We start from the raw sequence: 72089 nt of genomic DNA on the forward strand, positions 1-72089 counted from the left end.
GAGGGATAAGACTGCTCCTCACCAGGAGACTCTAGGTCCAGTTCGCTCCCATGTCTCCAGACCTCCTCATTCTTGGCCATCCAAGCCTTAAATAAAGCCCTGCAATCAGGGCAATCCCAATTACCCTCTCTTGACTCCACCCTCTCCAATGTAGCTGCCTGCATCCTTCCTCCTTCAGCTGTTGCCTGTCTTGCCAGCTCTTGATGCCCTGTCTTCTTCTCTTTGCCACCAGGAGGTAACCTGTTGGGTCACACTGGCCTATCCACGGGCTGTGGGTTACTGCATGTCCTGGCTCTCCCTGGTAACTGTTTAGGGTCCCAGCAGACTTTGCCTGTACCCAGGGGCTGTATTGCCTCCATCTTCTCCGCCCGCTCCGACTGGGTGAGTAGTCGGGCCTGCTCAATGGGAAGGCCCGATGCCCTGGTCATAAATCGGGCTAAGCTTCAATTCAGAAGGAAAGACCCGAATTGTGTGTGAAGCACTCCCAGAGATCTCGAATGGACTTCAGCAACAATCTGACTGATATGCAAATACACACACTCCATTCTGGTGAAGAGTTGAGGTAAAAGCACCATGTGAAAAAGCTCTAGGCCCCAACAACAGTCACTGTTCACCAAGGACATCCTGATTTTCTGGTATGTGTCCTGATAATCCCCAATCCCTACTTTATCCCTGTTTTGAGGATGCCTGGCTATAATGTTAGCTGTTAGTATCTGCTTTCTTCAAATTTCAGCCCTCTTCTCTGGGTCTTGAGCTGAGAATAAGAGGCAGGTGCATCTTGCATCCACAAATGCTAAGGCCCCAGGTGGTTCCCAGCCTGCCATTGTATACTGCAGCTGGTGATATTTATTTTGAACTGTTGATCACCTGCTATAGGACTATTCTGTTTCCCCCCAGGATATCTTTAACCCGAAAAATGAACACTTTCCTGGCTTTTCAGTTCAACTAGGACAGGTTACTACTGAATAAAGAAATGCAGTACACTTGATTGGAGTAAAGCAAGGCTGGCTGACCTGAGGCTCTCCAGCTGTTGTACTAGAACTCTCAGCATTCCTAGATGCAATTTATTGTGGCTGGGGATGATGGGAGTTGTAGATCATTAGCAGCTGAAGATGAAGAGCTTTAGGCTGGCCATCCCTGGATTAGTACAATGTGCAATGGGGAAGACCTTGCTATGAAAATAGGAGCGTTAGAAGTGTGTCCCCATTTTCACCTGTGAAATGTTGAAAGGTATGGAATAGTTTCTTGTATTATATGGCCTTCAGCACTTCAATGCAGCACTAGCATTCAATAACATGTGCTTTAGCCCAGGTTTTCAGTACTTAGGCATGGCTACATCCAAGCTATGAGTGGTGCCATATTGTACAGAGGAGACAAAGGAATGAATGTCTGAAAATGCCCATAACTGCTGGCCAAATGCCCCAAAGCTGCTTCTACTATACAAGCTGGATACATTGGGCAAAAAGGAAAGAGAAACAAATTCCTCAGTGCCTTGCAACTGATCTTTACTCTGTCTTTTGCTTGTAAACCAGTGAAAGGCAAACAACAGATGATATTTATAATTGCATGGTTTTACCTACTGGGGTTGGTTTGTCCTTGCTGCTCTAATGATGGTTCAGAATATACCTTTCACAAACACCGAGAGTAAAAACAACATTTTGCCTTAGGAAATGAAACAAAAGGATCTCTTGGAGTCTTTTCTAGCTGCCGCCTGCTTCACTTGTGTATATAAAGGCCGCAGCCCAGTAGATGGCAATCTTCTCCTGCCACTGAGGAGCATTGTTTTATTGATGGAGCTGTTGCCTCCCTTTTCCCTTTGCTTATTATAATTCACAGAAAGGTTAAAGAGAAAGAAGAAATACTCAGAATTCATGGGAAATCTTTGTTAGGTTTAGAAACACAGAATATGAGGAACACAGGCTGCTGCTTTGTTTATTCAAATACTGGTTAGCAATGTCTTAGAGGGAGGGGGAAATGTAAGGCAAGATAACCAACAGTATGAACTTGTTTCAGTCCATTGGGTGTTTAAGCACAGGGCACACACAAAGTCATTTCACCACATTATTGTTCTTTTCTCTTGTGTACTGTGAATCTTTGAAGGAACTTCTCAGAAGAGAGAAAATGGCTGGCTCCCTTTCTCCCGTTTGTCCGCCACCGGTCTCTAGGTTTTCAGTTTCTGAAGACTAGGAGTGAAAATACTATGAGCTAAAGCTGAATCAGATGCAAATAAAGGAATAAAAGAACGTTTGTATCTAGCTGACAAACATGCCATATTTAAAAAATCATTCCAGGGAGCAACATAGAACTCTGGCTTACTCTGTGTGGTTTTCAAATGCATGGTTCTAAAATGAGTATGGTTCCATTTTTTACACAGAATGTCTTTTATTACCAAATAGACAATAAACAATTTATGCTACCATCATCTCTGTGACATTTAAAAAAATTACACAGAAGTAGCGCTTTTTCCCATTTCTAAGTCTTTTTTCTTCATTGAGGAACCCCTCCCCACATGTTAAAAATAACGGTGCTTGGGGGAGCAATTCACATTGTTGTTTCTATATGTAATGCGGTTAATTTGTGTCAGCCACAGAATGGGTTTTAAGCACCTGTCCTGAGTCCTGGAATAAGATTAGTAATAATAAACAAATGGCTTCTGAGCATGGTGGAGAGCCAGTCTTGCAGCAGCAAGCATGGATTGTCCCTTTTGCTAAGCAGGGTTTGCCTTGGTTTGCATTTGGATGGGTGCCTACTTGTGAGCACTGTCTGCTGTAAATATTCCCCTTAGGGGATGAGGCTATAGCTCGATGGTAGAGCATCTGCTTTAGATGTAGAGAGTCTCCAGTTCAATTCCTGGCATCTCCACATAGGGCTGGGAAAGATCTCAGAGTCCTGTCTGAAACCTTGGAGAGTCCCTGCCAGTCAGTGTAGACAACACTGAGCCAAATGGATGAATGGTCTGACTCGGTATAAGACAGCTTCCTGTGTTCCTATGCTTTTTCCTCACTACCATGTAATATAGCCAGTCACTGCACCCTTGGTTATTAAGTAGTACTATTCATGACTGGTGGAACTTCTTCAAGGAAGCTTTATTTCTAGACATTAAGCACAGAGGCCCTTTCTCATGATCTGTAGGAAAGGGCTTGAGCACACGGAGAGGAAGGCTATAAAACCTTACTTTCCCTGCAGACAATTGCCTCATCCGTGCTGAGTGCGTGAAGCACGCGCCCACATGGACTCCACGGACTCTCCCCAGCAGCAGCGGAGAGTTGGGGCCAGGATGCATCTCCCTCCGGAAATCCCATAATGTACCGCATGAGTGTGCAGTGCATTTTGGGGGGTCCTCCCAATGCTGGCCCAGAGCCCCCCAGTCTCCCAGCCCCAGCTGCAAGCAGTTGATCAACAAAACGGGGCTAAGAGAGTGCACGCTCCCTTAACCTCATTTTGGATGCGGGCTCCAGAGATGGGTTTGCAGCCATGGATGCAGCTCTCGATGGTTCACATGTGCAGCAAAGATCAGGCTAAGGCAGACAAGCCTAATCTTTGCTGCTCATGTGAACAGCCTCTTGGTACGAAATGACAGAATGTGCATGGCTACAGATTTACATTCCAAAGATACTGAGATTAAAATTCTTGAGGTCTTTATTGAATTCCATGAGGCAAAATACATTCCTTTTGCTTTTGTTTCTGAGGGTTTGACATCTGTTAGGTGACTGTACCATGTATTTAGCTCGAGCATACATCCTTGGCCCATAAACAGTTTCTTGAGCCCTCCTTTTATATCACTTACAAGGTGACTTTTGTGTACTTCTTACTGCAGGCCCTGTGACATTATGAAATTGTGCGCCCTTTAATTCCTCTCTAGAATTCTAATACACATACATAGCTTCTGTAATTTTGATTGCAAAACAAGGATTTGCAAAATCCTGTCATTTGCCATAGCAGGTAGAAATACCTTCAGTTTCAGTTCTGAGACTGACAAAGAAGGCATCGTGAGGTATAGAACAGCACCAGCTTCCTCAGAAATTATTTCTTCTCCTTGTTCCATTAGTGCTCAAGTTACAAGGTAGAGATCGACCTTACATTTTGTGAAAGACTTCCTAGCTAGTGTTTTAGAAGGCTACAAGGCTCTTAGCTAAAATCTGGCTAAAACTGGGAAAGTCAGAAGTGGGGCTTGAATTAATTAAGGACCACCCTCCCCTCCCCACCTCAAGTCTGAGAATTGGTTCTATATATGGGTCTATATGTTAAACTTTTTGCCTGGTTTATATATCACTTGTAGTTGATATTTCTATAATAGATTCTTCAAAGTACATTATACTAATAAAGGGTTATATTAGAAACAAGTGAATTTTGGCCCGTTGAATAACGGGCGCTAGTAATGGCGCTCCTGGCCCCCCGCCGCCATTCCCCCTCCCTCCGCCGTACGCCCCCCCTACCTTTAAGGGCCAAATCGGCCCAGGCACTTGCCCCCGCCAGGCCGGGGAGACGGAGGCCGGGACCGGGGGTGGAGCGGAGGCCATGTAACTTTAAAATAAAAATTTACTCCCGCGGCCGACGCTGCCGACCGCCCACCCTCCCTCCCAGCTGCCGAGTCCCCCTTACCCTGGCTGACTGCTGTCGGCCGAAGACTGCCCTCAATTTAAGAGGCAGAGAGGAGCTCGCAAGCAGAGCTCCTCTCTGTGCAAAGCCTCTTGCCGAACTGCCGCTTTGGGCGCTTGCGTCCCTTGCGCCCAAAGCGGCAGTTCGGCAAGAGGCTTTGCACAGAGAGGAGCTCTGCTTGCGAGCTCCTCTCTGCCTCTTAAATTGAGGGCAGTCTTCGGCCGACAGCAGTCGGCCAGGGTAAGGGGGACTCGGCAGCTGGGAGGGAGGGTGGGCGGTCGGCGGCGTCGGCCGCGGGAGTAAATTTTTATTTTAAAGTTACATGGCCTCCGCTCCGCCCCCGGCCTCCATCTATTTTGGCCGAGGCGGCGGCTCTGCCGCCGCCTCGGTCACTTTCCCCCGCCGCCGCCTCTCTGGCTTCTTCGGGGCGGCCGCTTCTGGCCGCCCAAGATGGCTGCCGGTGCCGGCGAGCGTGTCTCCCTTGGCCTGTTCTGGGCCTGCGCTTTGCGCAGGCGCAGAACAGGGCAGGGAGGCACGGACACACGCTTGGTGTCCGTCCACGGACGGACACCAAGCGTTTTATTAGAGAGGATGGGTTATAGTTACAAAGGGCTATATAAAGGGTGATTTTTTTTTTAAAAAAAGGCCTCTAATAATTTGTGGTTTGCTTCCACAGTCACTATTTTTTCATGGATGAATGGGAGAATCCCATACATCTTAAGGCTCAGTTATGGCCTCTGTTTTAATGTACCCCTTGTACTGTATCTTTGGTTAAGATTATGGCCTATCGCATGCTTTGGCTGCTCAGATGGAAGCATGACCGTCAACCATGCCCCACACACTGACAAACCTCGCCAAGCCACTGGGCATCCCCGTGTTTAGCACTGATCTGCAGAGATTACATTTAGATTACGTTTACCAAACCTTTTCAGTCTTTTCTCAGAGGTTGTTAGTGCTTAAATGGTGCAGTGGTTCAGCTTGCAAAGCTTTTCAAGGTTTTAAAGACATTGCATTAGCACGTGCCCCTTTGCCAGTTTTAAAATTCACAGCTTTATTATTATTTATGTGAAGATCTAGACACCACTCAGCTGCCAGTGCTAAAGAAGTCGGTGTACTAATGAAGAAATCATCTGTTTCTGCCAGTATACAATAATTTTGCTTTGAGATTTTCTTGCCAAATACACGTTAGCAAAAAATATTAGATTTGCCACATGTTATGTTTTCTTTTCCCATATGCTGGCCAATAATTTATGCCATGGCTGATGCTGTACTTAGAGTGGTCTTTGCCACTTTCCCATACCTTTGTGGAACTTATTTCCATCTGGACAGTGATAGGGATTCCTTTCCTTTGAGGCTGACTGACTTTTAGCTTTTTAGAAGTACTTTTGCACTGCAGGGTTTCCATTTACTCTTCTGAGTCCTTCAGTCTTCTAAATTGCTTTGCAGCTACTTCCTCTGCCCTGCTTATATCTTCACCATGGTTAAATTGGCATCCCTTAATAATTTGGATCTTGGTTTGCTTTATTTTATGCCACACACAGAGTTAACCCCAGAGTCACAGTTTTAATACAGTCACATGAGGGTCTATGCTTTCTCCTTCACTCTGAATTCTACTGAAGAATGTATATCTTTAATATATATCTTTCATATCAATACACCTTTCTCATTTTTTCTTGGTGCACAGAACACCAAACGGAGGTAAACCATGCCAGAGGTTCAGGTTTGTGGTCGTCCAAATGCATGAAACCCTGATTTTGTCACTGAACTGTGGGTTGATTTTTACCCTAACCCTGAATCTGAACTTTCGGTTCCACTTTAGTTTCACCACCAAAACCACAGGTCCAACAGACCTGATTCTGCTGCTGTTTCAAACCAGAGTTGAGCTCCCTCCTCTCTCTTTCTCGATTGGCTGCCGCATCTTTTCTTCATGTGAAGGAGGAAGCCCACACAGCCAGTTCCTCCCTGCTTGCAGATTTCCAATCTGCAGATTGGTATTGTCTGGGAGCATGGCAAGGGGAATGGTGGAAAACTGTGGGTCTGTTGGTTTCCCTAATGTGTGAAGGCAGCCAATGTTTCACACGTATCAATCAAAACTCAGTTTTCTTTCCTTATCCACATTGTCATCAAACTGAAGAGTATCAAGTATCTCTTGCTTCTCCACCTGCCACAGGAAGAAATAGTGCTGGATGAAGCCTCTGACCTTTCTTACCTGCTCCAAGTGTGGAGCACTCCAACTCCAACCCTTGGTACCACCTTTCCAGTTGTCTCCAGCATTTCCTTCAAACACATTCACACTCCTGGACACTGTAGCTGTTGTACTTCCTGTGGCCACATACTGTGCAGCAAGCTGCTGATCCAAGTGAGAGGAGTGTTTACTTCTTCGGAGCTACTGCACACCCTGTTGTTGCTGTTTGTGAAGGCAGGGCTGCTCCATGGCTACTAAGAAATGCATCTTTGCCCTTGCTATGCTACTTCCATTGTGAATTATGGGAGTACCATTGCAACTGCATTTACGTACTCCATAGCTGCAGAGCAACCCCACCTTCCCAAACAGTGCTGGTGGGGTGCAGAGTGTCTCAGAAGTGGCAAGCACTTCTCTTACTTGAATTGGCGGCTTGCTGTGTAGTGTAGGAGCTGGTCACCCCATTCACATGACCATATATTCCTGGGTTCAGCCCATTCACATGACCATGCATACCCAGGTCAGAGGCTGTACCCAGGTGAATGGGTTGGACATGTGAATGGGGGTGAGTGTCTCTTCTGACAGCAGGTAATATTTTCTGCTGAAAAATTTATAAAATGCTACCAGAGGGGAGTGAAGTATGGAACAAACAAGTTTCAATTAACAGAGAGCAACTCTGACTATAAGAAGTGATCTTGAAATGGCAAGGGCCCTAGGTTTCAGTTCTTTTCTATTGTTCCTCATGAAACTGCTAACAGAACACTTGGGTTCTTGCTATCATTACTTGAGAGGTCATCTTGTCCTTTTAGATCATTATATCCATCTATTGAAAGCTTTAAAAATTACAGCCTACAAGAACTGGAAATGGAACCTCAAACAGAGGGTAGTGAGATGCTATGGAAGTTAATGTCCTGCAATAAGTTATATGCCCTGCAGATGGCTTCACTCCCTCCTCCTACAGTTGGGATGACCAAGAACCATGAAAAATGTGAGCAGATGCACATACAGGAGCAGCAGCTGCTGGCCAGAGAGTTTGTGGGAAAGATAAAGGCTTGAAATCAGCACATGTTCCATTTGTCTTTCCCCCGCCCTACAGCTACTATCAGCTTCAGGGTGAAGTTTCGATCAGGGAAAAGGTGTAAGAGGAAAGGATTAAACTCCCCTGCCCAGTGCTGCTTCTCTAAGCAGCCCCATATTAAAAAAAATAGTACGAGAGTGTCTTTTTGCTGTAATATCTACACAGATGTCAGGAGATGGCAGTTGTGGGGGAGGAAAAGACACAAAAACATAGATGGGGAGAGTCCAATTAGCCCATCGTACATCCTGACCACTGTCCCAACTCGGTCATTTTGGACCCTAGACCTAAAGGCTTTTGAAGGCCCCCTGCAAATTAAGCATCATTGTGCTTGGTTGGGTGACCACACCACCCGGGACATACTAAAGAGGATTTGGGGGCCCCCAGGGGCTGTGTAGGCCTTGGACTTCAGCCCGGAAGTCCAGGGGTGAGAGCGCCTCTGGGGAAATGGTACCCCTGATGGGGGCATGTTGGGGCTGAACTGGCCAAACAGAGAGGAATGTCTGTAAGTGTGGCCAGGATGGAGGCCTTGGATGATCTGTGGGGATTCTCGCGAGATCTCGGGATGAGGTCTCATTCCAGCTTGAGGTCTCACAAGAGTTGCTATGATTGCCAAGAGCTATATAAAAAGAGACTGGTCGGTGATAAGGGGCCAGTTACTGAAGAGAGCTCAGGCTGGCAGGAGCTCTGTGAGTCCGTTAAAGTGCACACCTGGGAGGTTCTGTGAATGAACTTAGCCTCCATAAAGGTGGTGCTTTCTACAGTCACTAAGGCTGAACAGACCACAGACAAAAGGGGGACAAGAAATGACCTGGGGGCTATAATAATAATAATAATATTATAAATAAATAATTCCATTTCTATACTGTCCTTCCAAAAATGGCTCAGGGCGGTTTACAAAGAGAAATAACAAACAAATAAGATGGCTCCCTGTCCCCAAAGGGCTCACATTCTAAAAAGAAACATAAGACACACACCAGCAACAGTCTCTGGAAGTACTGTGCTGGGGGTGGATCGGGCCAGTTACTCTCCCCCTGCTAAATAAAGAGAATCACCACAGTAAAAGGTGCCTCTTTGCCCAGTTAGCAGGACTTTACTATCAGTTTTTGAGAGCAATCAAAATCAGGGAAATGGGAGGAAAATGTTAGATCTTGCAGTGCTTGATAAAATTAGCTGCCCCATACAGTTGCCCTGAAGCAAAAGAAGAAAATATAGTCTGGCCCCTAGGTACAAAATGTGAGGCTAATTTGCTCCAATCCTGAGAGAACATGATAATGAGGCTCTCCACATGAGCAGTGTGGAGAGCCATAATGGGTTTGGCGAGGGGGGTGGTGTCAACTCAAGCCCGCTCTCCCCACACACGAGCATCCACCTAGCCCTGGGTGGCCAGATTGGCCACACACAATTACCATCTCTGTCATGGAGCCGTTTGGGGCGGCGGGGATTGGGGGCACGGGGCATTCTGGGGAGACCCCTAAGGCTGGGAGGCTTGTTGTAGTCTCCCAGTTGGGGGTCTCCTTGTGAGTCGCCACTTTGCAGAGCCGCGCCACGGTGACTCATGATCAAAAGAATGGGGTTAGTTGAGCATTTGTTCTGCTAACATGATTTTATTTATTTTATTTATTTTTACATTTTTATATCCCACTCTTCCTCCAAGGAGCCCAGAGCGGTGTACTACATACTTGAGTTTCTCTTTCACAACAACCCTGTGAAGTAGGTTAGGCTGAGAGAGAAGTGACTGGCCCAGAGTCACCCAGCTAGTATTATGGCTGAATGGGGATTTGAACTCGGGTCTCCCCGGTCCTAGTCCAGCACTTTAGCCACTACACCACACGTGGCTCCCAGTGCTGCACACGACCTCCCCAAACCAGGCTAGGCTCCCATAGCCTGGTTTGGAGAGGTCGTGAGAATAGCCTCACTGTATGATTGGCACATGGATCTTTTCCAAATGGTGATTGAATGTAGCTTCGCTACACCTGGGCTGGAGAGAGGGGGGTGTTCATAGGAGGGAATAATTTACAGTGATGTCAGGACAGTGATAGATAGTGCTATTCTTACAGCCAGTGGCATTATTCAGCTTCTTTCCTAATGATTCACAGTTACTGCAAATTATAGGCATCTTTAAAAAGGAGCACTTTGGTGCAGTGCTCAAAATGGCTTAACTTTAGCACTTCCTGCCACAGTACCGCGGACTGTCTGTGAAAGCTCCTGTAGAAGAACAGCTTTCATTCTGTGAGACTGGAATAGCCAAAGAGGAGCAACCATGTAATAGATGCTTACCAGTTTCTGTCATACAAGCGCTCTGATTCAGTCCTGTCCATGGCCTTTGCAGTTTTTGTTCTTGATGTGTTAAACTTAGATTTGAATTTATATCTCAGTGCATTATAAATGGTAAGAGAGTGGCTATGACATGAGGGTGGGTTACCATTTTATGAATTCTCTTCATATGTTTATTGGTTTGATACATACAAATAATCCACACTTTTGTTTTATGCCTGCTTCAGTTCATTTTTTCCCTTCTGTTATATGATTTCTTATCAGCGACTGGTTTAAGCATAAAATATTATCTATCTCTTTTCACAGTGAGCTGGAGCCATTTTGTTTATTCTCTAAATTGCCTTTTGCAGCAAATGAAACAAAGCTGGTAAAGATTCAATGCCCGTGTGGTGTGGCGTTTAAATGGTCGCCGTCAGTAACTGAATTATCGGGGCTAATGTATAATTAATTTTAAAATTAATAAATAATAAAAAGAACAACTTGCTGGCTGTAGGAAAAATGCAATAGAACAATTAAAGAGTGATACAGATGCGATGAATTATTCATATATTAACACTGTAGGGAAAAAAGGGACCCTGGCTGTTCTCTCCAGAAAACAGTATATGGTTTCTTGCTTGAGATTGAAATGTCCGATATAATCCAGTCTAAAGTGAGAAATATCATCATATCCCACAGTGCAAGAAACCTAATAATTCTAAATAAAGTTTGTAGAATCTGATGTCTGTGAGAGAGATGGGGTTTTACATGCAGTCAAACAAAAACAAAAATATCAAACTAGATGCCTGCCAGCTATTTTTCTTCCTTGATGTTGGTAGAGCTATTGAAAGAAAAGCATTAAGCAGAGTGAAACAATGCATTTCTACTCTCTTGCCTGGCTTCATTCAAGCCAACTGGAATGTTGCATTGACTCAGAACATCGGTGTCTGGGTGAAAATCCTGACAATATGTAAGTCAGGATGAAGTTGCTCTATCAATAATTAAAATACAAAATAACCATTGCCATTTTAAACTAATTTTTTCAAGCAGGGCTCCAGGGGGTGGGGTTGGAACTGGGTCAAATTGCCTCAGGTCCCCACAAAGCAAGCCCCCCCCACTTCAGCTCCATTAATCTCTGCCCCAGTCCTTCCACATTGTTCAACAGAATTGTTGGTATTTTGTTAAAAGTTTCCTTTTTTTTTTAAAAAAAAAGACGGAATAGTTTATCAGAGTATACGAAAGAGATGTGCACAAAATAAGTTTTTAGATTTGTTTTGAATTTGATTTGAATTCCAAAAATTTGATTCAAATTTGAATTTAATTTGAATTGATTCAACTTTGCTTTGGTGCCTTTTAAACCAATCAGAGGGCCTGAATGGTTTTTTTTTTTTAGAAAGTGCCAAATGGCTCTTGAATTGAATTTGAATTGATTTTCAGAAATTTGATTCAAATCTGAATTGAATTGCTCTTTTAAGGGGTGATTTGATTCAAATTTGAATCATTTGATCCCCCTGAATTGATCTGAATTGATCTGAATTTGAATCTATTTGCACATCCCTAGCATAAGGCATAAGACATCCCTAGCATAACACATCCCTTGCACTAAAGTGCAAAATGTAGAGCCTGACCATGATAAACTGGGCAAGGAGGAGCTACATGTGAGAATCCTCACATATGGACAATCTGTGCAAGAATTTTCATGTATGCTCTCCTCCAAGTTTGTAGACACATGCATTAATCTTTTTGAGGGACCCCAACATTATACCTGCCCTAGTCTCCATAAATCCTTTGGGCAGCCCTGGTTTTGAGCATAAAGAATGGAAGAACTCAATCTCAAATTATCTCAAACATTCAAAACTGAATGGGCATCCATACCAATCTATAAAATCTATCAGGCTCAGACATGTTGGTGGGATTTATGTCTTATACAGTGCTCCATTACAGTCTTCTATACAGTGTTCCAATCTTTGTGTCTGTATGTCAGTTCACCATCCTTTCCGAACCATCCTGAGAGGATAGATAGGAGATAATCATCAGGCAATTCAATGTGGTTCTAGTTTCTATGTGACCCTCCACTTATGACAAGTCTCCTCAAATGCTTCTTTTCTATAGGAAAAGCATGATTTTCTATAGAAAATATTCTATAGGAAATATTTCTATAGGGAAAGCCTGAATAAACAGGCTTCAATTCATAATGCTGGTATCTTCAGTAATACCTTTCATCTTCTCATACCTTTTTGCATGGCTGTCAACCTCACCACTAACTGGCAAGTAACTGTTGTGTATTCCATATTGCTAAATCAAAACATTGTCTAGCAACTGACTGCTCCTCACCTAGACAAAGTGACTTGCTTGTGCAATGACCTTTGGTCAGTATTTTAGCACTTTGTGAGTCACATATCCAACACCATTTGTAGAGAAGTATGTCAAACCTTCAACTAGAATGATAGGAAGTTGTTCCTAAACACAAGTTCAGAATGATGGAAATGGATCAAGGCCGATTCTGGCGCTACCTCGGCCCCAAGCCTGAATTCTTTTACCCAGCCTTTAACTGGGATTAGAGGGTGTAAGCGTGTCCTACATCCTGGGGCCAGGATTCTGTGTGTGCTTGGGCTGCCTGCAGCCCCCAAATGGATGCACACAGAATTGGGTGCCCAGCTCACAGGGGATTCTCCCAATGCGCCACGCTCGTCACTTCACTGGTTACCCCAACTTCTAGATAATTTATGAACAAGTTAAAGAGTATTGGTCCCAGTACAGATCCTTCAGGAACCCCACTTCTTACTTCCCTCCATTGTGAAAACTGTCCATTTATTCCCACCCTCTGTTTCCTGTCCTTCAACCAGTTACCAATCCACACATGAACCTGTCCCCTCATCCCATGACTGCTAAGTCTACTCAAGAGCCTTTGATGGGGAGGTTTGTCAAAAGATTTTTGGAGGTGCAAGACTAAGAAACAGAAGGAAGCAAAATGGATGTCAGAATGCATGGTGGAAATTGCCAAGAAGATGAGAGAAGCCAAAGTCAAGAAGGATAAAGACCTCAGGAAGGAACTTAATAGGGAATTTTAGAAAGCTGTTAAAAGAGACAAGGAGCAGTATTACAATGACAGTATTGCAAAAAGAAGGAAATTGCAAGAACCTCTAGTACGGGAAGATGCAGTTAGATCAGCACTCTGGTCATTACCAAGTTGGAAGGCTGCAGGAATTGATGGAATAGCTACAGAAATATGGCAGGCAACAGAAGAAGAATCAGTCAAGGCTCTAAGCAGACTATGCCAGCAAATTAGGAAAATGACACAGTGGCCAGAGGTCTACATACTCATACCAAAGAAAGGAGACTTAACAGATTCCGCAAACCATCACACAATATCCTTAATTTCACATGCTAGCAAAATAATGCTCAGGATCATCCAATGCAGATTAGAACCCTACATGGAAAGGGAAATGTTCAAGCTGGTTTTAGAAAAGGCCGAGGAACAAGAGACATAATTGCTGATGCACACTGGATAATTGAGAAAGCCAAAGAATACTAGAAAAAAGTCAATATGTGCTCTATTGACTACAGAAAAGCCTTCAATTGCATCGACCATATCAAGTTATGGAATATCCTTAGGAAAATGGGTGTCCCAGAACATCTCATTGTTCTCATGAGAAACCTATACACAGGACAGGAAGCCACAGTCCAGAAGGAACATGGTGAAACAGACTGGTTGCAGATCGGCAAAGGAGTAAGACAAGGCTGTATACTTTCTCCTTCTTTATTCAATTTATATGCTGAACATATACTGAGAGAAGCTGGATTGGAAGAAGGTGAGCGTGGTTTTCAAGTTGGAGGAAGAAACATCAATAACCTGCACTACGCTGATGACACCACTCTGATAGCTGAGAATGTGGATGATCTGCAAGCTCTAGTAATGAAAATCAAGGAGCACAGTGAAAAAATGCAACTACTACTAAATGTAAAGAAGACTAAACTAATGACAATGGGCACAGCAGCAAGCCTCAGAATTGATAATGAAGACACTGAAGTGATGGATAGCTTCTGCCTTTTTAGAATCAACCATCAACAGTAAAGGTTCCAGCAGTCAAGAAATACCCTGCAGACTAGCACTTGGTAGGGTTGCAATGAAGGCCTTGGAAAGGATATTTAGATGCCATGATGTGTCTATACCTACAAAGATTAGAATCGTTTGGATAACGGTTTTCCCCATGATACTCTATGGATGTGAAAGCTGTACTCTGAAGAAGCAAGATAGAAAAAGTATTGACACTTTTGAACTCTGGTGCTGGAGAAGACTTTTGAGGATACCATGGACAGCCAGGAAAACAAACAAATGGATCATAGAACAAATCAATCCAGGATTTTCACTCGAGGCACAAATGACTAGGCTCAAACTATCATACTTCAGACACATTATGTGAAAACCCAGCTCCCTTGAGAAGTCCATAATGCTGGGAAAAGTTGAAGGAAAGAGAAGAAGAGGACGACCAGTAGCAAGGCGGATGGACTCGATTATGACAGCAATGAATGCACCACTGAGAGACATTAAAGGACAAGTTAAAGACACATCATCCTGAAGAGAATCTATGTGGTTGATAAGAGTTGACACCGACTTGACAGCACTTAATCATTCAATCAAGTATACTATGTCAACTGGATCACCTTTATCTACACACCTTTTGACACTCTCAAAGAACTCCAAAAGGTTAATGATGCAAGACTCTCTTTTTGCATCTCTTATTGTCTCCTTGTACTTTTTTTTTGCAAGAGTTTATGTTCCTTTCTGTTCTCTTCATTTGGGCAGGACTTCCATTTTCTGGAGGAAGTTGTCTTCCCATTTATTGCTTCCCTGACTCTAGTAGCCACATTGTAGTCCACCTTAATTTGGTGTTACCTTTCTTCCTTCTTGGTATATATTCCAACTGAGCTTCTATTACTGTGGTTTGAATAAGTTCCATGCTTTGTGGAGTGATCTGACCCTCTTGACTTCCCCTTTCTTCTTCCTTTTTACCAGTCCCCTAGGCCTGGTAAAGTCTAGGGACCAATGATATACTGGGACTTCTGTTGGTGCACCGATCACCCTGCTGCCCAACGGAGTCCCTAACTGAGCAGACAGATCTGGTTGTGGAGTTGGCATTGGAATTGCCCAGTTTGTTGATGCTGTGGGACTTCAATGTTCATTTCAGGACTAGTTTGTCAGGAGTGGCTCAGGATTTCATAGCAGCCATAATGACTATGGGCCTATCTCAATTGGTCTCTGGATTGACACATGATGCTGGTCACATGCTCAATTTGTTCTTTTGCTCTGATCAGGGTGGATCAGATGGATGGGGACTCCTGTCATCTCCTCATTCTCATGGATGGACCACCATCTGGTTAAGATAGGACTTGTGACCATAACTCATCTCTAAGGAGGTGCAGGACCTATTAGGCTGGTCCACCTGAGAAGGTTATTGGATCCAATAAGATTCCAAGAACCCTTGGAAGATTTTAGAGTTGGCTCTGCTAATGGTTCTGTCAATGCTCTAGTGCAAACATGAAATATTAAATTCACTAGAACAGTAGACACAACTGCTCCTAAGCATAATCCATGACCTGCTTCAAAATTCAAAATTATCCCCATGGTATTCGGAAGAACTACGGGAGCTGAAGCAGTTAGGTATATGACTAGAGCACAAGTGGAGGAAGACTCGGCGTGAATCCAACAGATCACAATGTAGAGTACACTTGAAGATATATGCTTTGGCAGTGTGGGTGACAAAGAAGCAGTTTTTTTTCTACCCACATTGCTTCCACAAATTCACCTCTAGAAGGTCTAGTGTTGTGAGGGGGCTAGTATATTCCCCCTTTCCCTTGAATTTGAACTTGAAACCATCAGTCACTCACTATGACATCTTCAATGACTTTTTTGCAGATAAAATCTCTTGTATTCAGGCTGAACTGCATACCACAGTTACTGCAGAGTCTACTGTGGAGGTGTCCAGCAACTCCTCTCATAGGATTACATTGAATCATTTTCAGTTTTTGACTCCTAAGGATGTGGACAAACTGCTTCAGACTGTATGGTTCTCTTGACCCTTGCCCAACATGGCTTATTTTATCTGGTAATTGTATTATCAGAGAGAGTCTGGTAAATATTATCTATGCTTCTCTGAGGGAGGGCAGGATGCTGCCTTGTCTTAAAGAGGCTATTATTAGACCTTATTTGAAGACACCTGCATTGGATCCCTCAGACTTAGCTAATTACAGACCCATTTCCAATTTTCCATGGTTGGGCAAGGTTATTGGGTGGGTGGTGGTCTCTCAGCTCCAGGTAGTTTTGGATGTTACAGATTATCTAGACCCATTTCAAACTGGCTTTCGAGCAGGCTATGGCGTTGAAACTGCCTTGGTCAGCCTGATGGATGATCTCCAATTGGATATCAACAGAGGAAGTGTGACTCTGCTGATTCTTTTGGATCTCTTGGCAGCTTTCAATACCATTGACTATGGTATCCTTCTGGGTTGCCTGAGGGAGGTGGAATTGGGTGGCACTGTTTTATAGTGGTTCTGTTCCTACCTCTCTGGTAGATGCACGATGGTGTCGCTTGGAGACTGCTGCTCTGCAAAGTGAGAACTAAAGTATGGAGTTCCACATGGCTCCATACTGTCTCCAGTGTTCTCTAACATCTATGTGAAACAATTATTTTAATTGTTTTTATTCTGTTTTATATTTGTTGTGTTTTAAATTGTGTACACCACCTAGAGATACACATATCAGGTGGTACATAAATATGATTAAATAAATAAATATATTCTGCCTCAGCAATGCTGTATTCCAGTGGTGATAAAAACAGCACTAATATTGCATTATTTTATGTAAGCTGTCTTGAAGAACCTTTAGATCAAAAGACAGGATAGATTTAAATATATATATATATATATATATATATATATATATATATATATATATATAAATCAATAGCTAGACAGTGGTGATGTACCAAGGAGTTTTATAGTGTTAAGTACTTTGGAAGTCCCATAAGCAGGATGAGGGTGGGGGGAAAGTTAAAAATCATCTCTGTCCAGTGTCCACCACAGAGTAGCATATTAGAGTTATTTCTAGTTTGGCTCAGAATGGAAATCACAGAGGCTAGGTTTTTCTCATTCTTCTTGCTGAGTTCAATACACATGTTCCAGCTCATGAGCTCATTCTATAAATGATCTTCAGCCTCCAAGTAATTTGACAGTTTTATGTGTTGTAATATTTATTTCCTGAAAACTTGCTTTTCCAATATTTGAATTCCACCTTGAGAGATGTTGCCAGCTTGCAATGTTAATGCAGCTAAAGGCTCAGCGAACAGCTTCTTGAAAAGATCACAAGATGAGAAATATTTTAAATTGTCTCAGTGAACTAATTTTACATTGTTGGCGGGCACCCAGGCTAATAGTTACTAAGAAACAAAAAGAGATTTAATACCTTTCAGATGTATTTTGTGGCAGACACAATTGTTTAACTTATCCCACGTTTCTTCATAATGGTGGGATAATTCCTGTTGTTAAACTGTGCTGTTGAGTTGAACATTCATTATAAGCAAACTCTCCTGCAGACATGAATGGCAGAAAACACTACAACAATGTATTAATCACAACAAATTAAATTAGCTGATGATAGTTTCAAGGATTCAGAGAAATTAGAGCTAGGGAAGTCCCAAGGCATAACTGGTTGATCAAATGTTGCCTCCTGCCAATGGGAGTTGATTCTACATACAGGTTTATTCACCTTTAAAAGATTTTAGGCTGAGACCACAAGGAGGAGGTGGAGGAGGAGGTGGTGATGGTGATGATCTTCATCATCATCATCCTTCAAGGTATTTTAGGCACTTTAGGAAAGATAAAACTAGTTTTTAGGCAGTTAAAGTAAAAATGTTTAGAAAACGACAATTTCAGGCCCAAATGCTTCCATTGCATTTGTGAAAATGTAGTCTTCCATGCCACATCCCAAACTGCTTTTGAAATTTCTCTGAATTCCCCAAGTAGAACAGGAAACTCTCTGGTTTGACAGTATGGACACTATGGTCCAAATCCAGAGACAGTTATGCTTAAATCCTATTTACTTAGTTGTGATTAACATGAATCCAGTTAATGACAAAGAGATTTAAATGAAACCAACTTCCTCTGAATTGGGGACCTATGTGATTTTCAGGTGACTATTTTAATAACAGGAAAAGGATGGCTTCCAGTTACCAAAAGGCTCATATTTTAAAGAAGAAACACATGGTAGACACCAGCAACAGCCACTGGGGAAATGTTCTGCTGGGCTGAATAGGGACAATTCCTCTCCCTCTGCTAATATAAGAGAACCACTAATTTAAAAGGTGCCTCTTTGCCCAGTTAGCAAGGATAATAGGTGTATCTTCTATTTTGTGTCTTAGTCAATGACTCCAGGTTTTTTGAATTTTGAGAGTAATAGTTTTCTCTTATTCATGTATATGTATAGAAATACATCTCAGTATTTTATAAACCTCTGTAATTTCCTTCGTCTTGGTGAATGGATGTTTTAACTGAGCATTCTACTAGAACCCCATAATTGGTTTCTGCATAGGTTCAAATTGCTTTCTAAAATGTAAAAGGCCTTTCTTCCCTTTCTACTTTACTTTTGAGACTGTAAACAAGTTATGCTACCACTAAAATGAATGAATTGACTAGGAATTAGCCTTGAATGACTAGGAACGAACATGTCAACCGCCTAGAATTGGATGTGAAGTCAAACATATAATGGTTTGAGTCCCCTGCAATTTTAATCAATCTTTTAAAAAATGCTTTCAGTGGCTGGTAAAAATGCCTGTTTTTTGGCCATTTATGTTGTTTACATCAGGTCATATAATTGCTTTGGGAGTGCTTCTTAATATATTTAAGGAGATATATATAACAGAAATAATAATTAATATGCATGTAAAACTTGTCTCCTATTTTTTTTTTAAAAAGAAAGTAAGTACTTGTTACATTTTATTACAGTTAGTCTCCCTGAAAGCTTATTCCCTCAATTTTCATGCAGTGATTTCCATATTAACCACTTCAATAGCTGCCCACATTTAGGGCTGCTTCTCTAATAAATATAAGATGGCTTTATATTGGAGGGTGGCCCTGCTTGGATGCATGTTCTGAGTTTAGGAAGACAGGTAAAGGATTCTAATTTTACATATCCCAAATCCGATCCCACCTACCCCCAGATATTAATAACTTGGTAGCCCTATAGCTAAGCCCCTTGTGCAAACTTCTGGGGTTCTAAAACATGCAGATGTTTCTTCATTCAGTTCACTGGAAACAACAGTGTTGTGGGCACATCTCTTTGCTCATACACAGCTGGTGGCCACTCAAGCGGAGGGGGAAGCCACTGAAGAGAGCAGAGCCCTAAGTACAGAAGAATTCACGGGATGAGCTCCTGTTATGTTATATATGCATGTAGAAGTGGTTCTGATTGTGTTTCTGATGAGAAAGCGGCTTTCCTATAAGTGATAAGAGCCTTTGGATAGGGCAGTATAAAAATGGAATGAATGAATGAATGAATGAATGAATATGCCATAATGGAGGGGCTGCAAGTCTGGGGCTAGTGCATTATTTCTATTCAGGTCTGTCTCTGGGAGTGTGTTCTCTTGCCACATGACAATCTCTTTGGGCCTTCACAATAGGTTCACCCAAGCCCTCCTATCTTGATCCTTGTCACAATAGCTGCTTCCTTCATCAACATAAAGCAATCTTATGTTTGTTTAACTTAGCTTTATTCAGAAACAACTTCATTTTTTCTCCTTCTCCTTTCCCTCCCTTTTCTTTCTGACTCAACCCATCCACCCTCACACTCTACAGGATCCCCACAGCGACAAACTTCTAATTAACAAAACATAAAAGATTATTGGATAGAATACAACACACATATACCCTTTATAACAAGTAGAACTGAATTTATTTAAAATTTGATGACAAAGTCCTTAAACCTTTTAAGTGGTCTCCTGTCACACACATTTCTCCTAATTCTTGGATTCTCTGGCACAGGAGCTGTTAATGATTTGTTTTCTGATACATAAGATTGTCCATCACTTTGACCAGGCTCATCTGTGAGGTCAAAACTGGAGGCAAGCTCAAATTTCTCTCCAGTTCCTCTCATGAGATCAGACTCCTTTCTCTCTTGTCTCATAGCATGTATGCTTGAAAATCTTCAACTGTTCTGTTTCTTTCCATCATCCAATAAGACAAAATCTCCTCGGATTTCCACACCTGAAATGTTCTCTGTTTCACACCCTGTTTCCAATCCACATACAATTTATATTTTTGTTGCTACTCCGTTACCTGATCATGAATCTCTATATTCTCAAGATGAGATGGCATGGAAAGCCCTATCAATTGTTGCCATTGGGTAAGTTTGGTGGTAGCTTTGCATTCTCTCAGTAGTTCAAAAGGTGATTTTTCTGTAGTAGAATGAGGAGTAGTTCGATAAGCAAATACAATTTCATGGATTGCCTCTTTCCAGGATTGTTGTTGTGTAGTACCCAGTTGTAAACTTTCTTTCACTAATCTGTTCATTCTTTCCACTAAGCTATTATCTTGTGGATGGTACAAGGAAATAGTCTTGTGTTTTATCCCATGGCTCATTTGAAATATTGCTCCATTTCAAATGAGGTAAGCTGTGTCCCATTGTCAGTCACTAGTTCTTTAAGAAGACCTTCTCTCACAAAAACTGCAGCCATGAACTGGATCCCCTTCTTTGTAGCAATGTTGTCAGCAAATGAAACATCTGGCCACCTGGAATAGTAATCCACCATAATCATAAAAACTCTTTTTTGTGTGGATTGGTTATCAAAAGGCCCCATTATATCCAGAGCAACCATTGGCATACTCTACTAGAGTCAAGGGGTTGGTAAAAGTATCCTGCGATTTTTCACATACAGCACAACCCATAAAGTGCCTGATTACATTTTCAATGTGTTCGTCCATACCAGCTGTCAAAAACCTTTTCTTATTCACCTTTTAGTCAAGCTCATATCCAGGTGACCTTGGTGGGTAATTTTGATCACTTTTGCTTGTAAGGAGGTAGGCACCACCAAACAATAAGCACCAGATAATTGAGAAGGGACAGGTCACTCACTACATGCATGTATGGTTGAAGATGTCCAGGTACCCTGTTTTTGCATGACCACCCATTAGTTATGTAACGTTTAAGTTCAGTAAACACTTGATCAGCACTGAGGGCTGCATTCCACTCAGAAGACATGATCACTCCATGAGTGGATGAACCTATTTGTGCAATTATTATTCCTTCATCCTCTTCTAGGATCTCCCCTTGGCTTGGAAGTGGAAGTCGAGATTATTTATTTATTTGAAACATTTGATATACTGCCCACTCTGAAGACTCTGGGCGGTGTACAAAAACATGCAAAATAAGACAGTATTAAAATTACATTCTAAATAAAACTAAAGTAACTAATGAGGGTGGGGGAGAATAGATAAACTACAGGGTAAAAGCCTGGCGAAAAAGAAAAGTCTTCAATAAAGATTTAAAAATTGACAAAGAAGGAGCTAAACGAATCTGCAGGGGAAGGGAATTCCAGAGAAGTGGGGTGGCAACTGAGAAAGCCCTTTCATGGGTCCTAGCTCCCCGAACCTCTTGGAAATCAGGGACCGACAAAAGGCCATCTGACCAGATCTGACCAGATGGGATGAAACTGGATGGGAGAGGCGGGTCTGTAGGTAAACAGGTGCCAAACGCCACAAGGCTTTGAAGGTCAAAACCAGTACCTTAAATTGAACTCAGTAGTGAATAGGCAACCAGTGCAATGACTGCAGGAGAGGTGTTACCCTGCCATGTTTTCTGGCACCCATAAGTAAATGAGCTGCTGCATTCTGGACCCATTGTAGCTTTCCGATCATCTCAAAGGTAACCCTAGATAGAAGGCGTTACAATAATCTAGGCAGGAGATAACAAGGGCATGGGTCACTGTCATTAATGCTTGCTGATCAAGGTAAGGGCGTAATTGACAAATCAGATGGAGCTGGGCAAAGGCACTTCTAGCTGCAGCCTCCACCTGCTGTTTAAGCAGGAGGTGCGAATCCAAAAGGACACCCATGTCACATACAAGCTATTTGGGGGGCAGCGCCACCCCATCTAAAACAAGGTTCACGTCATCCAGCTGTTGGCCAGTATGAGGGCTAAGTAAGAGTAGTTCAGTCTTGGTGGGATTCAGTCTGAGCTTATTTTGATTCATCCAGACCTTAACAGCTTCCAGGCATCGAGTAAGCACAGAAACAACATCTCCAGAATGGTCTGGGATGGCAATACACAGCTGAGTATCATCAGCGTATTGGTGAAATCTCACCCCAAACTGGGAAATGACCTGACCCAGCAGCTCCATATAGATGTTAAAGAGGACAGGGGCAAGAACTGAACTGTGGGGGACTCCATAAAGGAGTGACCATGGCTCAGAGCATCTGTCCTCAATGCATATTGACTGGACATGCCCGCTAAGGTAAGGACAGAACCACTGTAAGACAGTGCCCCCGATACCCAACCCATGCAGGCGGTCAAGGATCTAGAAGGACCAGGAGAGGGACACTACCCTCATCTAGGTCCCGAAGAAGGTCATCTACCAGAGTGAGCAATGCTGCCTCTGTGCTATGCCGAGGCCTGAAACCCGACTGATAAGGATTAAGATAGCCAGTTTCCTCCAAGACCCTCTCAAGCTAGGCACATACAACCCTCTCTAACACCTTCGCTACAAAAGGGAGGTTGGAAATCGGCCTATAGTTGTCAAGGACCTCAGGGTCCAGGGAGGGTTTCTTCAAGTGAGGGCGAACTATCCCCTCTATGAGGGCTGCTGGTACGAAGCCCTCACTTAACAAGGAGTTAACCAACTCCCGTAGCCAAGAATTAACATTCCCACCAGCTGTTCTAATCAGCCAGGAGGGACAAGGGTCCAAGCAACATGTTGCTGCACCCATACCCAAGATAATCGTGTCCATAGCCTCGACCCACTCATAGGTGTCCCATATAACATCGCAGGGTGGAATCTCCTCTATCTGATCAGATCCTATAGAAGTAGAGTCCAACTCTAGCCGAAGGTGGGTGACTTTATCAGCAAAGAATTGAGCAAATTGACCACAGCAGCCAGATTGAACATCTACTGGCTCCTCTCTCCTAAGAAGGGAGCGGGTAATTCGAAATAAGGCTGCTGGATGAGAGTCAGCTGATGCGATAAGAGCGGAGGAATAGTGGGATTTCGCCACTCTTATTGTCCTAGAATATTCCCTAATATAAGCAAGTAGTCGTATTCGGTCATCTTCGGCACCAGTTTTCCTCCAACAGCGTTCCAAGCGTCTTTTGGTCTGTTTCATCTCCCTAAGCTCCTCAGAGAACCAAGGGAGCCGGGATCCACGGACCATAAGAGGACGCTTGGGAGCAATTTCATCTAATGCCCTCGTGGCCTCAATGTTCCAAGATTCCACAAGCTGTGATGGAGAAACTTCTACCATATTGCAAGGAATGTTCCCAAGAGCCTCCTGGAATCTGACAGGATCCATGAGGCACCTGGGGCGGACCATCCGTGTTATAGTGCTGTCCCAGTAGAGACGGAGCCGCTGCAATCTGCATATTAATCAGAAAATGATCGGACCATGGCAGGGGAGAGATGACAATATTTTCCATGACCAGATCTGCCTGCCATTGCCCCGAAAGATAAACCAAGTCCAAGTTATCTCCACCCACATGAGTTGGGCCCAAAATGATCTGAGACAAGTCCATGGTAGCCATAGACCTCATGAACTCCCGAACCATTGAACCCCCATCAGGAGCTGGAAGATTGAAATCCCCCAGAACCATAAGTCTAGGGGTCGCGATCACCAGGCCTGATACCAAATCAAGGAGCTTGGAAATGGCAGCAGATGGACAACGAGGAGGTTGATAAACCAGGAGAAGCCCAAGTTTGTCACGTCGACCCAGACTTACAGAAAGACATTCGCACCACGTCACCGGTGGGATAGGGCCCCTGTTCAACATAAGATCTTCTTTAAAAATCACTGCAACACCACCACCCTGACCTTGACCTTGGGGATATGAAACACAGAGAAGTCAGGTGGTCACATCTCAGTAAGGGGAACACCCCCATCTGGATCTAACCAGGTCTCAGTGATGCAGGACAAATCTGCCTGTTCATCTAAAAGGAGATCAAAGATGGAAGAAGATTTATTACAGACAGATCAGGCATTAAACAACAGCATCCTAAGACCATGGGTGGCTACAATCTGATCACTAGGACCAGAAGGAGAGGAGATAAACTAATTGCAGTTGTATTTCAAAGACCTGGCAGATATTATTCCTAGAAATCAAAGTCCATGAGTCTGGTGATCCATTTGGCTATTCTTGGGGTCCCTTGACTTGATCCTTGAGTGGTAAATAAAGGAGATAGGTACTTGTGGTCTGTCCGTAAAGCAGATTTTCTGCCCAAAACTAGGTCCTGAAGTGCCTCACCACCCAGAATGGTCTGCTCCTCCCCAGCATGTCTGGGGGGTGGGCTTTATACCCCAGCCTTTGGAAAGGCAGAGCCACCCCCGCACAGCGGGGAAATGGCTTGACTACCAAGCCAGAGGTTGCTGGTTCGAATCCCCACTGGTATGTTTCCCAGATTATGGGAAACACCTATATCGGGCAGCAACAATATAGGAAGATGCTGAAAGGCATCATCTCATACTGTGTGGGAGGAGGCATTGTAAACCCACCCTACCCGTATTCTACCAAAGACAACCACAGGGCTCTGTGGTCACCAGGAGTCAATACACCGACTTGACCACACTTTACTTTGGAAAGGTATGAGGCATAAGTTGACCAGCCATTAGCTGGAGAGCTGTCTGGAGGCGGGGCACGGACTGTCGATGCGGCTCCCAGACCACCCCAAACTCAGTCTTTTTTCAAGAAGCGATGAGCGAAGATCATTCTCACTTCCCTGGAGCTTTTGAGGGCTGTGGCAATGTTGAGAAGCACTGGAAGCGGCCTGGGAGAGTGGAGGGCAGCAACAGTGACTCTGCCACCGAGAGAGGTGGTTTGGAGGCTATGGGGGTAGGGGGTTGGAGTTCAGCCTCATCTTCTGCTCACTTGTTGCCCGTCAAGGACATGTGTCTGGAAATACTCAAGAGTTGCATTCAGGATTGGTGGGAGGAATGCGGTGGCCTTCATGGGCAGCCCCCCCCCCCCGCCCACTGGAATAGGTCCCAGGGCCTCAGTGGGTACTGCCTGTTAATACTATGAACGTTTATATACCACTCTTCAGTGCAGCCTTGGTGGTTCAGTAATATGATCTTTAGAAGTGGCTGCTCCTCATGGAGATCATGTTACAGCATCTCTCACTCAGGGAGTGAAGGACAAAGGTGTTCTCTGTGTAGAAGCAAGAACTATTCATATGCTAATTAAGCTGTTGCTGGTAGAGTCAAGGCAAAAGGGGAGAGGAAGAGAGTTAAGATTCTGGATGGTACAAGCCATCAGAATTCTATACTGGGAGGAGATACATGCTTTCTGTGAAAATGTTCAGCCAATTGCCCAGAGATGTAACTTAAATTTTAAAAATGCACCTGAAACTTCCATTTCCAATTTAAGGGCCTGATAACTTGCAGGCAATGAGTTCAAAAAGGAACCCCACAGTTGCAGCCTCACTGAGGTCTGTCCCCAAGTCGTTGGGCTGTTTTCCCAGATCCTGTATCTGGCTTTTATGCTCAGTGGGATTTTATCTCTCATTTAGCTGCAAGTTGCAGAGCTTTTGAAGGAGAAAGTTTATCAAGAAATAAACTTTCTTGAATGCAGTGAGGAGATGGCAACAGTTTTTGAAGGACAAAGGGGGCTCTTGTGATTATAAAGCTCTTCCATCCTTTTCCAAGCTTACACAAGAGAATCACTTTAGGGGTGTTTCTTTCCTCAGTTTTGTTTATTTTATTATTTTATTAATTGCATTGCTAAACTGCTCATCCAAAGGCTCTTGGTGGTGAACAACAAATACAAAACAAAAGGTAAACAATATTTAGAACAAGCTACTTAGAACCCTGTAAAATAAATTTAAAACAAGGCAGAGTCATTTACAACCAATTAGAATACTTAAAAAACAATTTAGAAACTTTGGAAGGCCAGGCCAAACAAGTAAGTCTTTAGAGCTCTCTTTAAGTGTTATTTGCTCGAATAGACACTCTAGAGGTGTCTATTTGAGAGCCAAGCCAGCTAAATGGAGCAGCGGGGAAATGACTTGACCAGCAAGCCAGAGGTTGCCGGTTCGAATCCCCGCTGGTATGTTTCTCAGACTATGGAAATACCTATATGGGGTAGCAGTGATATAGGAAGATGCTGAAAGGCATCATCTCATACTGTGCAGGAGATGGCAATGGTAGTAAACCACTCCTGTATTCTACCAAAGACAACCACAGGGCTCTGTGGTCACCAGGAGTTGACATCGACTAGATGGCACACTTTACTATTTGAGAGCCAGTGTGCTGGAAGAATTAGAATTTTGGACTAGGACCAGGGAGACTCATGTTCGAGTTCCTATTCAGCCATCCTGCTTGCTGGGTGACTTTGGTTCAGTAATATCTCTCTCTGCTTGGTCTGCCTTATGGGGGTGTTGTGCAGAGAAACTTAACTAGGTATACTGCTTGAGAAGGGGTGGATTACATATTCAAAATAAATAAAATAGAGTTAGCAGGAGATAACTGGGCACAATATTGATTTCTAGGGGTCTTGGGTGGTTCTGTATAGTCTATGGGGAGATTATACTCCTTGTGTCTCCAGTTGTGTGGGGGGCTATTAGCGGCTTAGTTGAGGTTTCAGCTTTTGTAAGATGGCCACAAGTGAGACAATAGGTGAGCCTATAAGGTGCAGTAGGTCTTCTCTAGGCTTGTCTTCTCCTGAGGGGGAGGAATTAGGCCCAGTAAGGGCTTTGATTACATACTTGCAGGAGTCAGAGGAAGCTATGAGCCCATATGGAGGGCCTGCTAAGCCTCACGAGGGGGCAGAAGCTGCTAAACGTGCTAATATTTTACAATCTTTGTCCGATCACTTAGCACAGCTTGAAGGAGATGATGCTCCATCAGCCCTGGTGCCAGTTGACCTCCCTCATGAGCAGGGTACTCAGATGCCTGCACCTACACCGGTTCCTGAAAGCCAACTTAGTTACAGGATCAGGCAACTTGTGGTAGCGCTGTGAGCAAAGTTCACTTAAGGGCCTCACTCGAATCTTACCTCCCGTGGGACAATCAACACCAGGAATTGTGGCTGCTCATCAGGATGCCGTTCCATCATATGCAAGGGGGAACACACTGATATGGGCCGCATGATTTCAAAGATCCCGCCCCAAATGTGGGAGCAGGTAGCTAGCTGGTTCAACCCCAGTTGGTGGGTTGGGACCAGCAACGAAGGGTGATGCACGTGTTCCTCAAGCAAATTCCACCACGTCTGCGAAATTGGTGGGGGTAAACATGCCACTACCAATTGCGCCAGAATCTGGGACTCCAGAATAGAGTAGGTTGTAGGTCAGAGCAGGACGGGCAGAGCCTGGGGCACATAGGGTGCTACTGGGAAGGGGACCTAGTCACATGGATGTAAGGGTACTCTGGCGGCTGCTTGAGGGGTACTTATGGCGAGGACAAGTGGACTATTTGTTTCCTGGTTTGTCTGTTGCCTATACGTCTTGCAGATTATGGGTTGCTGGGGGTTTTACTTTCAAGGGAGGAGGACATGTTGACAGATTCTGTGGCAGGCTGCGCCAGGCTGTTGGCTGACAAGATGCAGGTGTCAGGGACACTGATAAATGACTGCTTGTCAACTGTGAGATTTCCCTTGGGCAGCTTCAGGGTTTGTTTGGACCCATTGACTCCGGTGGAGTGATTACGCCTGCAGGGCATTTTATAGTGCCTCTGCGATGCCAGTATAGGACCAAGGGCCCTGCGACATAGGTTTAGGGTTCAGATCAGATGAGGGAGGACCTCCAGGTGTAGGATGGGTTCTTGAACACCTTAAAGGGGGTTTTCTTTTTGGCATTCTGTCTGCCTTTTGTGGGCCGGACTTCAGGTTCACGTGAACACAGCAGGAGGCTTTGTCTTTGGAGTTACTTTAAAGGGGTGTTGGTGTGCTGTACAGTGGCCTGTTGCCTGTGAATTGCAGAGTGATGTCTCTCTTGGGACCTTACCTTCCTAGAGTTTTCTTCCCATTGTGATAACTATGCACAGCTGCTGTTCAGGTTATAATCACGCAAATCACTTATGTTAGCTAGGAATGTAGTGGGAGGAGCTAAATCCAGATTGCCATGGTTATGGAGCCTTGGCAAGTGGAAGCCCAGTGAGCTGTGTGTACATCGCTTGCTTCAAGCATTTGGGCTGCGTATGGCAGGAAGATTAGGGTCTTCCAGTCCTTCAGGAAGCAGGTGGGGCTGTTAAATGTTTGGCCTGCCCTTATGCAGTATCTGGTGCATTTGCATTCTGCTGGCCTTTCCTCCAACTCACCGGCTGGGTAGTTGATGGCCTGGCCTTCTACTCTAAAGCGCTGGGCTTGTAGGATTTCACCAAGGACTTCAGCGTAGGGTCAATGGTTGAAGGATGGTCACAGAAGCACCATCCTCAGCTGGATTCCAGGCGGTCCATCACACCTTAGACTGGAATCTCTTTGGGGGTTTCCCCAGTATGGTGCTCATCTCCATGAGCTGGCATTGTTCTGCGCAGTAGTTATGTATAGGTTCTTTTGGGTATTTTGGGCCTCTGAACCTATGCCTGGAGAAAAGGTAGGCCCTTCATCCAGGGTGGTACAGCAGTCGTTGGTGCTGCTACATCCCAAAAGAATTTCAATTAAGTTACCGCACTCTAAAACGGACCAGATCGGTAGGGGTTAGACTGTTCTGCCCTACAGGCCCGGGTTGGCTGCTTTGTGCCTGGAGTGGGCATTAGGGCTCTATTGGATGGTTTGCAAGGATGCCTTTTCCCCTTGACACCGTATCAGTTCTGGGCTATGGTTAAGCAGGTAGAGGGTTGGGCCCCTTAGGCTTTTGCTATCCAATCCTTTAGGATTGGGGCTGCATCTACGGCTGTGAATCTGGTTTTCCCAGAAGGAGACCTCACGCGGAGTGGCCACTGCCATTCCGGGGTTAGTGGCATGGATCCCCAGCAAGGCTGACCAACTGTGTGGAATTCTGGAGGCTAATCTTCTACAATTATGTTGTTGCATTGGGTAGGAATGAATTAGTCATAGGTCAAGGTTGGCCATTTCTCATTGGTTTCGCAGGGATCTTGAGACCATTTGACCCCCTGTGGTTCTGATGTGTTTTTAGCAGATTTGAGGAGAGGATTGGTGGCAGTTTTGTAGGATGGTGGGTGGTGAAGGGGTCAAGCTAGGCTAACCCCTTCTCATGGCAGCTACAGTGTGGTTTCTTGGGTAATTAAGTTCTGGTGAGCACCTTTTATTCACACATTTGGTGTAAGGAGGAGTCTTTGCCAGTCCCTAGAGGCTTTACGGTGGTGGCCTTAGGCCGGATGCTGCCCGGAGTGGAGGTATCTTGCCCTACATAGGAAGCTGCCATATATTGAGTCAGACCATTGGTCTATCTAGCTCAGTATTGTCTTCACAGACTGGCAGTGGCTTCTCCAAGGTTGCAGGCAGGAATCTCTCTCAGCCCTATCTTGGAGAAGCCAGTGAGGGAACTTGGAACCTAAATGCACTTCCCAGAGAGGCTCCATCCCCTGAGGGGAATATCTTACAGTGCTCACACTTCTAGTCTCCCATTCATATGCAACCAGGGTTGGCCTTGCTTAGCTAAGGGGACAGGTCATGCTTGCCACCACAAGACCAGCTCTAGGTCTTACTCTGGTTGGCTCGTGCGTAAGCAGAGAGTCTTTGGGACTGCACTGTCGGGGTGGAGTGCCAATCCTCTCTCTTCTTGTTATTTGCAATTAATAAAGTTGTGGCCCTATTTTTAATCCATACTTATGGCTCGTGTCTTTATTGTCCAGGTGCAAACGTGCTAGAGCTTCTTTTTCAATGACAGAATACATCTTCTCTGATGCAGTAAGCACTCTGGAAGCAAAGGTAACTATAACTTCCCTATCTTCCTTTTTTCTGGGTCAAAACAGCACCTAAACCATATTCAGAAGCATCAGTGGTTACAAAAGTGTGCCTGTTGGTGTCAAAAGAAGTGAGAGCAGAGCTTTCAGCAATGACTGATTTGATAGTATGAAAACTAGCCTTGCAGGATGCATCCCAGTTCAATGCTACATTTTTTTTTAAAAAAATAAAGACACAGTGGCGCATCCTTGGAGGCAAATTTTCTGAGTAAAGCTCACAGAGTCCTAAAAATGATTTGTGTGCATCCTTGTTATGTGGTTCTGTTGCTTCCCCAATTGCTTTCACCAAGTCCAAGGGTTGGCCACTCTGAGATATTAAGCTTATTCACATGCGCAGCCTAGCCCAGGCTTGGGCAGCCCAGCCTTGGCCGGGCTGCTCATGTGCAGCACCAGGATCGAGCCCATCCTGGCACTGTTGTCCAACCCAACCCAACTTTTCACCCCAGCCTTTAGTCAGGGTTAAAGGTCTGAGTGCACTCTTAACCCCAGCCCAAGCACGCAGAGTCAGGTACCCTAGAGCAGGGATTCTCAACGTTGGGTCCCCAGATATTATTGGACTTCAACTTCCATAATCCTCAGCCAAAGAACACTGGGCCTGGGGGTATGAGAGTTGAAGTCCAATAACAGCTGGAAACCCAACATTGAGAATCCCTGCCCTAGAGTGTTCAATTCCCAGGAGAATCCCCCAATGCACTTGTTGTGTGCTGCATTATGTGATACTGCTGCTGTCATAAACATAGATAAATCTTTAACTCAGCTTTATTCAGAAACAACTCCATTTCCCCCTTCTTTTCCCTCTTCTCTTTGATTTCTCACTCCACTCCCCACTCTCTACAGTATCTCCACCCTGACAAACTTCTAATTAAGAAAACATGAAAAGTTGCAAGATAGAATACAAGAGCCCTGTAGCTTAGATCAATCTTCAGAGCACAAGCGGATGGATTCCACATTTATGGCACATTCCTGGACCATCTGGTTGGTCCTTGCTTGACTTTTCACCTACTAATCCAATCATCAGGTTCAAGAAATCCAACACATCATTTTTTTTCTGTCCATATGCCCTTTCTTTTCAGGCTGGAGGATGCTTGGCCTTGAAGTCTTATAACTTTATTTCCACCACTGAAGGAAAGGTGATCATCTTGACAAAGGATTCAGAAGCTTATGTAATCAAATGAGATCAAATCTACATATCTCTTGACTGTATTGCAATTTATATATGTTCAAACAAGGCAAATAACAGTTAAATACAAAGCATGGAAATCTTTCGAAAGATGTTTTTTAAAATCACCTCTGAGAATATTGTCCTGCATTTGGAATAAAATAAGCAATCAGAATATAAGTAATGTGAGCTGATCAGAAACTGGCTATATTCTTACGACCACAGAAACATACTGAAATGGTTGATTGGCAAACCAGGCATGCTCTGTGGAGTACAACGTGAGATCCTGGGCATTAGTGCTGATTGTAGTCCTACCACCATGGTTAATGAGGATTAAATTACGATCAGCATCTATGATCAGATTGTAGTTGCCCATTGTAGTTAAATCCTAGTTAACCATAATGGAAGGATGATGATCAGCACCAAAGCATGGGTTCTCACATCATGCTCCACAGGAGCATGTCTGGCTCACTCACCATAGCTAAACCTTTAATTATGCTCATGCGGGTTGTGAAAACAGAGCCACAAAAGAACAGATGTGTTTAAGAGATTGGACCATTGCTACTTGAGCATCAAAAGGTTCATAAGAGGAAAGGTTTAGAGAATGCATTTGGGATGACAATAGGTAACAAATCTGGTAACTAGTAAGTATCATTTTTCTTCTTCTCTAAAGTGATCAAGAGTTGAAATTAGGCAAATTGAACAGTGGACATACAATGGAAGTGGATGGCTTACCTGCAGTAGGTGACCTCAGCCTTTTAATAATATTTTTCAAAAAATAGAGATAAGCATATTAGAGTACTTTGATAGCTATCAGGATATAGTTGAGTTTAACCATCTTCATACTTCTCCCATAAATAATAGGGGGGTATGTTCATTTTGGAATGAATGGGAAATTGAATCGAAGCAGACTCATTGTTTCATTCGTTTCAAGTAATGCCATGAATGCCAGAGCCACTAATGAGCTCTCAATGGCACAAATTAATTTATTACTCATTCATTTTATTTGGGTTTTTTTGTTATAGTTTTTCCTAGCAGCTAGAATAGGCCCTGCCAAATGGAGGTTATAGGGAGTGAGGAGTGGGAACAAGAGTAGTCTGTGCACACAGAGTTAAGAACACTCTCACCACCATTTGAAGCTCTGGAAAGCTATGCATTTTTCCAAAGTGGGTAGGAGAAGTCTGATCCAAAGTGGGGTTTTTAGCCTACTTTACAGTAGGCTTATGAGACCACCCGGCATTCTGTGTGTGTGTCTCTCCCTAACAAATTCTCAACACCTGGACCAATATGAACCAAATCAGGAACAATTGTAGGGACACACCTCAACGGCATAGTTTGTGATGTCATCCACCCTGATCCAAGATGGCGGATGTGTAAAGTTTTGAGGCGCAAGTGAGCTAACTTGTGAATTGTCAAATTGATTTGAACCAAATTGTCTATAGCTATAGGGACACGTACGGATGCCCTAATGGCATGGTGTGTGATGATGTTATCCACTCAAATTCAAAATGGCAGCTGCATGAACATCTGAGGTGCAAGCGGGCCAATTTGTGGACTGTCTAACCAATTTGAACCAAATTAGGTAGGGTTGCAGTGAGTGACACTCAAGAACACCTCAATGGTGTAGTTTGTGATGATGTCATCCACCCTGATTCAAGATGGCGGATGCATGAACTTTTGAGGCGCAAGTGGGCTAACCTGTGGATTGTCTAACTGATTTGAACCAAATTAGGTATAGTTGTAGTGAGTGACACACAGGAGCACTTCAGTGGTGTAGTTTGTGATTATGTCATCCACCCTGATTCAAGATGGTGGAACCATAAACATCTGAGGTGCAAGTGAGCTAACTTGTGAACCGCTTAACCAATTTGAACCAAATTTGCTAAAGCTTTAGGGAAGCATAGGGACACCTCAATGGCATAGATTGTGATGATGTTATTCACCTCCTAAACCTTTGAAGTGCAAGTGCACTAATTTGTGGACAGTCTAGCAGATTTGAACCAAATTTGCTACAGCTGTATGGACACATAGGGATGCCCCAGTGGTGTAGTTTGTGATGATATTCACCCTAATCTAAGATGGTGGATGTGTGAAATTTTGAGGTGCAAGTGCACTAACTTGAGGACTGTCTAACCGATTTGAACCAAATTTGGTACAGTTGTAGTGAGTGACACACAGACACCTCAATGGTGTAGTTTGTAATTATGTCATCCTCCTCGATCCAAGATGGTGGGCATGTGAACATTTGAGGTGCAAGAGATCTAACTTGTGGAACTCAATTTGAACCAAATTTAGTCCAGGGATAGTGTAGGGATAGTGAAAGGAAAGCAGGCAGATTAGTTGTTACTAGAACAACTTAAGTTTGGGTTTAGAATCTCTCCAAATCCCTCCAAGTTCAGTAAAATCAGATATGGTCCAATTTTACTGATCTGATTTTGCACAGGCCTACTAGATAGCAGATCCTGTAATATAAACCCTTGCTGTACATTTGTTTGGGTTAAGGACAGTGACAGCCAATGAGGATAGCACAGGTACCTTCAAAAGTCTTTACTGCCGGCACCTGCAAACTGCAGGGAGCAGCAACACCCCATCCGGTATCCCACTTGGCAGCTGCCTCACCTGCGGCACTCACTTGATGACCATTTGTGTGGTCAGCAACATTGCTGGTAAAGATATTTAAAGGTATTTCTCCCCCCTGCCCCTCACCGGTCACCACTGGTTAAGGAGGGTCTCTCAAATCTGGGCCGATGGACTCTTGGGTAGTATACCTTCTTTCTGCCAAGGTTTGTGAGTGTCGCTGACTTTGTCCATCAGCTCTTAGAGCCTTAAGAAGGTCCCTAGGAGCTTTCCCTTTTGCTTCATGACAGCAGCAATTGGTGTGGGGTGTGTGTGTGTGTGTGTGTGTGTGTGTGTGTGTGTGTGTGTGTTTTAAAAAAAAGATGGTACTTAGAATGAATTTGCATGTAAAATAGAGGCCCCTTTTCCTATCAATCTCAGATTCAGTAGCTCTGATCCTTTGGAAGAACAGTGGGATGGCCAAATATTCTATGGTAATTGAGTAGAAAGCACATATATTACAGGAAGAAGATTATGTTTGGGTCTCCTGGCAAAATCAATTAAAAAATGAAAATAAATGGGACTGATGAAAATGGGTGAAATTTGTTATGAAATGAATCAATAACTTAATGAATGAGGTTTTTAATAACCAAAATATATGAAATAATGAAACAAAAAACCACTTATAAATAAGGCGACTAATTCAGTAATTTGAAATACATTATGAAGAGATTATATTCTAATTTTAAAAAACAAACACAATGATCACCAAGATGGATATGATAATTTACTTCCTCAGTTAAGCACGCTGGCTTACATGTCCTACAGCGTAACCATTTTAATATACAAGTTCAAATTAAAAATAAAAAACAAAGAAAGGGGGCAGTATACTACAAAATGACCAACCCCTTTCTTGTAGGAGAATATATAGAGTATGAAGTGAGACATGTTATGAGGGAAGGTTTTTATATTTTTAAAAGGTCTCAGTTGGGATCAGGTGTAAGAGACTCAAGATCCGCTAGCAATAAGATCAGGTTTCAAGAAAACTGCACAGCCAACTACTTTTGCATGCTGAAGAATCCCAAAAGCATATATAGCACTAAGGGTTCTACTGTACAAATAGGATGAAATAGAAAATCCCGCTGTTCAATCGTATGTCCTTGGGTGTGTGCCTATGGTAGTTTTCTAAATTCCAGTCTATAAGCATGAGAAGGGAGAAGGAAGCAGTTATATGTTCACAGCCAATAGAGGTTTATAAGGGGTAGGTGTGGGAAGACAAAGTTTATAACAAAGCAAAAGTAAAATATGCACTTTCCTTTTCCTTTTTAAAGAACCAGAAATGAATGACAACATATGGGTGTTCCGAAAATGGGAATCCCCATTCATTCCACACATTCCTGAGCACATTAATTTCAGAATGAATGGAACCAAATATTAATGGGGTCCATTCATATCCAGTTCCATTCATTTTTTTTTAAAAAAATCCTAACAGCCAGCATATGTAGGATACATGAAGTGCATTGTGAAATAGTTCTCTTTAATTCCCTCGGCTCCATCGGTTTTTAAACAAACATCCTTAGCAAGCTAAAAGATATGGCATACCTTGTGAGCTGGGGTATTCCCATATCAGTGGCCTGCCAGCTCATTTTCCTAAAGTCTGTGAAAGCCAACAGTGCACTGATAAAGGGGGAAAAGCTTTTAATCTCATGCTTTATTTAATTATTGCACCATTTCGGAATCAAGAGAGCCCTATTTTAAGCAGTAATCCATTTTCTTAGGAAGATAAGAGAACATGTAACTGTTAGGGACATTACAGTTCCTAGTTTTTCTTACTGTTAAATATAGTTTAAGAATAAAGTCCATCATTAATTCTAATGCGATGGTTAAGTAGTTATAGATTATCACTGTGATTGGCATGACAATATAAAACTATAAAGAAATATTAGTTTCTTTAGTTTCTTCTAATTAGAAAACGTGCAAGAATCAAAGTCAGCTTTCATCTCATAATTAATCTCAACTCTGCTAACTGTGAAAATGTTGTGTACTAGATAATTTTTAGAATATTACTATGGTTCAGTATTGTTTTTACAAAAATAATGGAAATTTTGAACCACTTTTTTGTGATTCTCATCCATTTCATTTTTTAAAGTCCTTTCATTTCTACTGTGGAAAGCTCCATGTTCTTATACTTTATTATTAAAAGCATGGGCATAGCCACCGGTGTTCACATGTGTTCACTTGTGCAACCAGTGAGGGGATGGGAGATTTCCTTGCTGGCTGTGCCCTCCCCTCACTCACTGCTCTAAGATCCTGATGGGCAAGCTCTTAGAGCAGTGCATGAAGGGAGAAGACTTGAGATTTCTTCTCTTGCACTGGCAAGAAAACCTCTTGTCCCCTCACTGGCTGCCCCAAGAGCCTGCCAGGAACTCTCAACAGGCCAAACTGTTGACTGAGGGGGCAGAAGGTTTCCTTGCTGATCCAAGAGAGGAAACATTCCCCACAAGAGTGGGCAGCTTAAAGGCAGTGGGGGCGAGAGGAAGAAAGAGGTGGCAGCGGTGATGGGGGTGAGAGGAGGAAGGAGGTAGGCAGCAACAAGGAAAGGCAGAGGGTGGCATGTCCCACATACAAGTAGCGGTGGTGGTGGTGTGATGGGTGGCTTACTATGTCCTAATTGAAAGGACCAAATTATTTGAACTGTGTTAAGGAAATGTAAAAACAAGAATTATAAGGTCTATTTGTATCACACATTTACCATAGGATAACAGAATTTAGGGTTGAAGGGGTGTTGGAGTACATCTAATCAAGCTTCCTGCTCAAACTAGGAAACTGCTAAAGGATGCCTGAAAGATGGCCATCCAGCCTCTGTTTGAAAACTGAAGGACAGCCCACAACTGCATGAGGCAAGCTTGGGGAAGACCTCACAACACTCTTCTATAGGGCCTCAAGGAACACATGGAGTTGATGTTTTTGATATTTGAACATATTGATATATGTTTTTGATATTTTAATATTGAGGATCACTTAAACGCTTACCATATGGTACCCATAAATACACGAGGAACAGGATATCTTAGCTTCTAGCAATATGGCTGAACCAGATTTGGAATGGTTGTGGAAAGATCCTAATGCTGGGCTTACCCACATGCTGGGAGGCTGCACATAACGCCTTCCCATGCATTAAGCTCTTAAGAATCTAGTGTGTACCTACTACTCATCAGAATCAATTCTCAGAGAAGGGACTATGGTCAAGAGAGAAGTTGCCTATGTCCTCTTCTTTCTTGTGCAGATGAATAGATAAAAGTTACCCATCCAAAATTATTCTTTAAGTGTTTTGGGTCAGTAATTAAAGAAGAACACTTTTAAGACTTGAGAAAGTGCTGCACCGATACTTATTTCCAGTGAAGGTTTCCATTCATACTGTAAAGAAATACACTTCTTTGAGCCTATTGTTAGTAAGAACAAAACATTGTTAGAACAAATAAAACAGCTTTGTATAAACACAGCTGATGAAGATGGGATTGTTACAAATGATACTTTTGTTCCTGCTGAGCCAATACCAACACCTGCAGTTAAAATAATTATTTAAAACACTTCCCTTTAAAAAAGAACAAGTAGTTAGCAACAGACTTGTCTTGTTACGGCAAATTAACATCTGCAGTTAATATGATTCCTCTTGGTTGTAAACATTCTGGATTAAAGCTTGTTAGGAGGGATGTTTTGATGATTTCACCTGTTTGCTCTGAGATAATTGAAGATTTCACTAAAGTACATGGTGGACAATGATCATATTTTAGCTTCCGCATCCATTACAAAATGTTTCAAAGCAAACACTCCCATTAATTAACTAGGAAAGGTTTTGAATTAAGGCAGCACAGCATGTAAAGTGAAGACATGTTAGAAGGCAGTGTTGTATTCTATCTAGTAATCTTTTATGTTTTGTCGTTGAGAACATTGTCCAAGTGGGGATCCTGTAGAGAGTGTGGGGGGTGGAGTCAGAAAGGAAAAGGAGGGGGGAAGGAGAAGGAGAAAACGGAGTTGTTTCTGAATAAACTCTTAGTTAAATCTACATAAGATTACTTTGTGTATGAGGGAAGCAGTTATAAAAGGTAGCTTCTTATAAAGCATATAATATAATAAAATGCAGAATTTAGACTAAATTAGGGGTTGGCAAGATGGCTCTGAATTGAGCCGGCTCGAGGTCAAGCTGCCTCAGCTTGAAGGCAGAGCTCAAACTGAACTGGCCCCATAAACAATGAGGTTGGTCTGAGTTCGAGCTGAGCCAAGACCAGTTCGAAATCAGCCAGAGCAAAGATAGCTTGATGGCTCAAGTTGCTATTTCATTCAGAGTGAATGGCCATTTTGTGACACTATGTGTCACTTTCACAGAGTGGCTGTCTTGCCACTGCCTTGATTGGCCAGCTGTGTCTGCTGCTGTGGTTGGCTTGCCAATCGCGCCACTCAGATTGTTGTTGTGGCAACTGTGACCTCATTGGCTGGGGGGGGAGGGACGAGCGGAGTGCAGCAAAGGAGGGGGATTCAAAATATATATAAGGACATTCCTGGGGATGTACTTATATTGCAAAACCACTCTTGCAAAATCACTCCTTTTCGAGCTGCCTTGATTGGAGAGAGCTGCTGCTGGGTGAGTCAGTGTGTGGAGTCTCTGGTCTTCACAGAGATTTGCCTTATTGGACTTATTTTTTTAATTTTTCTTGCTTGATGGATTTTTTCTTCCCTGGCTAGTTATTTCTGGTTTTGTTTTTTGTTTTTAAAGCATTGTGGCTGGCTCCTGCCCTGCTGCGGCCCAGCCATCCAGCCTCTGGACCTGCCCCGCTGGGTCCAGTCTTGGGCCTTAGGCCTCCTTCCTTTTTAATATTTTCCTTGCTGGCTGCTGCATTTAATTTTTATTTTTAAAGCACAGCTCTACCAGCTCTACCACAGCCGGCCACACTCTCTGGGACCTGCTGGGCTCTCTAGTCCAGGGAGCTCATGATGGGCATGCTGGAGGCCACAGGGCTCAGCACCAGCATGTATTTCACAACTGACCTGTGGGATGCACACTGCTTTCCTGTCCCTCACTGCTCACTGGTGGGGACTGGAGGAAGAGGTGGCATCTGCTGCTTCTGCCACCACCGCCAGCCCCTCCCATGCAGTATGGCAGAGGGGCCATGCTGCATGTGGAGGCAATGGACATGGTGCACACAGTGGGTGAACAAGTGAACATGATCGGTCACCAGACTGATGAATGGCTAACTGGGAAGCCAAATCTCAGGTGGGGCTTCATTGTCACCGACAATGGAGCCAATGTGGTCAAGATGGTAGAGCAGATGGAGTATGTGTCCATACACTGCATGACCCACATACTGCACCTGGCTGTGTCAGATGCCCTTGGCCTCAAGGAGAGGCTCAAGGAGGCCAAGGCGTCCAGAGAGCAGAGTGGCCTGCCTGTAAGTCCTGGTGCTGCCACAGCTGTGCTTGTAGAGAAGCGTCACAAGATCGCAGTCTATTTCCATTGGATCAAGAATGGCAGGTGCATGTTCCACAAGTGGCAGTGTGAGCATGACCTTCCTCGGCACCTGATCCCTGAGGATATTGAGAACTGATGGAACTCCACCATTCTCTTGTTCCAGCTCATGATGGAGCAAGAGGCACCCCCCACAACCTGGCGAGGAATTGTGCCTTGAATGTGTGTGACCTCCATGAATGGAAGCTCATGTCTGGGACAGTCTTGACACATGAGCCCTTCCTGTTTGCCATGAAAATATTCTGTGCTGAGGCAATGCCTCTGAGCCAGACCTCTGAGCCAGGCCTCTGACTCAAAAGACCATGTTTTGGCCTGCCTGTGTGACCCAACTATGAAAGGCAATGTTGTCTGTGCAGACAACCCGCCCAGGTGGAGGGACCTCCTGGTTGAGTGAGAGAGGAAGAGCAAAGGAGGCTCAGGAACCAGGAGGAGGGTGCTGGTGAACCCACGAGTGTGCATTCCATGCTTAGCAGCAGTCCATCCTCTCTCGTCCTTCCCAGTCCAGCAGCATGGCATCCCTGGCAGCACCAATGCAGCCAGCCGTTCCACCCATCCATTCTATCCAGTGGTTTAAACAGAGGCAGCTTGGTCCCTTGCTAGGGTTGCAGGAGGCTCTGCCAGTGCCAACCAGGCCCTGTGGTGCTGCTGCCCAGAGTGTGCTGCAGTATCTACAGGACTCAGTGGAGGAAGAACCAGAGGTAGACTGCATCCAATTCTGGGCAGAACATTTCAAGGTCTTTTCCAAGGGAAAAAGGGAAAGAAAGAGAGCCGGCACTGACTGTCTGTTTGCCTCTGCTCCATCCCCTCCGGGTGTGTTGATGTCGCTGCTGCTCTTGGTGCTATAAAGAATAGGCTGTACCTGTTGGCGATGACTACCATCAGGGGTCCACCCACACTCTGTGCATGCTCAATCTCTATGCAACAGGAGAGGGGAAGACTGGTGCTGCAGCTCACTCCCACAATTCTAGTTAGGCCTGCCTTGAGGGTCAGGGAGCGGGCGTTGCGGCCATCTATTGTGAGACCTTTCCCATCTATCTATCGCGAGATCGGGCTGTTGACACATTTGCTCCTAAATGCCTTCTCTGGCTTGGTGGAGCCTGTTCTGCTCCTTGGTTTTTTCTCAGAGCTTAGAGCGAAGAAACAACTCGGGTTATGGCTGGAACGATGCTCGAGGAAGAGTCGTGATGAATCTGATCAAACACAGGCTAGAGCTCATTTTAGGGACTGCTCCGTGGTGGGGGGAGGGTGAAGAAACACTTTTTCTCTGCCTCCATTGCATCTACTCAGTGCAGACCAGTGGAGCTGTTTCACGTAGCAAAGACATTGCTCCACACATCCGCCCTGGTAACATGGGAAGAATAATCTACAGCCCGTTGTGATCAGTTTGCATGCCACTTTGTAGATAAAGTTGCTCGCATCTGTGCTGATTTGGACTCCAGAGTTTTGGCAGTTCTGGCAGACATTCCTCAAGTACCATCTGGTCCTATTGTGTTGGATTCTTTTCAGTTGGTGCAGCCTGAGGATGTGGACAAGATCCCGGGCAGTGTGCAGGCGACATTGTGTGCTCTTGACCCTTGCCCTTCATGGCAGATGGTTGGAGGTGATTATTAATGCTTCATTAAGGGAGGGCAGGATGCCATCATGCCTCAAGGAGGCGGTGGTAAGACCATAATCTAAAAAGCCCTCCCTTGATCCCTCCAACATGGATAATTATAGACCTTTCTCTAAACTGCCCTTTTTGAGCAAGGTGATTGAGTGTGTGGTGGCATCCCTGCTGCAGAGGGTCTTAGATGATACAAATTATCTAGACCCTTTTCAATCTGGCTTCCACCCTGGATTTGGGACTAAAATTGCCTTAGTCACTCTAGTGGATGACATATGCTGGGAGATAGACAGGGGGAGTGCATCCCTGTTGGTTCTGTTGAACCTTTCAGTGGCATTTGATGCCTTCGACCATGGTATCATTCTGGACTGCCTCTCAAGTATAGCAAATGAAGGTACTGCTTTGGAGTGGCTTTGGTCCTTTCTTGGGGGAAGGGTCCATAACGTGATGCTGGGGTACTACTGTTCATATCCATGACCATTGGCCTGTGGGGTCCAACAGGGTTCGATATTGTCCCCCATGCTGTTTAGCATCTACATGAGACCGCTGGGAGAGGTCATCCGGGAACTAGAACTGAGTCATCAGCGATATGCAGATGACACTCAGCTCTGTCTCTCCTTGTTACCTGATCCAAGGGAGACAGTGGATGTCCTGAATCAGGGGCAGGAGGCCATGATGGGTTGGATGTAGGCTGAGATTGCATCCAGACAAGTCTGAGGTAATGTTGGTCAGTAGGAGAGCCAATCAAGGAGACGCTACTGGTTCTGGATGGGGTATTGCTGGACCTGGCTTTGCTTTGGAATGCTCAGGTGGAGGCAGTGGCCAGGGGTGCCTTTGCATGGCGTAGGCTAGTACACTATCTGCATCCCTTCCTTGAGAAAGCAGATTTGACCACAGTTACCCACACCTTAGTCACGTCATGGCTGGATTACTGTAACACATTCTATGTGGGGCTGCCCTTGAAGAATATCCTGAAACTGCAGCTAGTGCAAAATGTGGCAGCTAGAATTTTATCTGGAGCTGCCCACTGGGATCACATCACACTCATTTTGAAACAGCTGTGCTGGCTGCCAATTTATTTCCAGGTCCAATTCAAGGTGCTGTTTTTGACCTTTAAAGCTCTTAATGATTTGGGCCCTGAATACCCGAGGGACCGCTAGAGGTGTGCACGGAACCGCGGAGCTGCGGTCCGGCACTAGGGTGGGAGGTTCTAACAAAGTACGGGGGGGCTTTACCTACCCCCCCCAAGAACGTGACCGAATTCTTTTGAGTAAGCGGGCGGCATACCTCCCTGCCGCCCGCTCCATTCCCCCTCTGGCGCGGCTCTTCTCCTTTAAATTCATCGGGCGGCAGGGTATCTTCCAGGGAGTTCTCCCGCCGCCCGCTCGCTAAAGTTTACTTTTGTACTTTAGCGAGCGGGTGGCGGGAGAACTCCCTGCCATCCGCTCGCTTCCCCGGCTGCACTGCAAACGGCTTCTAGGAAGCCTTTTGCGCAGGCGCACAAAAGGCTTCCTAGAAGCCATTTGCAGCGCAGCCGGGGAAGGGGACGGGGTCGGCAGGGGAGTTCTCCTGCCGACCCCTTGAAATGGGAAGGGAAGGGGCGGCAGGGGTCTTGGGGGTGCACAGGGGGCAGCCGAGCGGGGGCATTGATGAAGAGCTGGGCGGCAGGGACTGGAAGATACCCTGCCGCCCGATGAATTTAAAGGAGAAGAGCCGCGCCAGAGGGGGAATGGAGCGGGCGGCAGGGAGGTATGCCGCCCGCTTACTCAAAAGAATTCGGTCACGTTCTTTGGGGGGTAAGTAAAGCCCCCCCGTACTTTGTTAGAACCTTCCACCCGAACCAAAACCACGCGTGTCCGGACTGGTCTGGAGGCCTTTAGAATGGCCTCCGAACCGGTCCGTGCACATGCCTAGGGACCGCCTGTTCCCAAGGTTTGCTGTCCGCTTCATGAGGTCATCTTGGGGACTCTGCTCTGGATGCCAACAATGAGGGAGATTTGGTTGTTGTGCACACAGGATAGGGCGTTCTCTTTTGTTGCCCACAGACTCTGGAATGCTCTCCCAGTGGCCATCCGCTCCTCAGTCTCCATCACAGTTTTTAGAGAGTGTAAAATGTTCGCTTTTAACCCAGGCTTTTATAGGGTTGTCTCTACTGCTGCTGCTTTGTAATATTTATTTATTTATTTATTTATTTATTTGAAACATTTGATATACCGCCCACTCCGAAGACTCTGGGCAGTGTACAAAAACATGCAAAACAAGACAGTATTAAAATTACATTCTAAATAAAACTAAAGTAACTAAGGGGGGTGGGGGAGAATAGATAAACTACAGGGTAAAAGCTTGGTGAAAAAGAAAAGTCTTCAAAGATTTAAAGATTGACAAAGAAGGAGCTAAACAAATCTGCAGCGGAAGGGAATTCCAGAGAAGTGGGGCAGCAACCGAGAAGGCCCTTTCATGGGTTCTAGCTCCCCGAACCTCTCAGAAATTGGGGACCGACAAAAGGGCCATCTGACCAGATCTGACCGGATGGGATGCAACTGGATGGGAGAGGCGGGTCTGTAGGTAAACAGGTGCCAAACCCTGCAAGGCTTTGAAGGTCAAAACCAGGACCTTAAATTGAACTCGGTAGCGAATAGGCAACCAGTGCAATGACTGCAGGAGAGGTGTAACCCTTCCATATTTTCTGGCACTCATAAGTAAACGAGCTGCTGCATTCTGGACCCATTGTAGCTTTCCGATCGTCCTCAAAGGTAACACCCTAGATAGAGGGGATTACAATAATCTAGTTGGGAGATAACAAGGGCATGGGTCACTGTCATTAATGCTTGCCGATCAAGGTAAGGGCGTAATTGACAAATCAGATGGAGCTGGGCAAAGGCACTTCTGGCTGCAGCCTCCACCTGCTGTTTAAGCAGGAGGTGCGAATCCAAAAGGTCACGTACGAGCTCCTTCGGGGGCAGCGCCACCCCATCTAAAACAAGGTTCACGTCATCCAGCTTTTGCCGGTATGAGGGCTGAGTAAGAGTAGTTCAGTCTTGGTGGGATTCAGTCTGAGCTTATTTTGATTCATCCAGACCTTAACAGCTTCCAGGCATTGAGTAAGCACAGAAACAGCATCTCCAGAATGGTCTGGGATGGCAATATACAGCTGAGTATCATCAGCATATTGATGAAATCTCACCCCAAACTGGGAAATGACCTGACCCAGCAGCTCCATTTAGATGTTAAAGATGACAGGGACAAGAACTGAATCCTAGGGAACTCCATAAAAGAGTGACCATAGCTCAGAGCATCTGTCCTCAATGCATACCGACTGGACACGCCCGCTAAGGTAAGAACAGAACCACTGTAAGACAGTGCCCCAGATACCCAACCCACGCAGGCGGTCAAGGAGGATAGCATGATTGATAGTGTCAAAACCCGCTGAGAGATCTAGAAGGACCAGGAGAGAGACACTACCCTCATCAAGGTCCCGAAGAAGGTCATCTACCAGAGTGAGCAATGCTGTCTCTGTGCTATGCCGAGGCCTGAAACCCGACTGATAAGAATTAAGATAGCCAGTTTCCTCCAAGACCCTCTCAAGCTAGGCACATACAACCCTCTCTAAGACCTTCGCTACAAAAGGGAGGTTGGAAATCGGCCTATAGTTGTCAAGGACCTCAGGGTCCAGGGAGGGCTTCTTCAAGTGAGGGCGAACTATCCCCTCTTTGAGGGCTGCTTGTACTAAACCCTCATGTAACGAGGAGTTAACCAACTCCTGTAGCCAAGAATTAACATTCCCACCAGCTGTTTTAACCAGCCAGGAGGGACAAGGGTCCAAGCAACATGTTGCCGCACCCATACCCGAGATAATCATGTTCATATCCTCGAACAACTTAAAAGTGTCCCATATAACATCACAGGGCGGAATCTTCTCTATCTGATCATATCCTACAGAAGTAGAGTCCAACTCTAGCCGAAGGTAGGTGACTTTATCAGCAAAGAATTGAGCAAATTAATCACAGCAGCCAGATTGAACATCTACCGGCTCCTCTCTCCTAAGAAAAGAGTGTGTAATCCGAAATAAAGCTGCTGGACGAGAGTCAGATGATGCGATAAGAGCGGAGAAATATTGTGCTTGTGTTGTTGTTTTTTAAAAAATATCTTTAAAATCAGATCTGTATTTTTATATTCTAGCTTAATATTTTAAATGTGTAATTTTTATAATCTTGTTTTAACTATTGTGTGAACTGCCTTGAGATTGTTTTAATGAATTGTGATATAGATATTTATTATTATTATTGTTGTTGTTGTTGTTTCTTGTTTACACAGTCAGACAGGTGTTATTGACTGGTTTGTTTTATCCAAACATCGAGTCCTTCCCAAGGACCTGGGATGGCTGAATTTTATTTTCAATGTTGTTGCTGTTGGTGATTTCTCTGGCCCCTATGGTGCTGAGCTGCTCTTCAAGGTCTTTTGGAATTGCACCCAGGGTGCCAATTACCACTGGAATTATTTTGGTCTTTTTCTGCTACAGCCTTTCAATTTCAATTTGTAGATCTTTGTATTTTGTGATTTTTTCTATTTTTTTCTTCTATTCTGCTATCCCCTGGTATTGCTATGTTGATTATTTTAACTTGTTTTTCTTTCCTCTCGACTACAGTTATATCTGGTGTATTGTGTGGCAGATGTTTGTCTGTTTGTAGTCGGAAGTCCCATAATATTTTTACATCTGCATTTTCTTCACCTTTTTCAATTTTATGGTCCCACCAATTTTTGGCTACAGGTAGCTTGTATTTTTTTGCAGATGTTCCAGTGTATCATCCCTGCTACCTTGCCATGCCTTTGTTTGTAGTCAGTCTGTGCGATATTATTATTATTTATTATTATTATTATTAAATTAATAATAACAACAATAATAATAAGTCTAGTTGGACTTGCCTGTGGTTGCTGGATGCCTCCTCTTGTGCCTTCAGACCACTGTCCAGAATGAGAGGGTGTTCTCCATGGCTGGGACACAGTCACATCCCATTGATCATGCCTGGACTCTGCCTTGGTGGAGCAACTTATCTTCCTCAAGTTGAATCTCCCCCTGGGAGTTATTCACACACGGCTTCATGCTGCAAGGTAAATGTTGAGTGAAGCCACTTCAAATCACACTTGCGGCATTGGGGGAATCAGCCCCTCCCCTCTGCTCTCAGTTTTTGTTTTTGCAAGTTCACATGGCATGCCTCCCAGGGGCGGAGCCACCATTGGGCCAACAAGTTCAAAGAACCCGGGCCGGTGGCCAATCAGGAGCCGTGAGAGCGGCCCCGACATGCCCCCTGTGTCTGACGTCAGATGCGGGGGCGGTAGTTTAGCTTCTGAGCGGGGGCAGCGCGGCCCCTTTGGGAGCTAAACAAAGGCTGGTGCTGCGTTCTCAGCGCCAGCCAGGAGCGGTTCTTCCCTGCAAAGGCAGGGAAGAGTCGCTCCTGGCTGGCACTGCGAACACAGCGCCAGCCTAACTAGCTCCTGAAGGGGCCGCGCGGCCCCTTCAGGAGCTAAGACTGGTGCTGCGTTTGCAACGCAGCACCAGGCTTCTTCTAACTGCTGAAGGGGCTGCGCGGCCCCTTCAGCAGTTAAAAATAGCAAGCAGCAGGAACTCCTGAACGCAGCCTCAAGGCTCTGTTCAGGAGCCAGACCACGCCCTCGCATCTGACATCGGACATGGGGGCGTGGCTATCCCCTGCATCTGACATCAGACGTAGGTGCCGGGGCTATTGGGGCGCCCGCCACGGCCGCACATGGGCTGCCGTCGGGCTAGCCACGCCCCTAATGCCTCCGTGTTTTCCTTCTAGCCCATGGTGGCAGAGAGAGAGATTACTAAAGAGCTATACCTGCTTTCCTAAAGAGTGTATCCCTTTTATTATGCTAATGATTCTACGTCAGTGCCTCTCCCTATTTGCTCTGGTGTTTTCAGAAAAAGTAGCTGAAAACTAGCATTTTAAAAACCCAGAAATACATCAAGATAAGCTAGAATTTTCAACATAAAGCCCGATTTGTGTATGGAGTGGGTCCAAGGATCTCGAAGGGAATTTGGGGTAAGTTTGGCTGGTGTGTGAACGCACACACTATCTTCTGAAGGAGATTCAAGGTAGGAGACCTGTCTGTAAAGCCTCCTGCTGAACTACCCCAAGCTGGAAGTGGAGGGTGATTGAGTGATTCATGCCTCATGGTCACCCTCATCTACCTGCAACACCACTTCAGAGCATCTCACCCCACCCTCACCCTGACCAAAGCAGCTGTGTCACATTCTGCTGCTAGTGCTGTTGACACATGCAGACATTCATGGCAGCGCCCGCCTGTGATGCTATCCAACTGGTGCCCCACCACAGCAGCACTAAGGGGCCGTGGTGGACCACACACATTAGGGGTGTGCACAGAACCATCTGGCCCGGTTCAGTTTGAGGCCAGACCGGTCTCGAACGGAACCGGGCCAGTTCGGTCCGGCCCCCATCAAACCCCCTGGTCCAGTCTGGTCTGGTGGGGGCCACGAGTTTTTTTTTAAAAAAATTACCGCTAAATATCTGTAGCCCCTTCGAGGGGCTTGCTGTAGCCGGCGGGGGCACGAGGGTTCCCTCTTCCCCTGCCAGCTTCCCTCATCACCACTGCGGCTGGGTAAATGTAGTATTTTTGGCCCTTTCGGGCCTCCTTAAAGGCGAGCAGCAGCTGTTTGGGCTGTTGTGCATGCACAAATGCCCTCTGCGAGGCCTGGCATGGCTTACGGCCTCACAGAGGGCATTTGCGCATGCATAGTGGCAGCCAAAATGACCACCACTCACCTTTACAGAGGCCCCAAAGGGCCAAAAATACTGCATTTACCTGGCTGTGGCGGTGATGAGGGAAACTGGCGGGGGGAGAGGGAACCCTTGAGGGCCCCCCGTAGCCTACAGTAAGCCCTCCGAAGGGGCTACAGCTTTAATTTTAATATATTTTTTAAAAATTAAAATTTGCGAACTTATCCGGCGGTTCGGTTCCGGTCTGGACAGAACTGGGTGGGGGTTCAGTTTGTTCCTGAACCTCTGGACTGAACCGTCGGACCGCGGACCAGTTTTGCACATCCCTAACACACATTAGGAGCCTGACTGTATATATTGTAAATTGTTGATAATGTTTTAAAATGTTGTATATAGTTGCTTGCTTGCTTTTTCCTTCCTAGTTAGCAGTGCACACACTGCGTGCATGTAGGTATGAACCCATATGCACCACCAGTGATGAGTCAGTGGTCTGGTCCCATCACATGTCTGAGAGACTTGCAGGCTGTGGTGGACCTGACAGTCTGAGGTGGAATTATTTTTATTTTAGCGCACACAAAGTGAAGAAAGAAGATTTCTCAGTAGTTAAGTGATTTTAAACTTCCTTAAGCTGTGTCTGTTTCTTTTTTCTTCTTCAAATGCTTGATTTTTTTGTAGCTTGTTTTTGTAGTTTCTCAAGTTTGGGTTAGTGGTTTGTCAAGTTCTGGTGTAGTTTGTCAAGTTTTTATAGTTAGGTTTTTGGTTTGCTTGTTTGTGGTGTCACCATAGTTAGGTGACAGGGCCCCATGGGTGCCAACTACCACCCAACCCTCAAGGAAGTAGGACACTCAGGTTATTTTTTAGGAATTGTTATGTATTGTAGATTCTCCATTGTGACATAACTGATTCATAGAGATTCCCTATGAAAAAAATCATGTCAGAACAGTGAATCTACAATACATAAACGTTCCTTTAAAACCCCCGAGTGCCCTACTACTTTGTGGGTTGGGTGCTATTTGGCACGCATGGGGCCCTGTCGCCCAACCCACTTTGGAGAACCTAGGCACTACTCATGGGGAATAATGGGGCTGCTTCAAATCCCCATTATTCCTTAACGCAAAAAGAAACAAAATCTTGAAAAACTCAAAAATTCCTAAAAATAAATAAATAACCTGAGTGCCCTACTGCCTTGCAGGTTGGGTGGTAGTTGGCACCCATAGGGCCCAAGGTGCTATCTACTTTTGGTGTCCCTAAGTGCTACCCATGAGAATAATGGGGTGGTTCAAATCCCCATTATTCCCTATGGCCAAACCTGTAGAACCGGCTCAAGCAGGGTTTGAGAACCGCAGGTTGGCTCAGCTGAACCGGTATTCGAGCCGGGGCATCCAGACATCTCAAACGTAACCAGGAAAACTGGTTTTGTGCACATCTCTACTCTAAATATTATTATTATTTCAGGTATGAGTCTCTTCTACATTTTTGACTCTGACTATTATTGGAGCCTATGACCCTGATCTCTGCCCATTAAACTGATGGTTAACATTGACAATGCCAATTGCTTACTTTTTTAAAAACAACAACAACAAGTTTTAGATTTAGCCCCGTTTGTTTGTTTTATATACCTATCAACAGAAAACTCATTTATAAAACCACATAAAATCAATCAAATATTATTAAAAGTCTGGCTGAAAAAAATATGTTTTTATGGCGCTCTTGAAGGCTTCTGAAGATGATAAACTTCTTATACCCATGTGGAGTGCACTGAATTCCACAACCTAAGGTCGACAACTGAGAAGGCCTGATCCTCGGTTGCCACCAGTTGAACTAGTAGTACCTGAAGATGGACCTTTCCTGATGATCTTAACGAGTGGTGGGGAGCTTGTAGGGAAAGGAAGGCGTAAGCCATTCTGACTTTAAAGATTATAACCAGCACTTTATATTTCACCCAGAAACATACCAGCAGCCATTGCAACCAGCAGCCATTGCAACAGTTTTTAACATTGTGTTAAATTTTAGATTATTTTAATGTTTTCATGTTTTAATTTTGTTTTATTGTAAACTGCCCAGAGACATAGGTTCTGGGTAGTATATAAATATGTTAAATAATTGATTAATAAACTGTTTAAGAGCAGGCATGATGTGGTCTCTGAGTTACTCCCAAGACCAATCTGGCTGCCGCATTATGGCCTAACTGAAGTTTCCAAACTATGTACAAAGGCAGCCCTACATAATGTACATTGCAGTAGTCTAGTCTGGAGGTTAACAGCTGTTGTGTCACTGTTTTGAGGTAGTCATTGCTATCAGAGATGATCATGCTGATGAGCAATAGCTTTGTGGACTGATCAAATCCAACACAGGGATCTCCCTATATAAGGAAGTGTAAGATACTAAATAAGAGGTGGATCATGTGAGAGGAACCAAACATTCAGCAATAAGCAAGAGGCCTATGCACATTAAGAAAATTTAGATTCAGATTTGACCTGATCTGACTTTAACAACTTTGGATTTGGATTCTATGATCTTTGGCAATGTTGGATATTGGATATTTTGATTTTAGATCCATATTCTGACTTAAATTCAGAGTGTTTTCCATAGCAGTCAATGGGGAAACCGAAAAAATAACAAAAATCTCTGGTTGGTCCTAGAGCATTGAAACTTGCCACACATGTGGGAAAGGTGGTCAGAGACCACATAGTGTATCTGAAGACAATTTATCAATCCCCTGATTCGTGGTGAATTATTGACATTTTTTGTAAAAGATGGCTAAAATACTGAAATCTGGTTTGTTTCAAGCCAGAACTTGACAAAAACATCTGAAACTGAAGACCCTCATTGACCATCAATCCACCAGCATGTGGAGGAATCTACCCTTCATGAAAAGGGGTACAGCATGCCCTCCCCCCACTTTATATTTTAAAAATGGATGAGAATACAGTTATGCAATCTAGCACACATGAAGCCCATGTTGGCAGGACTGTTATTCCCCCCCCCCGACAAAGCTATGGGTCACTCCTTTGATTCTTTTTACAATTTAAAATGGCTAAAATGGTGAAATGTTTGAAGCCAGTGGAGGAAAAAGGAAATTCCTTTGATTTTATAGTACTATTTTCCTTCCCTGTTATAAGGGGGAGAAAAGGGGGCATCCTGTTACCCCTTTTCATAAAGTCAAAGGGTAGATCCCTCCACACTCTGGCCCAATGAGGGTCTTTATTTTCTAAAATTTTTGTAAAGTTCTGGCTTGAAACAAGCCAGATTTCACCAATGTTAGCGATTTTTAACAAAACATTTCAAAATATTCACCAAAAAATGAGGGAATTGACCAATTCTCTTCAAATTCACTATGGGGCCCCTGAATTCCTACCTCATGTGTGACAAGTCTCAAGACTGGTGATCACCAGCTGGTGATCTTTGATGATTTCTTTTGGTGATTTCCCCATCAGCTCTATGTGGGAAGATGGTACCATTTTTTTAATTCCAAAATTCCAAAGCATTTTCAAAATTAATTTTGATATTTCAGAATTAATTCTGACTTTACCGATCCTATTTTTTTTGGGGGAAAATCAGATTAATATTTTACTACTTTTTACTCAATTTTGGTCAAATTCTGGATAAAATCCCAATTTATAAATCCAAATTTGCACAGGCCTTATAAGCACCCTCATGTGCATGTTGGTCTTGATGTGGAAGATCTCTGTGTGTATAAGATAACTATTTATGAACGGAAGCATTTCAAGACCTGATTCATACAGTTGGTGGCTGTTATGCAATCACCCATGGAAAATAAGGCTATCACAACAGTGCAGAACATGGCAGCTAGGCAAGTTAGACAAGATAGGTCCCATGTGAATTGACTGATTCATACAGTCAGTATGTACATTGCTGAATTGTGAATCCATGGTGGCCTCAGCATGGTACTGTGTTTGATCACAGGGGACAAGTATGGTTTTCTTCACACAGCCCTCAAGACTTCACATCGGACAATTGTGGGATCAACTGGTATAAAATCAGCCACGGAGAGGAAAAATAACTGAAATTGTGTGTCACCTGGTATCTCTCCCCCTGCCCAGAGTATTGCTTCCTACATCTCAGTTTGAACTGAAGTGCCATGTAGACATACCGTAAGGAAATCCTTATGGCGCATATTGCTGACAATCTGGGACTAGCTAACTGAATTTGCAGCCCGAGATCTGGTTTGGACACTTTGAGAATCCATGATAGCAGAAGTGCCAGTGGTTGACATCCTGACATGTACATGTGACAAGTGGCTGTGAGGGGACAGGGGCTTGTGCACAACTCCCTCAGTCCTCCTTCCTATGCACTGTTACAGAAGCAGGTGAAACTTCTCAGCTCTGTCTGCACTCTGAAAACTTCTGCACATGGAGGACTGGGGGAGTTCTTTGCAGGCCCCCATCAAGTCCATGCAGAGCCTACTACAGTGTGGTCTTTGTTACTCAGGACATTAGCTGGTGACTCTTCTGATGTCCTCAGTTCTCATAAAACTTGGACCACTTTGTAAACAAACAAAAATAAGTTAAGGCATCCATGAAATAAGCAAGAGATTACACTAATTTGTCAAATAGAAAGGGCATCCTAAAGAAACGCTCTGTGCTTCTTAATTTTAGAGACAGCAGTGGAGTTCATTATCTGTGAAAACTGTCTTACAGCATCTCACATAGCTTTAATATTAAATGCTTCAGACAAAAGCCTTAGGGAGCAACGGTTTGCCTCAAGCCCTCTTAAGAAGAATGGCTGTGGTAAGCAGTTTTGTTTTTGAAGTGGGGTCTGAGCATGGCTTTTTCTCTATATCTATGGAGATTTTCACTTCTTTAAAACACTTTCTTCACACTCAGAGTGCTCTGAAAAAGAACCAAAGAGCTTTCGAACAACTGTTTCACCTCTGAGCTCACATCCTTTCTGATTAAATTCCGTTTTTTTTGTGCCCAAAAACATTCTGGGTTCTGATTGTTCAATCCATTCTTGCCACTGAACTATCACTTGGATGCTTTTGAGACTTTGAGATTCCCACTTTATACTAGTTTCATAGAGGGTGCTTGTGAAGGATGTAGTTCAAACCCCTTTTCCTTGGAGATTGAGGGCATCACCTCTATTATACTCCTTGCTACTGCCAGAGTCCAAGGTTAGCAGCTTGCCTCACCTGCACCTAGATCTCCCACAATACACTCTGTTACATCATTGCTGAGACATCAGGCAGAGTTCTTTCTGCATTTCATGTTTTATTATTTCACTCTCTCTTTCCTCCTTTGCTGCATTGTGACTCGTGGGTCTTTGAATGTTGGATGCCACAGAGCTATCTATAATAATAATAAAAAGCCAGCCCCTTTCAACACTAGGCTGAAAAGAGGTAAATATATCCTTTCAAGAAAATAAGAATGCTCAAGGATGGCCATAATTAGGCAAGGCCAGTGTTTGCAAGGGAATAAAAAACAGCTCTTAAACCATCGGTTCTTCTAATTGAAGCATGGAGGTTGGCATTTGATTCTCTGCTCCTTGTAACAGGATTCAAGAATAGTAAAAACTAGAGGTTGTTAAAGGGAGGTTGTTAAAAGTTCACACTATTAGGATGTATATCCTGCTGTCATAAAATAAATCAGTTTCTTTCTTTCTTTCTTTCTTTCTTTCTTTCTTTCTTTCTTTCTTTCTTTTTATTTCATTCAAGTTTTAAGCATTGCTTTGGTCTGCTTTGGCCATTTGTCAGCCAAAGAATGTACCAATTTCTCAAAGAGATATCAGCAGAACTGTAGTAAAGGCAAGTAAATTCGATCTTGCTTTCTCCTTTTGTATAGAACTGATGATCCTCTTAATTCACCTAGGATTTAGCTGAAAAGATTTATCTGTCTTAAATTTCTGTGTGGAGAGTACTTGTGCATCGATCAGAACTCCTTTTATTGTATGTGAGCAAAAAAGAAGAAAAAAGACTGGAATACAAAAGGGCATAGAATATAAGACCACAGTCCAACATAGAGTTAAGTGTACATATGCCTATTAAAATTAGTTGATTTAAGTGCATTTAATTTTGCAGGGCTGTGGGCTAAACTGTAAGTGGAAAAGATTCCATAACAATTTCCATTTATTTTGACACTTGATCTGTGGAACTCAGTGACAGTGGATACAGTAATGGCATATATTTTGATTACAGTATATTCAAGAACAAAGCAAATTGAAGTGGCATCTCTAATTATAAGTGGAGAGACAGAGGGCATGCACAATTTGGCAATGGCTATAAAGATATGATAGCCAGTGTATATTTTGATGATATTTTTTCAAGACTATGAAGAAATTCATTGCTTTCATTTTGTATTTTACAATCAGTGACATCTGTGTAACATCAAGTACAAAAATGTGTTTTTCTAATTGGCAAGTACTGCATGATATTATGAAAGCTCTGGCAAAAGCAAAAAGTGTAGTAATACATAATCCAACTGTATCATATTCCCCAACAGATTCATTTTCTTACAGCATCTTTTTAATAAGATCATATTAAGAGCTTCAGAGCTGTTTAATTAGAATATTGCCATGATCCTTAGATCAAGAGAAGGTTTAGAATGGGGAGGTCATATATATTTACAAACTTCTCTGTTCATTATGATTTAGGATTGAGCATTATGAGGTTCTTCATTTTATATTTATAAATGTGCATTGTCTAACTGTAATAATAGAGACAGGCTTCTTTCTCCCACTTGTTAAAGTATATGAAATCAAAGATGAGCAATGCTGGTCTATTGTTTCTCTTCTTTCAGTAAGTGGGCTATTTAATTAAAAAGATAACTAATAATTGTATGCAGATTATTTGTCTGCTTACTTATTGTCCCATGAGAACTTTTGCAGATCATTTCAGTTCAGGCCAACTTAATAGCAATTGTTCAAATGTGTTATAGAAGATATTAGAACCTGGCCTTGAAGACACTTAATTAAAGTAATGATTAGATTGTACCCACCTCCCAGAACAATGATTCTTGGTTCAGTCATGATATCTTACAAATAGCTATGATAGTAAAGTATTATGGACATCCAGTAGTGTCTATGCCATTTCTGAATCTACGCAGTGCTGCCACAGTAGCGCACAAAACTATCGGAAGCATGGATGCCAATGCTTTTAATACTCGTTTTCACGACTTTCTGACATTAAAGCAGATGAAGAGAAAGGGACAAAGTTCAAATATCACATACAGAAAACATGGATCAAACAAACAATTACACTAATAGAGACATATGGCAAAATAGTCATTTGGGTAAAAAAAGGCCACAACTTAAGTCTATTTATTTATTTATTTATTTGTTAAATTTATATACTACCTTTAATTAAAACAAACACAAGGCAGTTCACATAGAAAAAATTAAAACAAGACTATACAAATCACACAATTAAAATATTATGCTAAAATATAAAAACAGATCTAATTATTATTTTTAAAAAATACATACATAAAAATAACCATACAATATACAAAGAAGCAGCAATGGAGGCAATCATATAAAAACCTGAGTATAAAGCCAAGTCTTCACGTTTTCTAAAAGCCATGATGGAGACTGAGGAGCGAATAGCCACTGGGAGAGCATTCCAAAGTCTGGGGGCAGCAACAGAGAAGGCCCTGTCCCACGTGCACGACAACCGAGCTTCCTTCATTGTTGGCACCCGGAGCAGAGCCCCCTCAGATAACCTCGTCAAGCAGGCAGCAACCCTTGGGAGCAGGCGGTCCCTTAGGTATCCCAGGCCCAAACCATTAAGGGCTTTAAAGGTCAAAACCAGCACCTTGAATTGGACCTGGAAATGAGTGATACACTCCCACCGGGCAGCTCCAGTCAAAACCCTGGCTGCCGCATTTTGCACTAGCTGCAGTTTCCAGATATTCTTCAAGGGCAGCCCCACATAGAGTGCATTACAGTAACCTAAGGCATGGACAACTGTGGCCAGATCTTCCTTCTTGAGAAAGGAAAGCAGCTGGCATACTAGCTGAAGCCATGCAAAAGCACCCTGGCCACTGCCTCCACCTGAGCTTCCAAAAGCAGAGCTGGGTCCAGTAATACCCCCAAGCTGGGTACTTGCTCCTTCAAGGGGAGTGCAACCCCATCCAGAACTGGTAAAATCTCCTCAACCCGATTGGCTCTCCTGCTGTCCAACATTACCACCATCTTGTCTAGATTAAATCTCAGTTTATTAGCCCACATCCAACCCATCACAGCCTCCAGCCCTCGATTCAGGACATCCACTGCCTCCCTAGGATCAAGTGACAAGGAGAGACAGAGCTGAGTATCATCTGCATATTGCTGACAAGTCAGTCCAGATCCCCGGATGACCTCTCCCACCGGTTTCATGTAGATGCTAAACAGCATGCGGGACAAAACTGAACCCTGCGGGACCCCACAGGCCAATGGCCATGAGGCCGAGCAATAGTCCCCCAGCATCACCTTCTGGACCCCCCCCCCAGGAAGGACAGGAGCCACTCCAACACCGTACCTTCGATTCTCATACTCAAGAGGTGGTCCAGAACATCGCTGAGAGGTCCAGCAGAACCAACAGGGATATACTTCCTCTGTCTAGCTCCTGGCGTATGTCATCCACTAGAGTGACCAAGGCAGTTTCAGTCCCATATCTGGGGTGAAAGCCAGATTGAAAAGGGTCCAGATAATCCGTATCATCCAAGACCCTCTGCAGCTGGGATGCCACCACACTCTCTATCACCTTGCTCAAAAAGGGCAGGTTGGAGACAGGTCTATAGTTGTCTGGGTTGGAGGGATCAAGGGAGGGCTTTTTAAACAATGTCATCGCCTCCTTGAGGCATTATGGCATCCTGCCCTCCCTTAATGAATGAGGCATTAATAATAACCTCCAACCCTCTGCCTGTCCCCTCCCTGGCAGCTTTTATTAGCCATGAAGGGCAAGGGTCAAGAGCACATAATGTCACCTGCACACTGCCCAGGATCTTGTCCACATTCTCAGGCCGCACCAACTGAAAAGAATCCAACACAATAGGACCAGATGGTACCAGAGGCACATCTGCCGGAACTGTCAAAACTCTGGAGTCCAGATCAGCATGGATGCAAGCGACTTTATTTGCAAAGTGACATGCAAACTGATCACAATGAGCTGTAGAAGATTCCTCCCCCATTACCTGGAGGGATGTGTGCAGCAATGACTTTGCTATGTGAAACAGCTCCACTGGTCTGCACTGAGCAGATGCAATGGAGGCGGAGAAAGAACATTTCTTCGCTGCCGCAACCCCCCACCACCACCACGGAGTAGTCCCTAAAATGGGCTCTAGCCTTGTTTGGTCAGATTCATTACAACTCTTCCTCCAGCATTGTTCTAGCCGTCACCCGAGTTGTTTCATTGCCCTAAGCTCTGAGGAAAACCAAGGAGCTGAACAGGCTCCACTAAGCCATAGAGGGCATTTAGGAGCAACTGTATCAACCAGGGCCTCGACAGGGTCACCAGCTCTGGACACTGGAAACTCCCCGAGGGCCATCTAGAAACCAAGCAGATCCATAAGCCTCCGGGGGCAGACCATTCTAATTGGTCCACCACCCCTGCAGAGGGCAGACGGAGCAGTCAAACTAAACCCCAGCAGATGATGATCTCAAACTCCCCCATCTCCAGCTCATTTATTCCCCAGTCGGCAAAACCCAGATCCAGAGTGTGTCCTGCCATGTGGGTAGAGCCTGATACTAGTTGAGACAGACCCATGGTTGACATGGAGGCCATAAAATCCTGAGCTGCACCTACTAGGGGAGCCACAGCATGGACATTGAAATCTCCCAAGACAATGCATTTGGGGGAGCTCAAGGCCACCTCCGAGACCACCCCCACCAGCTCAGGTAGGGAGACTGAAGTGCAGCTGGGTGGCCGGTACACCAGCAGAATCCCCAGCCTATCTCGGAGGCTCACCCTCAAGGACAAACACTCAACATTTAATTAAGAATTGTTGAAGTGCAGCGAACCTCACTTCTTTCTAACAATGGAGGAACTAACCTGTCAAGAACCAGGATGCAAACTTCCTGCTTCAAACTGTAATCAGGTGATCATATCATAACTCAGATCAGCAGATAATCACAAGCTCAGATCAGAAGAAAATAACATAATGGCTGGCATTCAGATTAACAATTTGCACATACTACAGAATAGGAATGATTTTCACCCATTCCCTTTGAAGCTCACTGTGACTCCTGTGATGTCTGTGAGAGGCACTGTGATGTCTCTGAGAGTCATACAGTCCTCAGGGACATGTTTTCAGGAGGCTTCAGAGGGAAAGGAAGATTGGTGGAATCACCCTTTTCCTGTTGTGTGTGCAGACTTAATCAGGTTATGTTGAATAGTCATACAATAAGTGTACAGGGGACACAGGTACAGATCTGTATATAGGTGTAGTCATTCATATTATGTTGAATGCAGGTACAGAAGTACACTTCCAATGTGTACCATTCATTTGAAGGGCCTAGATCCAGGTTCACTTTTAAAAATGAACACAGGTACAGTCATTCACACAAACATATGTATGAGTGTACACAGACATCTGTACACTCATATTGCATAATGTTTGAATCAAATTTTAATCTGGATGTTAGCCAATCCTTTTCTTTCTTGTGACACCAGTACCTGACAGCAACAGAGGAAGCTCCCCTGCTTTCCACCAACTCCAGCCACACTTTCCATGCTATTATGGAGGCTGGTTCTGATCCTTTTCAGGCCTTGTTATTTGGAGAGCTATCATAAAAACTTTGAAGGCTGAAAATCTGAGATAAGGTTTTAGAGACAAGTTGTAAGCTCTGCAGGACAGAGGGTTAAGTTTTACATGGAAAGTGCTGACACAACATTAAGGAAAAGCTAATGCCAGAGTTGCTTTGTTCTAATATTGATTATTCAACTTACACTAATTGCTTCACTTGCTAGAGTCTAAGGGCCAGATCTTCTCTGGGGGGGTAAATCAACATAACTCAATCACTTACTGAAGTATGTGCTGATTTACTTTAGTTTAGGATCTATCCTTAAATTAAAAAATGGAGAAGTGCCTGGAAAGGTCCCATATCGTGGACCACAAAAACTCATTTATTTGGCTGTACAATAAAGAGGCTACAGGTAAGTCATTGCATGCCATCAGACAAATCAATTATTCTTCCATGGTTTTCCACCTTATCTATCTAGTATAATGTATGTCATCCTGGCTGATAGCCTCAGTCTCCATCACTCCCACTCTCACTCTTTTGTATACACCTATAATCATTCCATCATTTACCCTCAATGAACCTGCTGGATATATAGATTTCTGCTGCAAGGTTCCATCTAATAATATATATGGCTGTCAGACTTAAGCTACCATCTGTTTGGAACCTATTCATCAACATTCTTTAGGCACCCACCTCACACTTCAGTGTAAACTTCAGGGGTTCATCCATGGATCTTAAGAAGAGTGAAAAGAATTCTGTGCCAAGTCTGAGGAGTTTTTAATAAACTTTTTAAAACTGTAGTTTTACTTCTTCCTTCTTCAGTGACGGTGGAAGGGAGAAAAAGAGGGAAGGAGAGAGACAGAGAGGCTATTCACACGAGTGCACAAAACCAGACTAAGGGAGCCCAGCCTGGTTTTGCATGCTCATGTGAACCCTGGGATCGGGATCGATCCCGGTGGCTACACAGCGGCAAACCCTCCTGTGAAGCCTCCTAGTTAAATGAGGTTAAGGGAGCAAGCACTTCCTTGACCTCATTTTTGTGATCATATGTCTGCTGCAGCTGCTTGCAGCTGCTGCGGGCACACTCAGGGTGAGGGGGGATCCCAGTAATGCATCATCATCATCATCATCATCATCATCATCATCATCATTACATTTATATCCTGCTCTTCCTCCAAGGAGCCCAGAGCGGTGTGCTACATACTTGAGTTTCTCTTTCACAACAACCCTGTGAAGTAGGTTAGGCTGAGAGAGAAGTGACTGGCCCAGAGTCACCCAGCTAGTTTCATGGCTGAATGGGGATTTGAACTTGGGTCTCCCCGGTCCTAGTCTGGCACTCTAACCACTACACCACACGCATGCACTCATGCAGTGCATTATTGGGGTCCAGGGGCGGGGTGCTGCACAGTGGCACTTCCTGGCACCCGACACTCAGAGCTACTAAGTGAGTTGTGGGCAAGCCACAGGAGAGGTGCCCACCCAGCAAAGGATAACTAATCGACTGTGGGGAGGCTGAGCGAATTCCATTCTCCCCACAGACATCAAAGGAGCTCTTCTCACCAATTGTGAGAAGAGCTCCAGAGAGTTTTAGAAATTTAGGTTAAGGAAATGCTCATTGGTAAAATACCTCATTGAGATGTTACATCTGTTCTTAGAGATGGTGGACATTCACATGTATTGATTATTAAGGTAACATTATTACATGCATAACGTGATTCTGTTCATTTGTCTGTCTCAGTGCTATAACCATATGGGGCCATAGCTTATTGGAACAGCATCTGCTTTACATGCAGAAGGTCCCAGGTTCAATATCTGGCATCTCCAAGATGGGGCTGAGAGAGAATCCTGCCTGAAACCATGGAGAGCTGTTGCCGGTCAGCATAGACAATACTGAGCTAGAGGACCAATGGTCTGACTCAGTATAAGGCAAGTTCCTATGTTTCTTTCCAAAGAAATGGGGGTCTACTGCTGACCTAGATATGGTAGTGTTTTTAACTGCAGAGAGGGTTTTTTAAACTTGAGTTAATTTCAGAAATGGCACCCCCACACACTTTTTGTCTGAAGTGGTACAATCCACTCTACTGGTTGAGGGTTCTATGGAGCAATATTTTCAACAGGATCATTCATCAGGTTTTTGATACCATTGACCATGGTATCCTTTTGGGTCACCTGAGGGAGGTGGGATTGGGTGGCACAGTTTTATGGTGGTTCCGTTCTTACCTCTCTGGTAGATTCCAGATGGTGTTGCTTGGAGACTGCTGCTCTGCAAAGCAGGAACTAAAGTATGGAGTTCCACAAGGCTCCATATTATCTCAAATGCTCCTTAACATCTACATGAAACTGATGGGAGAGATCATCAGGAGATTTGGTTCAGGGTGTTATCAATAGGCTGATGACACCCAAATGTATTTCTCAATATTGGCTTCATCAGAAAATGGCATAACTTCCCTAAATGCCTGCCCTGAAGTGGTAATGGGCTGCAAAAGGGATAACAAACTTAAGTTAAATCCAAATAAGATGGTGGCACTGACTGTGCAAGGTCGGGACTGGAGAGATTATTATTATTTATTATTATTATTTATTACATTTATAAACCACCCCATCCAGAGGCTCTGGGCGGTGTACAACAACTTTTAAAAAGACATAAACCCCACAATTAAAACAATGCTAAAAACAATATAAAAACAATTCAAAAATGATTAAAACTATTTAAAGCCAATTAAAATACATTGAAAAACAACAACACTTTACAAGCCTTGGAAGGCCAGGGCAAATAAATAGGTTTTTAGGGCTTTCTTAAAGGCCGACAGTGAGCCTAAACTGCGGATATCTGCCGGGAGTGCATTCCATAGACCAGGAGCAGCTACAGAAAAGACCTGGTTCCAAGTTGCCACCAGTCGTACCGGTGGCAACTGGAGACAGACCTCTCCAGATGACCTCAATGGGCGATGGGGATCATACCGAAGAAGGTGCTCTCTAAGGTAACCCGGACCCAAGCCGTTCAGGGCTTTAAAGGTAATAACCAGTACTTTGTATTTCGCCCGGAAACATATCGGCAGCCAGTGCAGCTTTTTAAAGACAGGCATAATATGGTCTCTCCGGGTTACCCCAGAGACCAATCTGGTTGCTGCATTTTGAACTAACTGAAGTTTCTGAACTACGTACAAAGGCAGCCCCATGTAGAGCGCATTGCAGTAGTCGAGCCTGGAGGTTACCAGCCGATGCACCACTGTTTTGAGATAGTTCTCATCAAGGAATGGATGTAGCTGTTGAATCAGCTGAAGCTGATAGAAAGTGCTCCTGGCCATAGCCTCCACCTGAGATACCATGGTGAGGTCTGGATCCAAGAGCACTCCCAAGCTGTGTACCTGTTCCTTCTGGGGGAGTGGAACCCCATCCTGAGATGGCTGAGATGTGCCTGTTCTGGATGGGGTTACACTCCCCCTAAAAGATCAGGAATGTAGCTTAAGAGTGCTTTTGGATCCAAAACTCTCTCTGATTTCTCTGCTTGAGGCAGTGGCCAGGAATGCTTTTTATTAGTTTTGGCTGATACATCAGCCACACCCATTTCTGAAGATAAATGACCTTAAAACAGTGGTGCATATGCTGGGAACCTCCAGGCTCGATTACTGCAATGCACTCTATGTAGGGTAGAGGTGTGCACAGAGCCAGGAAACTCAGTTCGGTTTGAATAGAAACAGACACGAACTGAACTGGGCTCAGTTCAGTTTCATGCATGTCGAGCTGGGCTCCAGTTCGGCTTGAGGCTGAATCGGTTCAGGCCTGGCGCGATGGGGGGCGGGGGGGGGGGGCATTCTAGAAGTGGATTTTTTTTTTTAAAAAACCCAACACACCAAAACCTTACCACCCAGTCCTGCCTGGAAGTCTGCTGCCTGGAAATACATTTCACTGAATACACACACGCACACGTCACAATATATAGTGATATACATTGAGTACTATACATCTGTTTTACTTTTAATGCCTAGAACACACTAGAAAGATGAATGATTAAAATGGCCCCCTCGCTGCAGATTAGCAAAGGAGACTTTCAACCATGCAGGGTGAGCCTATGTTTGTTTTCTCAGAATTCTGAACAAATTCAGTCAAGTTTGATTGCAGGAGGTTTTTCACAGGAGGCTTTTAAAGCCCTTTAAGACACATCTCCTCTGGAATGGAGGTGCTGCATTCACATGTTGGCCAGATTTACCCTGAAGTCCCTGCGAGTTATTGGGGAGCAGTTCACACACAAGAAAAATAAAATAAAATAAAAGCACAAGACATGCTTCACAGTTCTCACTCAGACCTTCTGGGTTGCAAAACAACTTGAACATAAGTGCATTTATAAATGAATGAATGAATGAATAAAATAAATATAATACTGTTTCTTCCAGAAGTTTTTGTAATTTTCTGCCATGAAACAAGCCACTTATAGGACTTTTTAGATAGCTTTTTTTAAGCCAGCAAATTTTCCAAGCTGTTTAAAAATAAATATTTCTCAGTCCCTCCCCCCCCATATCAAAGCCCTATGGCAAGCAGATCCCTATATATCTGGGCGGGGGGGGGAGGTAACCACAAAAAGGAGTTCACACTCTACCTGGCAAATGCTGGGCTGGGCAGGGCAGCAAGGGGTCTTCTGCTGCAGAGAACAGTGGTGGCCACTCTGGCTGCCTCCTCCTTCCTGGCTGGCTTGGGCCCTACTGGAGTTCAGGCTTCACAGAGGCCTACACGAGGCCTCCGTGGAAGCCCCGCCCACCTGCCGATCAGCTGAGAGGCGGGAGAAAAGGAGCTCTTTGCAGCTTGTCTGCTGCCTCGATTGCCAGCCAGGAGAACGAGCTGGAGAGACGGCGAACAGGGCAAGTGGCTGAGGGGCCTTGGGACTGGGCAGGGGGCAATGGGGAGTCACGTGAGGTGCCTCTGGGGGGCCCTCCAGGCAGTGGGGCCCCCAGACAACTGTCTCCACTTGCCCGATCGTTGTTACGCGCCTGGCTGCCTTTGTACGTTGTCCTGAAAATACAATTGGTACAGAATGCAGCAGCCAGATTGGTCTCAGAGACAACCCGAAGTGATCATATAACACTGATTTTAAAAGAACTGCACTGGTTGCCGATATGTTTCAGAGCAAAATACAAAGTGCTGGTTATTGCCAATAAAGCCCTTAATTGCTTGGGTCCAGGATACTTAAGAGAGTGATCTCTTTGTCACAAACCTAGCCGCCGATTAAGATCATCTGGAGAGGTCTGATTATGGCTGGTGCCGGCTCATTTGGTGGCGACTTGGGACTGGGCCTTCTCTGTGGCTGCCCTGGGGCTTGTCAAAATAAGAGCATCTCCATCTCTGATTACTTTTAAAAAGACCCTCAAGACACACCTCTTTTCTCAGGCTTTTAACTGAAATTATTTATAAAATGCTTAATTGTTTTTATCCCATTAAATTGTTTTAACTTCTTTAGTCTGTGAAATTGTTTTAATTGTTTTTACTCTGTTTTATATTTATGACAAACAAATACAAATATGGCAAACAAATAAACAGGCACACACATGGCCTCTGTGCATGCATGGCGGTAATTTGCATGGTCAGCAACCATGCAGACCATGCAAATGGCCACCATGCATGTACGGAGGCCATGTGCATGTCAGCATCATGCGCAGGTTGCTGGGGGAGAACACCGACAAGGCACACTGATAGCTGGAGCGAGCACTGCCGGTACAGAAGTGGTGGCAAGTGGAGGAGGAGCAGGGATGGACCTGCTCTCCTCCATGTTGAAGGGGCTGGGTAAGCCCTTGATTTGAAAAGGATTGTGCTGCATTTCGGAAGCCAAATTGTGTTTTGAGCACATCCTGAGTAACTTGGGCCATCCCTAACTCTAGCAAAGTATTCTGCATGAGTAGATCAGGCTGCAGAGGCCACCTCTTGCTGATCATAATTTTTAAATTAATTGATATCATCATTTCAATTGTACAATCCATTAAGATCAAAAAGTAAGGACATGCACAGAAATATTTTTGGTAGCTGTCCTAAAAATGTGGTACTCCCTCTCAAGTCTGAGCTTGAGAACATTCTAGAATTGTGATGCAATAACTTTATATGGCACATGTGGTGTGATCTCAGTAATCCAAAGAATAGCCTTATAAAGTAGACTACTATGATTACTTCCATATTGTGGAATAAGGCTGTGAGAACAACAGCTTGCTTAATGCCATCTGCAGCCAGATCCTAAGCATGTTTACTCAGAAGTACGTCTCATTGATTTTAATGGGTTCTGTTGCAGAGAAATTACTTATCTCTATAAGAAATTGAATAGAAAGCAACTTCAACTGAGAAACAAGAGTTTGATATTTATTAGTAATGAAACAGAGAGGCTATTCTCACAAGCAGCTGAAACCAGGCTAAGGGAGCTGAGCCCGGTTTCAGCTGCTCATGTGCAGCAATGGCAGCCATGTGGCTCCCAGTAGCAAGCCAGCCTAATTGCCCCCCCTTAAGTGAGGTGCCCGAGCAAGCAGAGAACTCCGCTAACCCCATTTTTGGTTTGCGTGTTGCCATGGTGTGGCTGCATGCCACAGCAACTCATGAGTAGACCCCAGACCAGGGGGCTACAACAAGCCTCCAAGTGTTGGCAGAACTCCCCATAATCCCCTGAACACACTCACAGAGGGCATTCTGAGACTTCCAGGGGCCAGGAGCCCCCCAAACCCCGCTGCCTAAACCGGCTCGGTGATGGAGCTGGAAATTGTTGGGGTGGCCGATCCAGCCAGCCAGGAAGGGCGCCCGCAAACCCCCTTTAGGCTCTCCACACTGCTCATGTGGAGAGCCTTAGAGGCTAAGGAAACAATAAACAGACTAACAGTCTCTTAAGCTGAGAGAGGGAAAACCTCTCAGTTTGAATTCAAGGCAACAAGTGAGGAGCAGACAAACAAACTGTGACTCCACCCCAAAGTCCGTACATAGAGACATTCACATAGAGAAGCATGCCCCATGCAAAGACAATGTCTATAGCAAAATCTCAACATTACCAAGTAAGTGTGCCTAGGGTATTTTGTTTAATGGATCTATCACCAAAGTGAAATTTGAATCAGAAACTCACCAATTAACAGCTCACATTCTCCAAGTCTTTTGAAGCCAGACTGGTGTTTAATAGCCAGGACTAAGATAGTATAGGATGCATATGAACATATGAAGCTGCTTTATACAGAATCCATCAGTTTCAGTATTGTCTACCTTGACTGGCAGTAGCCTTCCAGCATTTCAGACAGGAAGCTTTTCTGGCCCTGGCGATGCTAAGGATAGAAGCCTCTGCAATCTTGGGATCTCATATATGCAAAGCATGTGCTGGAAGTTTAATCTGTGTTTTATTTTTTAAATGAAGCTTGTATCCATAGAATCATAAGTAGAAGAAAAATATCCTGGAACTTTTCCATGAAAGTTTGTGAAGGAGCATGCTCAAGAGTTCAGGCAGTGCTATAAGAGGTTAGTCCCATAACAGTTTCCATGATTTTGCTTGTGCAAGAGGCTTCACAAGTGTGTGTGCAAACTCTTGCAAAAGTGGAAATGCATCTTTGGGTTTAGTTTCACTTTTCTTGTGCAACACTCTAGTGCAAGATGTAAAGCAGCTCTGCCATGAGCAGGAGACATGTTCTGCATAGGTAAGGGCATCTTTAGAGCCACCTCATGAGCAGAAGACATCATCTGTACAGGAAAGACTGTCTTTGATTGAACTCAATGTATTTGAATTGAGTATCTTTGAGTTGGTTTCATCACATTGAGCTTGAAACCTAGCTGGCCAGATTTGGATTTTTTAAAGCCAAATTCTTGCTTACGGCCCATTTGACCCACGAGTATACCCCTTAGGTTCTGGCCACCCTGCTTGAAACTGTTTCATCAATTTAAAGCACAACATCCTTGAGCACAGTTTAGACCCCGTGCTCAAGGATGGGGTCTAGGAAATGAATGGATGCATGCTCTTTTCAAAACATTGGGCACAGATGCTGCTGTACATGCAAGAGAGCATTGTCATAGGACTCAATGGATCCCTTCGTTCACTACTGGCCTTTAGCCATATACACACCGGCCTGCCAGCCACTACTGTCAACAGACCTGTGTGCACCTTTCACTGATCCAGCTGCCCTTCTCTTCCTTACATTGCTGCCTACAAATTCAATTTAAAAAGGGTGAAGGTGAGAGAGAGAATAATATATACTAGCTGATTGAGCGCAGAGCCTCTGCACCCCTAGTTCTCCATGTCTCTCCTCCCCATCTTCATTCCCCCCTCCCTTCAGCCCCAGTCCGTTCTCCCACTCCCAGTGTGCTTTCCCTCGCTGGCCAGCCTGGCCGGTGCTTTCCCTTCCCACCCGCTCACCTACCGCCGCCACCATTTTCTCACCCCATCCCCATCACTGTTGAGGCAGCTGCTTGCAAACTCTTGAGAGAGCTGCCACACATGGGATTAGCGACGGGTACTCCTTGGAGAAATATATATAAAGAAGAAGATAGCAACTTCTGAAATACATCTTTTAATTCTAGTTCCCTCTCTTTAGGAACATAGGAAGCTGCCTTCTACTGAGTCAGACCATTGGTCTATCTAGCTCAGTATTGTCTTCACAGACTGGCAGTGGCTTCTCCAAGGTTGCAGGCAGGACTCTCTCTCAGCCCTGTCTTGAAGAAGCCAGGGAGGGAACTTGCAACCTTCTGCGCTTCCCAGAGCGGCTCCACCCCCTGAGGGGAATAAATCTCTTACAGTGCTCACACTTCTAGTCTCCCATTCATAAGCAACCAGGGCAGACCCTGCTTAGCTAAGGGGACAAACCATGCTTGCCACCACAAGACCAGCTCGCTCTTTATCATCCAATACTTGGTATTGATTTAAACTTGTTAGCATTTCAGCATTCTAGTTAAAGACAAACTTTGCAAAGCATCAAGTTATTAATGGACAGACAGATTCACTAAATATTTCAGTATCCGAGCTGCACTCTGTAGTCAAAGGTGATACAGAACTCTTCTGATCTTCCTAGAAACAGATAGGAAGAGGTCAACTGATAGATACAGGAAACAAAAGAGTCAAGGTGTTTGCGTGGGCAGAATCAGGATGAATAAATACAATTAGCTTGTAAATGAAATCCATGGCACAATTAGGTGAAATAGATTTATTGGTTTTAGTAGGCATTCATTAAAATACAGTCCAGCTCTGAAAGTTGCGGATAAGTATATAAATTTATCAAGAGCATTAGCTGTGGCAGAAGCCAGGATGGAGAAACTCACCGAACACTATCTAGTTAAGACTAATATGATTTGTCAGACTCACTCATCAAGTACTTGAAGCAAGTGTCTCCCCTATTGATTATAGCTGTTTGAGGAATTAGTATTTTATTTGAATGAGAAATTCAAACTGCTTGCATTTCATGAAGCCTAAATCAGTTTATTTTAAAAATGAATAATGAGAACTCACTCTTCCATATCAGCTTGATCTTTTATTCCAATTAATCAGTATATTTCAACTCAATGTTTTAGAAGTTAGGCAGGTATGATTTATTCATCATTTTTTAAAAAAAGAAAAAAGAAAACCAGCAATAAATTCTTAATTTTGGAATTAATTTGGGGATAATTTGGGCTGTAATAAGAGAATGATAATTAGAGAGCTCACTGACAAAATAATGTATTATGTTTTAAACTAGGATTGGATTGCAAGCTTTAATAAAATGGTTAGTACAATTAATCCATAGTGATACTTAACTTTCAAGTACAGGTGGACCTTGTTGTCCGTGGTCCTAGCACCCGCGTTTTTGCATATCCACAGTCAGGCAATGGAGACCCGACCTAATTATTCGTGGATATAAAAATACTGAAGATTTGCCTATCCGTGGTTCCTGAGTCACTGAAAATGATCTTCGAGGTCATTTCCAGCCACCATTTTGCTGAAAGCAGTCATTGTGTGGCTTTCTTTTATACACACACACACACACACACACACACACACACACACATTCCCATGGTTGTTTTTTTTGCAGAAAAACTGTAAAATAGGGGTTGGTGGGAGCACTGGTAGACAATTGGAGACACTAAGAACATGCATGGTATTTCTGCCTCCTCCCAGCCATTTTTTTGAGCCTGAGGAACCTAATCACCTAATTCCCATTGTTTCAAGTTCTCATTATCCACGGTTTTATTATCCGCAGTTGTAGTCCAGAATGGAACCCCCACAGATAACAAGGGCCACCTGTAATTATGCTAGCTAGGATTATGGACTCTGTGTGTTGACTCAGAAATAAGTCTCACTGAGTTCAATGGGTCTAACTCCCAAATAAAGCCCAATACAGATGGCCAGTTCACCAAGTGGTAAGATTTTCTTCTATGGCTTTGCTTGGTTCTCTGTATTAATGACAACATGGATTCTAATATGTGTTAAAGGTTTGGCGTCTTAATGTGTGGTAAAGGTTAGGGGTCTTATTGAGTGAGAAGGGATCCCTACATTTATTAATTTTATTATTATTTCTTGTTGGCACAGTCAAACATGTGTTATTGACTGGTTTGTTTTATCCAGACGTCGAGTCATTCCCAAGGACTGGGATGGCTGAACTTTGTTATCAATATTGTTGTTATAGGTATCGCCGCAAAATGTAGGCTGTTCCCAGTAAAGTTGTTTTTTGTAGTTCGCTGATGGTGATTTCTGTGGCCCCCATGGTGTTGAGGTGCTCTTCAAGGTCTTTTGGGACTGCACCCAGGGCGCCAATTACTACTGAGATTATTTTGGTCTTTTTCTGCCACAGCCTTTCAATTTCAATTTGGAGATCTTTGTATTTTGTTATTTTTTAAATTTCTTTTTCTTCTATTTGGCTATCACCTGATATTGCTGTGTCGATTATTTTGACTTGTTTTTCTTTCTTCTCAACTACAATTATATCTGGTGCATTGTGTGGCAGATGTTTGTCTGTTTGTAGTCGGAAGTCCCATAATATTTTTTACATCTTTATTTTCTACAACTTTTTCAGTTTTGTGGTCCCACCAATGCACAGGCTGCAGGTAGCTTGTATTTTTTAACAGATGTTTCATCCCTGCTACCTTGTCATGCCTTTGTTTGTAGTCAGTCTGTGCGATCTTTTTACAACAGCTGATTAAGTGGTCCACTGTTTCACCTGCTTCTTTACAGAGGCGGCACTTGCTATTTGTTGTTGATTTTTTGACTTTTGCTCTTATTGTATTTGTTCTTAGTGTCTGTTCTTGTGCAGCCAGTATGAAATCCTCGGTTTCTTTCTTCAGGTTGCCTGTCTTGAGCCACTGCCAGGTCTTGGTGATGTTTGATTTTCCAGTGATACTGTGCAAATATTGACCATGCAGTGGCTTGTTTTTCCATTTTTCTGTTTGGTTTTTTGCTTTTTCTTTCTGTTATTATTTCTTGTTTATACAGTCAGACAAGTGTTATTGACTGGTTTATTTTATCCAGACATCGAGTCCTTCCCAAGGACCTGGGATGGCTGAATTTTATCAGTATCGTTGCTGTTGTTATTATAGATATCGTCATAGAATATAGGCTGTTCCCAGTAAATTATTATTATTATTATTTCACACAGTCAGATGTATTGACTGGTGTGTTTTATCCAGACATCGAGTCCTTCCAAGGACCTGGGATGCCTGAATTTTATTGTCAATATTGTTGTTGTTATTATAAATATTGTCGCAAAATGTAAGCTGCTCCCAGTAAAGTTGCTTTTTGTAATTTGTTGTTGTTGTTTTATTTTATTTTATTATGGTTGTAGTTGTTACTATTATGTTACATTTATATCCTGCTCTTCCTCCAAGGAGCCCAGAGTGGTGTACATGGTTATGTTTATCCTCACAATAACCCTGTGAGGTAGGTTAGGCTGAGAGATATGTGACTGGCCCAGAGTCATCTAGTGAGTTCCATGGCTGGGTGGCCGCTGTGAGTCGGGAGAGGGATGGAAAGTTGCAAAAATGGGTCTTAATATCCTGAAGACCAGGGGAGGCCAGCAGGGGGGTGGGGGAACCTACTGAGACCACCCCTCCGTGGCTGCAGCACCACCAAGGTGGCTCGAACTCGAGCCAAGCCGGGGGGTGTTTGGGGGTATGCAAAACCAAACATGCCCGGTCTGCTTTGAGTCCAGTCCGGACTCAAACTGAACCAGGCCAACCAGTTTTGTGCACACCCCTACAGCTTAGTCCTTAGGCATCTTAGCTCCATTGACAGCAGTTGTGTCAGGACTAAGTGGGACCATGGCTGCTACTATGCTGTTTGCCAAAGTTTGCACTGGCCACACCCCCTGGGCATCTCTACATTCAGTGTTTCATCACTTTCTACAATTTCCCCATTCTCTGTCTTTTGAACAAGAAGAGGGCAGGATGTGGCAAGGAGGGAAGAGGAAGAAGGATGGCAGCTGGCATGCCACAAAGAATGGGGCTGTTTACACAGCCACACATGCATTCACAGCCAGCCAGGTTAGAGGAAGGCAGGGTTCAACCTACCTTCTCCCAGACAACCATACATAGCCCCAAAGTTGCACAAGCCGCGAGCCCACATGACCAGTACTCCTGGGAGCCATGTGGATAAATCTCTGCACTGCTCCCGGCAGCACAGGTAAACAGAGGCCAGGACTAATTGTCACAGCCTCCAGGAATCCCACAATGCACTGTGTGACACACAGGATGTACTGAGGGATTCTCCCAAGAGACGGGCACTCTAGGCACCCATCTCTACACACAAGCAAGTAGTCTGGCTTAAAGGAGTGCTCACTCCATTAACCTTGGCTAGAAGCTAGGCTAAAAAGCTGGGCTAGACAGTGCTGGCTTGCCTGGATTGGACCCGATTCTGGCAGTTCTCATGCACAGCCAAGCTCAGGCTGGGTGCCCCTAGCCTGGGTTAGGCTACTCACCACTCTAGGCTACCACTCACCTTTCTTCATTAGCAGGGCACCCTGTTGACAAGGGTTTGGGAGTGAGTAGCCAGCCTCTTGTGGAGGTCCATGGTTTCCACTTCTCATGGAGTATGTGCCTGGTCCCCTGACATTCAGAGCAAATGTAATGTAATGAAGTCCTTTGTTGAGCCTTCCCCCCTCACTTTGGGGATGAAATCCGTGTGTATGCGTTCACGCGTGTGTGTGCTCAAATAGAACTAGTGGGAGGTTTCTTCTTCCTCCCACCCTTGAATTTTGCCTCCAAAGCAACTGCAGATGGGACCAATTTAATGAAATAAAATTGCCTCCATAACATTAAAGTGGGGCCTTTTTCAGTGGCTTCAGAGGCAAATCTGAGGGTGTGTGTGTTGGCCATTATCTTGTGGAAGACCCACAATGCATGTCTTCCCATCTTCAGATTTTGCCTCTGAAGAAAGTGAAAATGTCTCCAATATTTCATTTCATTTCATTCCATTCTATTCATTTATATACTGCCCCAGACAAAAATGTCCCTGGGCGGTTCACAATATAAAACCATTAAAACATTAACATAATTAAAACAATTTAAAATACAATAAAAACTCTAAAACCAAAGCAATATAATGTAATGTTATGAAGCTCATTGACTCCATTACATTAAACTGGGACCTTTTCCAGAAAATTGCTGTATAATGCTGGCAGTGGGCTTTTCC

The 72089-nt window shown here is 44.1% G+C and overlaps 1 long non-coding RNA gene across 1 annotated transcript; it reads left to right on the top strand.

Annotated features, from left to right (window-relative positions):
* Nucleotides 1-1107: 1107 nt before the first annotated feature.
* LOC128341583 (uncharacterized) lies at nucleotides 1108-31554 on the top strand. The gene is made up of 3 exons (XR_008314480.1): nucleotides 1108-1230; nucleotides 30111-30186; nucleotides 31295-31554. It is a non-coding gene; the product is annotated as an uncharacterized LOC128341583 (long non-coding RNA).
* Nucleotides 31555-72089: the final 40535 nt, after the last annotated feature.

This window comes from Hemicordylus capensis, chromosome 1, assembly GCF_027244095.1.
Source record: "Hemicordylus capensis ecotype Gifberg chromosome 1, rHemCap1.1.pri, whole genome shotgun sequence".
Classification (NCBI taxonomy): Eukaryota; Metazoa; Chordata; class Lepidosauria; order Squamata; family Cordylidae; genus Hemicordylus; species Hemicordylus capensis.